We start from the raw sequence: 58406 nt of genomic DNA on the forward strand, positions 1-58406 counted from the left end.
CCCAGGCAGCCTCTGTGTTCTAACTCTGGGGACCCAGGCAGCCTCTGTGTTCTAACTCTGGGGACCCAGGCAGCCTCTGTGATCTAACTCTGGGGACCCAGGCAGCCTTTGTGATCTAACTCTGGGGACCCAGGCAGCCTCTGTGATCTAACTCTGGGGACCCAGGCAGCCTCTGTGATCTAACTCTGGGGACCCAGGCAGCCTCTGTGATCTAACTCTGGGGACCCAGGCAGCCTCTGTGATCTAACTCTGGGGACCCAGGCAGCCTCTGTGATCTAACTCTGGGGACCCAGGCAGCCTCTGTGATCTAACTCTGGGGTGGATGGCACCCTATTCCCATATTGGACTATGTTTAACCAGGGCCCATAGAAGGGAAATGCCAGATTGAGGCCAGACAGAGAGAAATGGACACCTGTAACTTACAGTGAAGGATTTTCCATAACCCTGGACTAATCCTACACACACAGGAATTCACAGTACTGCACAGGAAGAGACTGTACTACACATGAAGAGACAGTACTACACATGAAGAGACAGGAAGGACAGTACTACACAGGAAGAGACATGAAGAGACATGAAGAGACAGTACTACACAGGAAGAGACATGAAGAGACATGAAGAGTCAGTGCTACACAAGAAGAGACAGTACTACACAGGAAGAGACCGGAAGGACAGTGCTACACAAGAAGAGACAGTGCTACACAAGAAGAGACAGTGCTACACAGGAAGAGACAGTACTACACAGGAAGAGACAGTACTATACAGGAAGAGACAGCACTACACAGAAGAGACTTTACTACACAGGAAGACAGTACCACACAGGAAGAGACAGTGCTACACAGGAAGAGACAAAGGAGCTGATCGTGGACAACAGGAAAAGGCAGGCTGAACAGGCCCCCATTAACATCGACGGGGCTGTAGTGTAGCAGGTCGAGAGTTTCAAGTTCCTTGGTGTCCACATCACCAACGAACTATCATGGACTAAACACATCAAGACAGTTGTGAAGAAGGCATGACAAAACATTTTCCCCCTCAGGAGACTGAAAAGATTTGGCATGGGTCCCCAGATCCTCAAAAAGTTCTACAGCTGCACTATCGAGAGCATCCTGACCGTTTGCATCACCGCCTGGTATGGCAACTGCTCGGCATCTGACCCATAAGGCGCTACAGAGGGTAATGCGTACGGCCCAGTACATCACTGGGGCCAAGGACCTACTGTATATAATAGGTGGTGTCAGAGGAAAGCCCATAAAATTGTCAGAGACTCCAGTCACCCAAGTCAAAGACTGTTTTCTCTGCTACCACACGGTAAGCAACACCGGAGCGCCAAAAGGCTCCTTAACAGCTTCTACCCCCATGCCGACTGCTGAACAATTAACCAAATGGCCACCTGACTATTTACATTGACATTTGTTTTGTACACTGCTGCCATTCGCTGTTTATTATCTATGCATAGTCACTTCACCGCTACCTACATGTCACGCTTGTCGTTGGAAATGGAGGACCAAAACGCAGCAGGTAAGTGCAGGCTCATCTTGACGTTTATTTATTTTCAAAATGAATACCAAAATAAAAAAACGCTTGAATGAACGAACAACAACAAACAGTCTGGCAAAGCATAAGGCTCAACACAGAACAATCACCCACCAATAACAAACACAAACACACCCTCATATATGGGACTCTCAATCAAAGGCAGATAGACAACACCTGCCTTCAACTGAGAGTCCCAACCCCAATTAACCAAACATAGAAACAGACATACTAGACAAATCATAGAATACCTGAAAACCAAACAGTGCCCAAAAACTCCGGAATACTTAAACCAAATGCCCCTTCAACAAAACACACCACCCCGAACCACATAAAACGAATACCCTCTGCCACGTCCTGACCAAACTACAATACCAATTAACCTTATACTGGTCAGCACGTGACACTACATGTAACCCGTACCCCTGCACACTGACTCGGTACCGGTACCCCCTGTATATAGCCTCGTTATTGTTATGTTATTGTGTTACTTTTTATAATTACATTTTTTTGTATTTTTGTATTTTTTTCCCAATCTTTATATATATATATATATATATATATATATATATATATATATATATATATATATATATATATATATATATATATATATAGAGAGAAAAATATTGGAAAATGTTTATATATATATATATTTTTTTTCTTAACTCTTCTTGAACTGCACTGTTGGTTAAGGGCTTGTAAGTAAGCATTTCACAGTAAGGTGTACATTTGTTGTTGTTGTATTCGGCGCATGTGATAAATAAAGTTTGATTTGATTTACTACACAGGAAGAGATGTCCTCCTTTGGAGAGAGCAGGTAGGTCAGTTACTGTAATCACCAATAGATTCATTCTCCAATATGATAATGTGCAGTCCTGTTTGTGTGTGTGTGTGTGTGTGTGTGTGTGTGTGTGTGTGTGTGTGTGTGTGTGTGTGTGTGTGTGTGTGTGTGTGTGTGTGTGTGTGTGTGTGTGTGTGTGTGTGTGTGTGTGTGTGTTTGGGAGGGAGAAGAGTCCATATTCTATATTTTTGAAATCATCTTTCCCTCGTTCTCGAAGGTCCATTATAAAGAATAGACCACTAGACTGTTGAGTGTGTAAATAATTGAACGTTTTGTTTACAGTCAAATCAGGCATTCTAATTTGTTCACATCGGAAGCATCTGAAGACTAGACTGATTAAATGGTTCAGGTGTTGATGTTTTGAAATATTGCAAACCCTGTTGAAGAGTTGAACAGAGTGAGGAGACCTGTGGGAGCTACTAGAAATCAGTATGGAGTAATGGAGTTGTTTATGTCCTCCTCTGAAGGAGCACTGAGCTGCATAGTGCGCACACACACACACACACACACACTGCATGGCTTCTGGAGTCAGACAGGTTCCATGCTGAGACGTGATTAGCTGTTTAACATGTTCATATACAGTTGCTATAACAACACACACCAGTCAGCTATGTAACATGTTCATATACAGTTGCTATAACAACACACACTAAAGTTAGCCATTTCGACCGCTCTTGATAGCTGTTTGGACACCTTCGTTCTATGGGTGGAAAAGTGTGTGACTGTGGTGGTCTCAGTGGAAACTCTCTGTCATTGACTGGCGAGTTGAGCACGTAATTCCAGTAGAATAATTATCTTATTAGAGCAGACTGAATCTGGTCACTGTAACTCATGTTCACCTCAAATCATTTATGGTCAATTGGAGGGACAATCGGTTCCAGAGAAAGTATAATCTAGGTATTTCATGACTCTAGGTGACTGGCCATGAGGAGGAAGGTGTTGAGTTGGCCAGCAGTCCCAGTACAGCAGAAAACATTTAAAAAGCTCGAAGATCTGCACATATTCCTCTCCTCAGGATATCTACCACACCTGCACTGAGATACTCTGAACCAAAACAGGATCCAAAGCAACAAGAAGAGCCAAGACAAATAGAGGATGGGAGGACTGGGAGTAAAATTACAGGAGACCTGGACCTGAGACCAACCAGCTACCTACTGGGACAAACCTGGACCTGAGACCTACCAGCTACCTACTGGGACAAACCTACAACTGAGAACAACCAGCTACCTACTGGAAGAAACCTGGACCTGAGACCTACCAGCTGCCTACTGGGACAAACCTGGACCTGAGAACAACCAGCTACCTACTGGGACAAACCTGGACCTGAGACCAACCAGCTACCTACTTGGACAAACCTGGAACTGAGACCTACCAGCTACCTACAGGGACAAACCTGGACCTGAGACCTACCAGCTACCTACTGGGACAAACCTGGACCTGAGACCAACCAGCTACCTACTGGGACAAACCTGGACCTGAGACCAACCAGCTACCCACTAGGACAAACCTGGACCTGAGACCTACCAGCTACCTACTGGGACAAACCTGGACCTGAGACCTACCAGATTCCTACTGGGACAAACCTGGACCTGAGACCTACCATCTACCTAAATCAAATCAAATCAAATCAAATTTATTTTTATATAGCCCTTCGTACATCAGCTGATATTCTCAAAGTGCTGTACAGAAACCCAGCCTAAAACCCCAAACAGCAAGCAAAGCATGTGAAAGAAGCACGGTGGCTAGGAAAAACTCCCTAGGAAAAACTCCCTAGAAAGGCCAAAAACCTAGGAAGAAACCTAGAGAGGAACCAGGCTATGAGGGGTGGCCAGTCCTCTTCTGGCTGTGCAGGGTGGATATTATAACAGAACATGGTCAAAATGTTAAAATGTTAAAATGTTCATAAATGACCAGCATGGTCAAATAATAATAATCATAGTAGTTGTCGAGGGTGCAACAAGCACGTCCGGTGAACAGGTCAGGGTTCCATAGCCGCAGGCAGAACAGTTGAAACTGGAGCAGCAGCACGGCCAGGTGGACTGGGGACAGCAAGGAGTCATCATACCAGGTAGTCCTGAGGCATGGTCCTAGGGCTCAGGTCCTCCGAGAGAAAGACAGAAAGAGAGAAAGAGAGAATTAGAGAGAGCATATTTAAATACACACAGGACACCGGATAAGACAAGAGAAATACTCCAGATGTAACAGACTGACCCTAGCCCCCCGACACATAAACTACTGCAGCATAAATACTGGAGGCTGAGACAGGAGGGATCAGAAGACACTGTGGCCCCATCCGATAATACCCCCGGACAGGGCCAAACAGGCAGGATATAACCCCACCCACTTTGCCAAAGCACAGCCCCCACACCACTAGAGGGATGTCTCCAACCACCAACTTACCGTCCTAAGACAAGGCCGAGTATAGCCCACAACGATCTCCGCCATGGCACAACCCAAGGGGGGGGGGGGGGGCGCCAACCCAGACAGGAAGACCACGTCAGTGACTCAACCCACTCAAGTGACGCACCCCTCCCATGGACGGCATGGAAGAACACCAGTAGGCCAGTGACTCAGCCTCTGTAAAAGGGTTAGAGGCAGAGAATCCCAGTGGAAAGAGGGGAACCGGCAAGGCAGAGACAGCAAGGGCGGTTCGTTGCTCCAGCCTTTCCGTTCACCCTCACACTCCTGGGCCAGACTATACTTAATCATAGGACCTACTGAAGAGATAAGTCTTCAGTAAAGACTTAAAGGTTGAGACTGAGTCTGCGTCTCTCACATTGGTAGGCAGACCATTCCATAAAAATGGAGCTCTATAGGAGAAAGCCCTACCTCCAGCCGTTTGCTTAGAAATTCTAGGGACAATTAGGAGGCCTGCGTCTTGTGACCGTAGCGTACGTGTAGGTATGTACGGCAGGACCAAATCGGAAAGATAGGTAGGAGCAAGCCCATGTAATGCTTTGTAGGTTAGCAGTAAAACCTTGAAATCAGCCCTTGCCTTAACAGGAAGCCAGTGTAGGGAGGCTAACACTGGAGTAATATGATCAAATTTTTGGGTTCTAGTCAGGATTCTAGCAGCCGTATTTAGCACTAACTGAAGTTTATTTAGTGCTTTATCCGGGTAGCCGGAAAGTAGAGCATTGCAGTAGTCCAGCCTAGAAGTAACAAAAGCATGGATTAATTTTTCTGCGTCATTTTTGGACAGAAAATTTCTGATTTTTGCAATGTTACGTAGATGGAAAAAAGCTGTCCTTGAAACAGTCTTGATATGTTCTTCAAAAGAGAGATCAGGGTCCAGAGTAACGCCGAGGTCCTTCACAGTTTTATTTGAGACGACTGTACAACCATCCAGATTAATTGTCAGATTCAACAGAAGATCTCTTTGTTTCTTGGGACCTAGAACAAGCATCTCTGTTTTGTCCGAGTTTAAAAGTAGAAAGTTTGCAGCCATCCACTTCTTTATGTCTGAAACACAGGCTTCTAGCGAGGGCAATTTTGGGGCTTCACCATGTTTCATTGAAATGTACAGCTGTGTGTCGTCCGCATAGCAGTGAAATTTAACATTATGTTTTCGAATGACATCCCCAAGAGGTAAAATATATAGTGAAAACAATAGTGGTCCTAAAACGGAACCTTGAGGAACACCGAAATTTACAATTGATTTGTCAGAGGACAAACCATTCACAGAGACAAACTGATATCTTTCCGACAGATAAGATCTAAACCAGGCCAGAACTTGTCCATGTAGACCAATTTGGGTTTCCAATCTCTCCAAAAGAATGTGGTGATCGATGGTATCAAAAGCGGCACTAAGATCTAGGAGCACGAGGACAGATGCAGAGCCTCGGTCTGACGTCATTAAAAGGTCATTTACCACCTTCACAAGTGCAGTCTCAGTGCTATGATGGGGTCTAAAACCAGACTGAAGCGTTTCGTATACATTGTTTGTCTTCAGGAAGGCAGTCAGTTGCTGTGCAACAGCTTTTTCTAAAATTTTGGAGAGGAATGGAAGATTCGATATAGGCCGATAGTTTTTTATAATTTCTGGATCAAGATTCGGCTTTTTCAAGAGAGGCTTTATTACTGCCACTTTTAGTGAGCTTGGTACACATCCGGTGGATAGAGAGCCGTTTATTATGTTCAACATAGGAGGGCCAAGCACAGGAAGCAGCTCTTTCAGTAGTTTAGTTGGAATAGGGTCCAGTATGCAGCTTGAGGGTTTGGAGGCCATGATTATTTTCATCATTGCGTCAAGAGATATAGTACTAAAACACTTTAGTATCTCCCTTGATCCTAGGTCCTGGCAGAGTTGTGCAGACTCAGGACAATGGAGCTTTGGAGGAATACCCAGATTTAAAGAGGAGTCTGTAATTTGCTTTCTAATGATCATGATCTTTTCCTCAAAGAAGTTCATAAATTTATTACTGCTGAAGTGAAAGCCATCCTCCATTTGCGAAGGCTGCTTTTTAGTTAGCTTTGCGACAGTATCAAAAAGAAATTTCGGATTGTTCTTATTTTCCTCAATTAAGTTGGAAAAATAGGATGATCGAGCAGCAGTAAGGGCTCTTCGATACTGCACGGTACTGTCTTTCCAAGCTAGTCGGAAGACTTCCAGTTTGGTGTGGCGCCATTTCCGTTCCAATTTTCTGGAAGCTTGCTTCAGAGCTCGTGTATTTTCTGTATACCAGGGAGCTAGTTTCTTATGACAGATGTTTTTAGTTTTTAGGGGTGCAACTGCATCTAGGGTATTGCGCAAGGTTAAATTGAGTTCCTCGGTTAGGTGGTTAACTGATTTTTGTCCTCTGACGTCCTTGGGTAGGCAGAGGCAGTCTGGAAGGGCATCAAGGAATCTTTGGGTTGTCTGAGAATTTATAGCACGACTTTTAACGCTCCTTGGTTGGGGTCTGAGCAGATTATTTGTTGCAATTGCAAACGTAATAAAATGGTGGTCCGATAGTCCAGGATTATGAGGAAAAACATTTAGATCCACAACATTTATTCCATGGGACAAAACTAGGTCCAGAGTATGACTGTGGCAGTGAGTAGGTCCAGAGACATGTTGGACAAAACCCACTGAGTCGATGATGGCTCCGAAAGCCTTTTGGAGTGGGTCTGTGGACTTTTCCATGTGAATGTTAAAGTCACCAAAAATTAGAATATTATCTGCTATGACTACAAGATCCGATAGGAATTCAGGGAACTCAGTGAGGAACACTGCATATGGCCCAGGAGGCCTATAAACAGTAGCTATAAAAAGTGAGTGAGTAGGCTGCATAGATTTCATGACTAGAAGCTCAAAAGACGAAAACGTCATTGTTGTTTTTTTTTTTGTAAATTGAAATTTGCTATCGTAAATGTTAGCAACACCTCCGCCTTTGCCGGATGCACGGGGGGTATGGTCACTAATGTAACCTGGGGGTGAGGCCTCATTTAACACAGTAAATTCATCAGGCTTAAGCCATGTTTCAGTCAGGCCAATCACATCAAGATTATTATCAGTGATTAGTTCATTGACTATAACTGCCTTGGAAGTGAGGGATCTAACATTAAGTAACCCAATTTTGAGATGTGAGGTATCACAATCTCTTTCAATAATGGCAGGAATGGAGGAGGTCTTTATACTAGTGAGATTGCTAAAGCGAACACCGCCATTTTTAATTTTGCCCAACCTAGATCGAGGCACAGACACGGTCTCAATGGGGAAAGCTGAGCTGACTACACTGACTGTGCTAGTGGCAGACTCCACTAAGCTGGCAGGCTGGCTAACAGCCTGCTGCCTGGCCTGCACCCTATTTCATTGTGGAGCTAGAGGAGTTAGAGCCCTGTCTATGTTCGTAGATAAGATGAGAGCACCCCTCCAGCTAGGATGGAGTCCGTCACTCCTCAACAGGCCAGGCTTGGTCCTGTTTGTGGGTGAGTCCCAGAAAGAGGGCCAATTATCTACAAATTCTATCTTTTGGGAGGGGCAGAAAACAGTTTTCAACCAGCGATTGAGTTGTGAGACTCTGCTGTAGAGCTCATCACTCCCCCTGACTGGATTCAGGTAAATGACCTTTTAATGACGTCAGACCGAGGTTCTGCGTCTGTCCTCGTGCTCCTAGATCTTAGTGCTGCTTTTGATGCCATCGATCACCACATTCTTTTGGAGAGATTGGAAACCCAAATTGGTCTACATGGACAAGTTCTGGCCTGGTTTAGGTCTTATCTGTCGGAAAGATATCAGTTTGTCTCTGTGAATGGTTTGTCCTCTGACAAATCAACTGTAAATTTCGGTGTTCCTCAAGGTTCCGTTTTAGGACCACTATTGTTTTCACTATATATTTAACCTTTTGGGGATGTCATTCGAAAACACAATGTTAAATTTCACTGCTATGCGGATGACACTTAGCTGTACATTTCAATGAAACATGGTGAAGCCCCAAAATTGCCCTCGCTAGAAGCCTGTGTCTCAGACATAAGGAAGTGGATGGCTGCAAACGTTCTACTCTTAAACTCGGACAAAACAGAGATGCTTGTTCTAGGTCCCAAGAAACAAAGAGATCTTCTGTTGAATCTGACAATTAATCTGGATGGTTGTACAGTCGTCTCAAATAAAACTGTGAAGGACCTCGGCGTTACTCTGGACCCTGATCTCTCTTTTGAAGAACATATCAAGACTGTTTCAAGGACAGCTTTTTTCCATCTACGTAACATTGCAAAAATCAGAAACTTTCTGTTCAAAAATGACGCAGAAAAATGTATCCATGCCTTTGTTACTTCTAGGTTGGACTACTGCAATGCTCTACTTTCCGGCTACCCGGATAAAGCACTAAATAAACTTTAGTTAGTGCTAAATACGGCTGCTAGAATCCTGACTAGAACCAAAAAAATTTATCATATTACTCCAGTGCTAGCCTCCCTACACTGGCTTCCTGTTAAGGCAAGGGCTGATTTCAAGGTTTTACTGCTAACCTACAAAGCATTACATGGGCTTGCTCCTACCTATCTTTCCGATTTGGTCCTGCCGTACATACCTACACGTAAGCTACGGTCACAAGACGCGGGCCTCCTAATTGTTCCTAGAATTTCTAAGCAAACAGCTGGAGGCAGGGCTTTCTCCTATAGAGCTCCATTTTTATGGAATAGTCTGCCTACCCATGTGAGAGACGCAGACTCAATCTCAACCTTTAAGTCTTTACTGAAGACTCATCTCTTCAGTAGGTCCTATGATTAAGTGTAGTCTGGCCCAGGGGTGTGAAGGTGAACGGAAAGGCTGGAGCAACAAACCGCCCTTGCTGTCTCTGCCTGGCCGGTTTCCCCTCTTTCCACTGGGATTCTCTGCCTCTACCCCTATTACGGGGGCTGAGTCACTGGCTTACTGGTGTTCTTCCATGCCGTCCCTGGGAGGGGTGCGTCACTTGAGTGGGTTGAGTCACTGACATGGTCTTCCTGTCTGGGTTGGTGCCCCCCCTTGGGCTGTGCTGTGGCGGAGATCTTTGTGGGCTATACTCGGCCTTGTCCCAGGATGGTATGTTGGTGGTTGGAGATATCCCTCCAGTGGTGTGGAGGCTGTGCTTTGGCAAAGTGGGTGGGGTTATATCCTACCTGTTTGGCCCTGTCTGGGGGTTTCATCAGATGGGGCCACAGTGTCTCCTGACCCCTCCTGTCTCAGCCTCCAGTATTTATGCTGCAGTAGTTTATGTGTCGGGGGGCTAGGGTCAGTCTGTCACATCTGGAGTATTTCTCTTGTCTTTTCCGGTGTCCTGTGTGAATTTAAATATGCTCTCTCTAATTCTCTCTTCTTTCTTTCTTTCTTTCTTTCTTTCTCTCTCTCGGAGGACCTGAGCCCTAGGACCATGCCTCAGGACTACCTGGCTTGATGACTCCTTGCTGTCCCCAGTTCACCTGGCCATGCTGCTGCTCCAGTTCCAACTGTTCTGCCTGCAGCTATGGAACCCTGACCTGTTCACCGGACGTGCTACCTGTCCCAGACCTGTTGTCCCAGACCTGCTGGAACCCTGACTTATTTACCAGACGTGCTACCTGTCCCAGACCTACTGTTTTCAACTCTCTAGAGACAGCAGGAGCGGTAGAGATACTCTCGAAGATCAGCTATGAAAAAGCCAACTGACACTTACTCTTGTGTTACTGACTTGTTGCACCCTCGACAACTACTATGATTATTATTATTTGACAGTGCCGGTAATTTATGAACATTTGAACATCGAGGCCATGTGCTGTTATAATCTCTACTCGGCACAGCCAGAAGAGGACTGGCCACCCCTCATAGCCTGGTTCCTCTCTAGGTTTCTTCCTAGGTTTTGGCCTTTCTAGGGAGTTTTTCCTAGCCACCGTGCTTCTACACCTGCATTGCTTGCTGTTTGGGGTTTTAGGCTGGGTTTCTGTACAGCACTTTGAGATATCAGCTGATGTAAGAAGGGCTATATAAATAAATTTGATTTGATTTGATTTTGAATCCGATATAAACATGCTTCTGAAAACATTAAATACATATATCCATTGCAGCCCTATTATTGGTGTTGTGGGATTGACAGTTTTAAAAATGTGTAACTACTGATTGACAGTGTTAACAATGTGTAATCACTGATTGACATTGTTACCAGTATGTAACCACTGATTGACAGTGTTAACAATATGTAACCACTGATTGACAATGTTAACAATGTGTAACCACTGATTGACAATGTTAAAAATGTGTAACCACTGACTGGCAGTGTTAACAATGTGTAACCACTGATTGACAATGTTAACAATGTGTAACCACTGATTGACAATGTTAAAAATGTGTAACCACTGACTGGCAGTGTTAACAATGTGTAACCACTGATTGACAATGTTAACAATGTGTAACCACTGATAGACAATGTTAACAGTGTGTAACCACTGATTGACAGTGTTCACAACAAAGATAAAGTAGATATGTAATTACTGTGTTGTTGATTGACTGATCATTGAAACAGAACAACAGAATACCTCTGAGCAACTCCTGTGGAGGCCATCTACAGTCACTACAAGCTGTTAGGTTAGCACTGCTGCCTCCTGCAGGTGATATGAAGGAAGTGTTACTTCAATTGGACTACTGAAACTGATCACTATCAGTCCTCCAACAGGCCAGGTGGAAGTTCATAGACTTCACATACAGCATCATAATAATTATTTTCATAGACTCTTATACTCTCTAGATCTGTATTATTCAGATGAGCTATCTGTTGGGACTGAGTCCAATCTGATAGTTTGATGATTTTGGAGTGGCAGGTGGCCTAGTGGTTAGAGCCGAAAGGTTGCTGGATCAAATCCCCGAGCTGACAATGTAAATATCTGTCGTTCTGCCCCTGAACAAGGCAGTTAACCCACTGATATAATTTCTAGAGGATACTTTTATTTATGGGCTGGCATATCTAACCAGGCCCAGAGCTTCATAAATGGCACAACACCCACGCACGCACCACACACACCGGTTTAAGATTGTGACATTTTATAGTTTAAACGTTTTATAAGAGATTCACTTTTTCTGCCAAAGTAGATTTTAAAGAGACAAGGTATTAGAGGTATTTTACTGTGTAGAGAGAGAAATCGAGCACATCCCTGACCATACTGTGATAAAATGAAGCCTTTCCTCCTCCTTACCCTACAGATCCTTAACGTGCTGGAATTGCTTTTTGTTGTGTCCAGGGGTGGAATTAAAAAAGTTATTCTGGAAACTCAGCACTGTAAAATAAATAACCATGGGAATTCAACTAAAAAAATATGCTAAAAATAATATTTTGTGTCTTAATGTGGCTTTGGGATTGTCACAAGGGTCGTCTAAAGGAGCGGACCAAGGTGCAGCGTGTATAGTGCTCATATTTAACTTTTAATGAAGACACTTGAACAAAACAACAAAACGACCGACAACAGTTCCGTAAGGTACACTTTGACAAAACGGAAAACAACTACCCACACCCACACATGAAAAACAGCCTGCCTAAGTATGGCTTCCAATCAGAGACAACGATAGACAGCTGCCTCTGATTGGAAATCATACCTGGCCAAAACATAGAAACCAAAACATAGAAATAGAAATCTAGAAAACCCCACATAGAAACAGAAAACCCAAAACCACCCAAAACACATCTGTCACGCCCTGAACACTCTACTACGGAAAATGACCTCTTACCAGGGTCAGGACGTGACAGGTATATTGGTTTCCATGCATTCCCTCCATTTCCACCCCTGGTTGTGTCTAAAGTTTGCTGTTGTTTTCACTTCATTCTTTTTCATTGAATTTAGTCTACCATAGAGACACTCATTGGCTAAAACACACAACATGCTCACAACATTCTCACAATGCTGTATTTTGATGTCATTCCACAGCCTCATCACATGGCTGTTGTGGATCAAGGTGGGGTCCGTTCCCTGAGCATCTCTTCTTCCTGTAACACTCGGGTGAAGTTGGCCTGAGTAGACGCTGATCTTGGGTCAGTGTGGCCTTTTCCCCACTAATGGTTAAGGTTAGGATTGGGGAGGGTAAGCTGATCTTAGATCTGGACCCTAGGGAACTTCACCCTGGAGTGTAACAGTCACTGAGGCGTGATATGATTACTTCTTAATCGCCTGCACTGTGACTCTCACATGATGCTGCTAGAATCCCTGGGAGCCATGGGCTATATTCATTAGGAACCAAACAAAAGAAACGGGCCAAAACAGGGAGTGTCCTACATGAATTTGACCAATAAGAAACTCTCGTTCCAGTACAAGTCATTTTGCTACAGTGTAGACTAATGAATACACTCTTCTGTCTGCTGGAGCCCTGAGCTAACTACCCACCCACCACACCACACTAAATAGAGCTGTACTGACCTGGCTTCCACCACCTCAACTCTCTCCCTTTCCTCTCAGACAGTCTCCTCTCCTCTAGTCTCGTAAACTGACCAGAAGACAGTGGGAGAACTGCCTCTCACACATTGATTAGCTGAGGACAAGGGGAGAATCGTCCATCACACATTGATTAGTTGAGAGGACAGTGGAAGAATAGTTTCTGAGAGGACAGGAGAATAATATTTTCTGAGAGGACAAGGGAAGAATAGTTTCTGAGAGGACAGAGGGAGAACCGTTTCCTGGCAGCTAGGAAGATGAGGAGGTTGCACTCCATGAGATGGTTTCGTTTTCCCTGGTTGAGGAGAGAGACCACACAGACTGAGACCAGCCCACTCATACCAAAGGTACAGTAACTGTATGTCTGTCTGACAACCTGTATACTGTTAGTTATGTACTCACTGTACATCATGTTGAATAGAGTTTACAGTCCCTTCAATGTTGCAAGCATAGAAAAATAATTGAATAAAAGGACTTGCAACCTTTAACCCTGTAAATTTGACTGGTAAAATCATGCGTAAACTCCAATGGCTACCAGTCCACCCATTATGCAAATTGTGACTTGGATGGGGAGACCCGTTCTATAGATTCTAATTCTATGGTTACAAGTAGGCTAGACCTGAAGACAATGACCTCTACAGACTGAACTTGATGAGTTGTTTTTGTCTCAGTGAAATCTCATTGTGTATTGTCTGTCCTGTTTCCTCTTTGAAGACAGACACAGATAGAGAGTTGTCAGGAGTTCTTCAGGGGACTGAGGAGAGCAGCACAGAAGAACAGGCTCCAGAACCAGGACCAAATGATAGACCAGGGAATCATAGTAGAACCAGGGAGGTAAAACCCAGAGCCTGTAGCAGGCCCTTCTCCCTGAGAGACTGCCTTCTCAAGTACCCCCTGTTCTTCAGCAACCTCCTCTTCACAGTGCTAGGCCTGGTGGTCCTGGCCCTGGGACTGTGGGGCCTCATCAACAAGGAATCCTTCGCTCAGGAGAAAATAGGACAGATCAGCACCGACCCCATGCTGGTGTTTGTGATGCTGGGCTTGGTGCTGTCTACCCTCTGCCTGTCAGGCTGTGTGGGGGCTCTGAGAGAGAACTGCTGCCTGCTCCAGGTCTTCTCAGCCACCGTGCTGGTCCTGGTAGCAGCCCAGGTCCTAGCGGCCATCGTGGCCTACAGCCTGCAGGGACAGATAGAGGGATACCTGAGGTCAGGTATGCTGGCTGCCATGGTACGTTACCAGGATGACCTGGACCTGAGGTTCATCACAGATGAGATCCAGATAGGACTGCAGTGCTGCGGGGCCGACAACTACAGAGACTGGGAGGTCAACATGTGAGTGAGATGTGTCTGACCAGACCATTGACATGATGTCTTGGTCCATTGACTGACACACAGCCTTGTGAAATGATGTCTGTCAATGGGAGTTGTTACTATCATGTTGATAGTTTTGTTAGTTTGAGCAGGTCTCTCTTGTAAAATAGATTTTATCTCAGAGAATAAACTGTATGAACAAAGATGAAATAAAATGTATAAAATATAAAACTGTCAAAGAGGATATGTTACATAACTAGGGTTATTGCTTTTATGTCACATAACATTATCCAAGTAGCCAATTTAATTGGTTACTGTCCTTGCTTCTCCCCTTCCATGTCCTGCTCATCCCAGGTACTATAACTGCTCTGCCCCGGGGGTGCTGTCCTGTGGGGTCCCTGCTACCTGCTGTGTGGACCCCCTGGAGAACGGCACGGTGTGGAACTCCCAGTGTGGAGTAGGATCCCAGCAGCTGGATGAATTCTCTGCCCAGAGCGTCATCTTCCTGGGGGGCTGTCTGGGGGGCATGTCCCGCTGGATAGAGCAGCACACAGGCCTGATAGGAGCCGTGGGTATCGTCCTACTGGGGGTTCAGATCATCACTCTGTTCATCACCACACAACTGATGGATAACATCCAGTGCAGTAAAGCTACAAGATAATAACATATAGTGGAGTAAAGCTACAATTTAACATCTGGTTGAGTAAAGCTACAATTTAACATCTGGTGGAGTAAAGCTACAATTTAACATCTGTTGGAGTAAAGCTACAATTTAACATCTGGTTGAGTAAAGCTACAATTTAACATCTGGTGGAGTAAAGCTACAATTTAACATCTGGTTGAGTAAAGCTACAATATAATAACAACTAGTGGAGTAAAGCTACAATTTAACATCTGGTGGAGTAAAGCTACAATATAATAACATCTAGTGGAGTAAAGCTACAATATATCAAAATCTAGTGGAGTAAAGCTAAAAGATAACATCTAGTGGAGTAAAGCTACAAGATAACATCTAGTGGAGTAAAGCTACAAGATAACATCTAGTGGAGTAAAGTTACAAGATAACATCTAGTGGAGTAAAGCTACAAGATAATAACATATAGTGGAGTAAAGCTACAATATAACATCTTGTGGAGTAAAGCTACAATTTAACATCTGGTTGAGTATAGCTACAATATAATAACAACTAGTGGATTAAAGCTACAATATAACATCTGGTGGAGTAAAGCTACAATATAATAACATCTAGTGGAGTAAAGCTACAAGATAACATCTAGTGGAGTAAAGCTACAAGGTAACATCTAGTGGAATAAAGCTACAATATAACATCTAGTAGAGTAAAGCTACAAGATAACATCTAGTGGAGTAAAGCTACAATATAATAGTATCTACTGGAGTAAAGCTACAATATAACATCTAGTGGAGTAAAGGTACAAGATAACATCTAGTGGAGTAAAGCTACAATTTAACATCTGGTGGAGTAAAGCTACAATTTAACATTTTGTTCAGTAAAGCTACAATATAATAACAACTAGTGGAGTAAAGCTACAATATAATAACATCTAGTGGAGTAAAGATACAAGATAATAACATAAAGTGGAGTAAAGCTACAAGATAATAACATATAGTGGAGTAAAGCTACAAGATAACATCTAGCGGAGTAAAGCTACAATATAATAGGATCTACTGGAGTAAAGCTACAATATAACATCTAGTGGAATAAATCTACAAGATAACATCTATTGAAGTGAAGCTACAATATAACAAAATCTAGTGGAGTAAAGCTACAATTTAACATCTGGTGGAGTAAAGCTACAATATAATAACATCTAGTGCAGTAAAGCTACAATATAACAAAATCTAGTGCAGTAAAGCTACAATATAACAAAATCTAGTGGAGTAAAGCTACAAGACAACATCTAGTGGAGTAAAGCTACAAGATAACATCTATTGGAGTAAAGCTACAATAAAACATCTAGTGGAGTAAAGCTACAAGATAACATCTAGTGGAGTAAAGCTACACGATAACATCTAGTGGAGTACAGCTACAAGATAACATCTATTGGAGTAAAGCTACAAGATAACATTTAGTGGAGTAAAGCTACAAGACAACATTTAGTGGAGTAAAGCTACAATATAATAGTATCTACTGGAGTAAAGCTACAAGATAACATCTAGTGGAGTAAAGCTACAAGATAACATCTAGTGGAGTAAAGCTCCAATTTAACATCTGGTGGAGTAAAGCTACAATATAATAACATCTAGTGGAGTAAAGCTACAAGATAATAACATATAGTGGAGTAAAGCTACTAGATAACATCTAGTGGAGTAAAGCTACAAGATAACATCTAGTGGAGTAAAGCTACAATATAACATCTCGTGGAGTAAATCTACAAGATAACATCTAGTGAAGCATAGCTACAAGATAATAACATATAGTGGAGTAAAGCTACAAGACAACATCTAGTGGAGTAAAGCTACAAGATAACATCTAGTGGAGTAAAGCTACAATATAACATCTCGTGGAGTAAATCTACAAGATAACATCTAGTGAAGCATAGCTACAAGATAATAACATATAGTGGAGTAAAGCTACAAGACAACATCTCGTGGAGTAAATCTACAAGATAACATCTAGTGAAGCATAGCTACAAGATAATAACATCTAGTGGAGTAAAGATGCAAGATAACATCTAGTGGAGTAAAGCTACAAGATAACATCTAGTGAAGTAAAGCAACAAGATAACATCTAGTGGAGTAAAGCTACAAGATAACATCTAGTGAAGTAAAGCTACAATATAATAACATCTAGTGGATTAAAACTACAAGATAACATCTAGTGAAGTAAAGCTACAATATAATAACATCTAATGAAGTAAAGCTACAAGATAACATCTAGTGGAGTAAAGTTACAAGATAACATCTAGTGGAGTAAAGCTATAATTTAACATCTGGTGGAGTAAAGCTACAATTTAACATTTGGTTGAGTAAAGCTACAATATAATAACATCTAGTGGAGTAAAGCTACAATATAATAATATCTAGTGGAGTAAAGCTACACAATAACATCTAGTGGAGTAAAGCTACAATATAACATCTCGTTGAGTAAAGCTACAAGATAACATCTAGTGGAGTAAAGTTACAAGATAACATCTAGTGGAGTAAAGCTATAATTTAACATCTGGTGGAGTAAAGCTACAATTTAACATTTGCTTGAGTAAAGCTACAATATAATAACAACTAGTGGAGTAAAGCTACAATTTAACATCTGGTGGAGTAGAGCTACAATATAATAACATCTAGTGGAGTAAAGCTACAAGATAATAACATATAGTGGAGTAAAGCTACAAGATAACATCTAGTGGAGTAAAGATACAAGATAACATCTAGTGGAGTAAAGTTACAATATAATAATATCTACTGGAGTAAAGCTACAATATAACATCTAGTGGAGTAAATCTACAAGATTACATCTAGTGAAGTAAAGCTACAATATAATAACTTCTAGTGGATTAAAACTACAAGATAACATCTAGTGAAGTAAAGCTACAATATAATAACATCTAATGAAGTAAAGCTACAATATAACATCTAGTGAAGTAAAGCTACAATATAATAATATCTAGTGAAGTAAAGCTGCAATATAATAATATCTAGTGGAGTAAAGCTACACAATAACATCTAGTGGAGTAAAGCTACAATTTAACATCTAGTGGAGTAAAACTACAATATAACATCTAGTGGAGTAAAGATACAACGTAATATGTAGTGGAGTAAAGCAACAATATAACATCTAGTGGAGTAAAGCTACAAGATAACATTTAGTGAAGTAAAGCAACAAGATGACATCTAGTGGAGTAAAGCTACAAGATAACATTTAGTGAAGTAAAGCAACAAGATAACACATAGTGGAGTAAAGCTACAAGAAAACCTTTAGTGAAGTAAAGCTACAAGATAATAACATATAGTGGAGTAAAGCTACCAGATAACATCCATAATGCTAGCTGGACTCTTGTTATCACTATGTACTGATGGACAAAAACTGTAACCATGGAAATGTATTATGACTATTACACAGTAAATGTCCTGGCTAGTGTGTTAGTGAAACACTACAATGTATTCGCTAGTGTGTTAGTGAAACACTACAATGTACTGGATAGTGTGTTAGTGAAACACTACAATGTACTGGCTAGTGTGTTAGTGGAACACTACAATGTACTGGATAGTGTGTTAGTGGAACACTACAATGTACTGGCTAGTGTGTTAGTGGAACACTACAATGTATTGGCTACTGTGTTAGTCAAACAAGACAATATAGTTGGCAAAGAGACGAATGTGAAGTACAGTATAGAGACCAAACATGTCTACCATGATATCAGAGATGGAACGTGTCCACTTTGGATTCAGGAGACCACAACAATACAAACCAAAGTCAGGCAGCCTCCAAAATATATTGTTGTTGTTTGACTCTGATCAGTCCAAATTCTGCTGTGATTGATCCAGTTGCTACTGGATCACAGACTCCCTCTGTAAATCCCTCTGTAATTGTAGCTGACGACAGACAGAGAGGATTGTGGGTGTTGTAATAGTGCAACAGAGCAGTGTTCAGTTAGAATTCAGTTAGGAATTCAACATGAAATTCAATCGGGGACTACGTTGGAAACAAGTTGAATCTATTTAACGTGTGAGTCCCTTCTTGTATTGTTGTAAAAGACAGGAAGCTGTAGTAGTCTAGAATGTGTCTGCCAACAGAGAGATCTTACCAGTACCAAGACCATCCATCCCTGGAATATCATCTCCAAACCTGAGGAAAACAATCAACATCACTTTGTTATTATGGAACATTATTTCAATGACCATATCATCAACTGTAAACTATCTAAATGGTGTCACTGTTGAGGTTGTATGGCGGAACATGAATTGTATCACACTGTATGTTCTAATCATTATTCAAATAATAATTTATTCACCAGTGGTGGCTAGTGGGCAAAGATATCAGAGGATCAGCTCTTTGTAGTGCATTACATTTCAGCCATTAGAATAAGCCTGTACTCCTATATCTTCACCCACCAGCCTCCCATGTTCTCTACCCACAAAAGCATTGAGTACCACTGAATTACCTTATCAAATTAATAGTGCTGGAGTCAGGTGTAGTGGTAACACTGCTGACTAGAATAGTGCTGGAGTCAGGTCTAGTGGTAACACTGCTGACTAGAATAGTACTGGAGTCAGGTGTAGTGGTAACACTGCTGACTAGAATAGTGCTGGAGTCAGGTCTAGTGGTAACACTGCTGACTAGAATAGTGGTGGACTCAGGTCTAGTGGTAACACTGCTGACTAGAATAGTGGTGGAGTCAGGTCTAGTGGTAACACTGCTGACTAGAATAGTGGTGGAGTCAGGTCTAGTAGTAACACTGCTGACTAGAATAGTGGTGGAGTCAGGTCTAGTGGTAACACTGCTGACTAGAATAGTGCTGGAGTCAGGTCTAGTGGTAACACTGCTGACTAGAATAGTGCTGGAGTCAGGTCTAGTGGTAACACTGCTGACTAGAATAGTGCTGGAGTCAGGTCTAGTAGTAACACTGCTGACTAGAATAGTGCTGGAGTCAGGTGTAGTGGTAACACTGCTGACTAGAATAGTGCTGGAGTCAGGTCTACTGGTAACACTGCTGACTAGAATAGTGCTGGAGTCAGGTCTACTGGTAACACTGCTGACTAGAATAGTGCTGGAGTCAGGTCTAGTGGTAACACTGCTGACTAGAATAGTGGTGGAGTCAGATGTAGTGGAAACACTGCTGACTAGAATAGTGCTGGAGTCAGGTCTAGTGGTAACACTGCTGACTAGAATAGTGGTGGAGTCAGGTCAAGTGGTAACACTGCTGACTAGAATAGTGCTGGAGTCAGGTCTAGTGGTAACACTGCTGACTCCAGAACACACACAGACCCACTGGAGATGGGTTTACTAATCCTGCCTCAGCCCTTACTCTCTGTCTCCCTCTCTACCTTATCACTGTCACAATAAAATATAAACAGAACAATATAAAATATATATATATTTTTTATATATATATATATATGTGTGTAAAAAAATAAATAAATCAGAGATCAAATTAGAAATACATTTGGAAATGTTTAGGAATCTTTATTTTAGAACTAAATCAAATGAATAGTGACTCATCCAATGACCCTCCTCTGGGCATGCTTTTAAACTGGAGAGTGTAACTCTCTTTGAACTTGGGGGGCCCCTTGGTTGGGGAGCGAGGACAGATGACTCGGATGGTGCCCAGGTTATTCATGGTTCTGTTGGTCTCTGTGGGGACAGTGGGTCGGTCTGTAGACTGTCTGTCTGTGGTGGTTTCTGGTTTGGTCACACTGACGAAATGTAGACGAGAGGAGATGTCAGGTATCTTGCATAGTTTGAATAAATATCTATAGCACTTAATATAATTCATTTGGATGAGATGGGGCATCTCAAGAGATTTCATCTGAAAAATGTCAAATAAATGACTAAATATAATCCCTCTCGTAGACCTTTAAACTGTTCTTAACTAGGCACTCCTTATCTCCACTGAATCATATATTAATGCCACAGACATATGACACCCCCCCCCCCCCCCCCCCCCCCACACACACACACACACACAGTTCTGAGAGGAGATCAAACAACCTCTTAATTTACATGAAGCTATAAATAAGGAGAGGAGGATGGGAGGAGGAGGGGAGGGGAAGCAGGTGTGTCCTGGGGGAGAAAGGGAACAACACATCACTTCCTGTAACTCAGTATCAGAACTAGAACACGTCCCTGGTGAATGATTCTGATAACTAGAAATAGTAGATATGAAACCATCAACTGGTCTTTGGGTGGGACTGAAACCAGTGGTCTACAGACAGCTGTTCCTGTTATAAAGTACATGTAGATCTTTCCTCAGTCATTATTGGTGGTCCTATGTCCTCCTCTGTTGGACGTTGACAGAATTGCAGCCTCTATTCTGATCACTGATGCAGAATGTGAAACAGCATGACATGACTCTCTCTATATGTTGGACCAATCCTAACTTCCACTTAAGGGGATACTTCAGAATTATGGCAATGAGGCCCTTTATATACTTCCCCAGAGTCAGATGGACTTGTTCATACCATTTGTATGTCTCTGTGTCCAGTTTGAAGGAAGCTAGAGTTAGTTTAGTCAGTCAATGTTAACTAGCGTTTCCCATAGACTTCCAGTCATTGTGCGATCTTCATCTGACTCTGGGGAAGTAGATAAAGGACCTCATTGAGTGTTTACTTAGTCATGGATTGATGTCAATGGGAGACTAAGTGAAGACCAGACCTATACAGTTGTTATTAATGCTGAAATGATACTGAGTCCAACATCTAATGTTAATTCTAGAGAACAGTTTAAACCATGTATTCATGGCAGCTTCAAACTCTCTAAACATTAACCTGTCATTCCTGTTCAAATGGAGGCCAGTGTTCTAGTCTCATATACCTGTCACGTTGGTATAAACGGATTGGGAGACAGACGCAGGAATGCGTAATCGTTTTTTAAAATTCCTAACCCCTAACCCTAACCCAAATTACAGCGTGCCATGTACCAAAACAACACAGCACAGGTACTCACACGACCAACGGACATTGTAACAATAATTGACAGCCCAATGGTGAACCAAAGGGCACACTTATACAATTACTAATCATTGGGAAATGGGCACCAGGTGTGCGTAATCAACAGTTCCAGAGGGATCCGTGACAACACCTGGATGCTTCTCTTTCTCTCAGCCTAAGTTCTGTCACTTTCTCTTCCTCCTCTGTGTCTCCAAGGGTCCCTGGTTCCACTCCACATCCCTCCACCCTCCTCTATCTTGGTTCAATAGTTTCCAGATTCCACCTCATTCAGTGCTTCTTATGATAATAAAGCAGGTAAGGATTCTGGGCTCCTCTGTCTTGGTTCAATTTTAACAGTCATTCTCCAGATTCACCCTCATTTAGTGCTGCTAACACTGATGCTCATCAACATGCTCTAATACAAACACTTGTTCTTTAGAATGCTCTTTATTGAATATCCACAATGCAGCAAAGCTATAACTATTCCTCTATTAATCATTAGTAATTCAACTCATTTCACAATAGTAGAGAGGTCTACTCATCATGACAGTATTTCAGATGTTATGTTTTAGAGAACATGATGCTGGTACAGTGAATGCATCAATAGTAACTTGTCATGAGAAACAACCCTCAACAACTATTTGACATTACATTGGTTATTGTCATACTATTCACTGCTGCATTCAGACTTCAGCCCAACATCATCCATGTTGTTAGGATTTTAACTCCCTCTATATTTAACAGAAAAGCAAAGATCAAAACATCACTTAACAGTTCTAATGAAATAACAGCTGAACTCATTCTGAAGCTCTAACAAACTACCAGTTGTATTGATTGTCTGAAACTTTTGTTTTACAGACTACAACTAGTCTTTCTGATCTCTTTCTCAGAGAATGTTGACCCCAACGACACTTTACATGTGAACACCACGTCCTTGTCCCACTCTGCAGTCTGAATGGTCAGATAGCTGCTGATCTTGAAGGTTTTGTCTGGTTGCTGCTCAGCAGGGCTGGTAGAAACATCTTCTGTCACTGATTCACCGTTAGACATCCAGCTGACATCTGCTAACCCCTTGGACCTCTGAGACAGGTTACTAGCCAGACACACCAGTGTTGCTCTGCTGGACTTCAGGTCTTCAGTGGATGGAGGGAACAGGGTCACAGCAGGTGTAGCCAGATCTCCATCTGTAGAAAGTAGTCAACGGATGGGATGGGAAGAAAACAGAATTGATAAGTTTAGATTTCAGTACATGTGGGTATCATTACCAATACACCCTGCATTAAGAGCAATTAAATAGAGAACTGCTCTTCATGATGTTTACAATGATATTGATAGAAGGAATCATACGGTGTTAAGGTGTTAAAATGAGAGACAGCAATTTTTTAATACATTACTTATAATATTACATCACAGTTCTGGAAGACTAAAATGCTAAAAGCTGAACGAAATGTGGACATTTTAAATAAAAAATACAAATAATTCACAAGCAATTGGGATTAAAAAAAATATATAAATATTTGTCTAAGAAATTGAGCTGGATACAATTTCTGGAGATGAAATATCTCCTTTACATTGAGTTATATAGACAACAGAAACACAACATATTCATGACAAAACATGAACAGAGCAGACCAACCAGAGACATTCACACTGTCTTCAAAAAGTTTCATAAATAATTTACAAACAACATACGAGACAGGATTAAAGCAGGTGCAAAATATTAAATCAGTGAATATAAATGACATTTTATTAAATAAACATAAAAAAAAAAATATATATATATATATATATATATATATATATTTTTTTTTTACATTTTTTTTTATGTTTATTTAATAAAATGTCATTTATATTCACTGATTTAATATTTTGCACCTGCTTTAATATATATTATATATTAGAATATATTAGAAACAAAAAGTATATTAGAAAAGTATATTAGAAACAACACCTATTCTGTAGATTAAAACATTAGAAGGGAACTCACCAGTAACAATGAGCTTGGTTCCTTGTCCGAATACCACAGTGATTCAGTTTGTATACACAGCCGTACAAAAACCTCCTCACTCTCTCTACTGAGAGGACAGGAACTGAAACATCCCATTCATACAGAGCTTCACTCTCTCTACTGAGAGGACAGGAACTGAACCATCCCATTCAGACAGAGCTTCACTCTCTCTACTGAGAGGACAGACAGGAACTGAACCATCCCATTCAGACAGAGCTTCACTCTCTCTACTGAGAGGACAGGAACTGAACCATCCCATTCAGACAGAGCTTCACTCTCTCTACTGAGAGGACAGGAACTGAACCATCCCATTCAGACAGAGCTTCACTCTCTCTACTGAGAGGACAGGAACTGAAACATCCCATTCAGACAGAGCTTCACTCTCTCTACTGAGAGGACAGGAACTGAAACATCCCATTCAGACAGAGCTTCACTCTCTCTACTGAGAGGACAGGAACTGAAACATCCCATTCAGACAGAGCTTCACTCTCTCTACTGAGAGGACAGACAGGAACTGAAACATCCTATTCAGACAGAGCTTCACTCTCTCTATAAACATCACAGGCTTTTCTAGAGATCCTCTCTGTGAAGTAACAGTATATAGAATAGCATCATATTCTGCTGTTGGTGTCTGGTCCTTTTGAATCCATCAGTTAAAGCAATATCCATATGATGTAGTCATCACTTGATGATGATGATGATTACATCAAGAATGGCTAAATCTCTTTTCACAATCGTCTTATAATCTTTATTGACATGTAGGGATGGATGGTTATTCCATTTCCAGATCTCCCATTGTGTCATGTATATATTGTTATAATAATGACGGATCAACTGCTGTTTCTTAGAGTTCACCCCTCTGCCACTTTTAAAGCAGAAGTGAGTGTATTTGGTGAGGAGGTTTTTGTCATAGTGTATATCACTGTGATGCCCACTCGTCAACAGAGTAGTCATTTGTTTTACAGTAATACACTGCTGAGTCTTCCTCATCCACATTATTAATAATCAAACTATAATCTGATTTAGACTGATGATTAGATGTGAATTTAGGAGAGGAGAAACCAGAGCCATATTTTACAGAGGTCCATTTATAGTAGTACCACTGTAAAACATACTGTGGAACTCCTCCTGGAACCTGTTTATACCAAACAGCACTATTATCAACAGTCCCCAGGTTACAGTCCATAGTGGCCGTCTCTCCTTTCCTCACTGTCACAACAGGAGGCTTCTGTGTCACCACAGTCACACCACTGACACCTGGGAAATAAGATGACATTAAGTAAATAGAAACATACAGACTCATTATTAATAAACCAGGAAGTAAAACCTCCAGGAAGTCAGACTCCTTACATGTTAGAGCAGTGATGAGAGTACAGAGTGTCCCCAGCATGTTGTCAGTGTGTGGTGTGAACGGCCCTTACTGTCCAGCTGAGAGATGAGCAGGGTTGGAGTGTGAGGAGAGGAGAGGCTGCAGGACCCACCTATAAGGAGACAGGGAGGACTAGAGGGAGGGGCCTCTACAGTTAACCTATCACCAAGCCATGTTGGGCCAGAGGGCGGGGCCTCTACAATCACTAGCTGCTCTCATGGTTGATTGACATGTCTGGGTGTTAACAGACTTCCACAGTTCTAATAATACTATTATAATGATTGATCTTTAATCTAAACACACTGACCTACAAGTCACTTTAAATGTGTCCCAACTTTTTAAGTAAAGGGCAAGTATGATAAACTAACTCAAAAATATTTGTTCTGCTTTTGACTCTGCACCATCCTCCACCCCTACCCTCATCACAGCTCCATTATACAACCCATGATGTTTATATCCTCCATTATATAATCCATGATGTTTATATTAATCACTACATATCCTCTACCCTCCTCCATTATATAATCCATGATGTTTATATTAATCACTACATATCCTCTACCCTCCTCCATTATATAATCCATGATGTTTATATTAATCACTACATATCCTCTACCCTCCTCCATTATATAATCCATGATGTTTATATTAATCACTACATATCCTCTACCCTCCTCCATTATATAATCCATGATGTTTATATTAATCACTACATATCCTCTACCCTCCTCCATTATATAATCCATGATGTTTATATTAATCACTACATATCCTCTACCCTCCTCCATTATATAATCCATGATGTTTATATTAATCACTACATATCCTCTACCCTCCTCCATTATATAATCCATTATGTTTATATTAATCACTACATATCCTCTACCCTCCTCCATTATATAATCCATGATGTTTATATTAATCACTACATATCCTCTACCCTCCTCCATTATATAATCCATGATGTTTATATTAATCAACACATATCCTCTACCCTCCTCCATTATATAATCCATGATGTTTATATTAATCACTACCATATCCTCTACCCTCCTCCATTATATAATCCATGATGTTTATATTAATCAACACATATCCTCTACCCTCCTCCATTATATAATCCATGATGTTTATATTAATCAACACATATCCTCTACCCTCCTCCATTATATAATCCATGATGTTTATATTAATCACTACATATCCTCTACCCTCCTCCATTATATAATCCATGATGTTTATATTAATCACTACATATCCTCTACCCTCCTCCATTATATAATCCATGATGTTTATATTAATCACTACATATCCTCTACCCTCCTCCATTATATAATCCATGATGTTTATATTAATCACTACATATCCTCTACCCTCCTCCATTATATAATCCATGATGTTTATATTAATCAACACATATCCTCTACCCTCCTCCATTATATAATCCATGATGTTTATATTAATCACTACATATCCTCTACCCTCCTCCATTATATAATCCATGATGTTTATATTAATCAACACATATCCTCTACCCTCCTCCATTATATAATCCATGATGTTTATATTAATCAACACATATCCTCTACCCTCCTCCATTATATAATCCATGATGTTTATATTAATCACTACATATCCTCTACCCTCCTCCATTATATAATCCATGATGTTTATATTAATCACTACATATCCTCTACCCTCCTCCATTATATAATCCATGATGTTTATATTAATCACTACATATCCTCTACCCTCCTCCATTATATAATCCATGATGTTTATATTAATCACTACATATCCTCTACCCTCCTCCATTATATAATCCATGATGTTTATATTAATCAACACATATCCTCTACCCTCCTCCATTATATAATCCATGATGTTTATATTAATCACTACATATCCTCTACCCTCCTCCATTATATAATCCATGATGTTTATATTAATCACTACATATCCTCTACCCTCCTCCATTATATAATCCATGATGTTTATATTAATCACTACATATCCTCTACCCTCCTCCATTATATAATCCATGATGTTTATATTAATCACTACATATCCTCTACCCTCCTCCATTATATAATCCATGATGTTTATATTAATCACTACATATCCTCTACCCTCCTCCATTATATAATCCATGATGTTTATATTAATCACTACATATCCTCTACCCTCCTCCATTATATAATATTCATCACTGTCATGTTCTGCTTTTTCTTTTACTTTGGTTAAAGGCTTTCCAGCTGTGTTAGTCCTTCAAAACGATCATTGGCATGGTTTACCCAATTGTCTTTGTACCCCCTTTCCTTAAACCTTTGTGTGAGGTCCGTGGTCTGTTTCTTGTAAGAAGCATCAGAGCAGCACATTCTGCTGATACTACTGAATTGGTTTATAGGGAGACCTTTAATAAGTGGATGTGGATGAAAGCTGTCACCTCTAACGAGGGTGTTCCTGTCCGTAGGTTTCCTATAGAGATCTGTAGAGAGGGAGGTTTTATCCTTAATAACCATCACATCAGGAAAACTGATTTGTGATAGGTTATAGTTAAAGGTGAAACAAATGTGTTCATTCATGGAGTTTAGATAAGCATGGAATTCCAAGAGTTCTTCCTGGGTCCCTGTTTAGATCAGGAAAATGTCATCCAAATATCTCCAAATTAGGAGAATATTTGCAAGAAAGGGGTTAAGGTCTGGATTCAGCACCACATGTTTTTCAAACATTCCTAGATATAGGTTAACATGATTAGAAGCCATAGTGCTGCCCATCGCTGTCCCTTTGGTCTGAAGGAAGAAGTCTCCTCTGAAGAGAAAATAGTTGGAGGTTATTAGCAGTTCAGCCAAGTCCACAATACAGTTGGTGCTGGGTTGAGCATTAGGGGGACGTTCATTGAGGTAGAACATGAGGGCCTCTAGGTCGCCCTGATGGGGGATGTTAGTATATAGACTGGTTACATCAAAAGTACACAGAATATCATTTTTCAGGAATAGGGTCCACAGATTTCAAAATATTAATAAAATCAATAGATTCTCTGGTATACGTGGGGAGAGAGATCACCCAGGGTTTCACAAAATGGTGGAGATATTCTCTGTCAGAGATTCGTTACCACTGACAATGGGCCTGCCTGGTATAGGTGGAGTCACGCTCTTGTGAATTTTGGGGAGAGCGTACTTTGTTATGCCCTGGTCAAAGTAGTGCACTATAAAGGGAATAGAGTGCCATTTGGGATGCAGCCTCAGTTTCAGCCCCCCCCCCCCTTCTCCCCCCACACACAGTTCTGAGAGGAGATAAAATAACCCCTTAATTTACATGAAGCTATAAATAAGGAGAGGAGGATGGGAGGAGGAGGAGGGGAAGCAGGTGTGTCCTGGGGGAGAAAGGGAACAACACATCACTTCCTGTAACTCAGTATCAGAACTAGAACACGTCCCTGGTGAATGATTCTGATAACTAGAAATAGTAGATATGAAACCATCAACTGATCTTTGGGTGGGACTGAAACCAGTGGTCTACAGACAGCTGTTCCTGTTATAAAGTACATGTAGATCTTTCCTCAGTCATTATTGGAGGTCCTATGTCCTCCCCTGGTGTACATTGGCAGAACTGCAGCTTCTATTCTGCTCACTGATGCAGAATGTGAAACAGCATGACTGTCACGTCCTGACCAGTAAAAGGGGTTGTTTGTTATTGTAGTTTGGTCAGGGCGTGGGAGGGGGTGTTTGTTTAGAGTGTTTCGGGGTTTGTTGGGCAATATTCTATGTTATGTATTTCTGTTAGTTCTAGTATGTCTATTTCTATGTGGTGTTTATTGGGTTGACCTTCAATTGGAAGCAGCTGCTCCTCGTTGCTTCTAATTGAAGGTCCTATTTAAGAGGGGTGTTTTTCTATGGGATTTTGTGGGTAGTTATTTCCTGTTTTGTGTTCGTGCACCTTATAGGACTGTTTAGTGTCGTTTGTTGTTTTTGTATAAGTGTTTCTTTGTTTTCCTTCTTTAATAAAATAAGAAGATGAGTTTACACATTCCCGCTGCGTTTTGGTCCAATCCCTACAACAACCGTGACAATGACACGACACTACGTGGTCTTATACCGTAATAATTTCCATTAAACACTATCACTCATTGGACTATTGAGTTGCTCAGCTGCCCCCCTAAAATCAGCATGCAATCCATATCAACTCCTAGCCCCCTACCCATAGACACAGGCATATCAACTCCTACCCCCCTACCCATAGACACAGGCATATCAACTCCTAGCCCCCTACCCATAGACACAGGCATATCAACTCCTACCCCCCTACCCATAGACACATGTATATCTGAGAGGATTGAATAGGTGTCAGTAAATATGGCAGGTGTTGGGTGGGTAAGCATATGTTGTCCTAGTACTGCATTTGGAGATAGTGCCTCGGGGACAACTCTACTCTCTGTTGGGTCCGGAGACCAAGGCTATGGAGACCTACATCGAGGACTCCCTAGCTGCAGGGTGTATGTATCCTTCTGCCTCCCCCACCGGCGCAGGTTCTTCTTTGTGGAGAAGGACAAAATCCTGTGCTCGTCCATGGACTCCAGGTGGACATGGTCTGCGACTGGGGTCCTCAGTTTTCGCCCCGGTTCTGGAAGGCATTCTGCACACTCATTGGGTCGTCGACCTGCCTGTCCTCCGGGTTCCACCCGCAGTCCAACGGCCAATCGAGGAAAGCCAATCAAGACCTGGAGACGACTCTTCTGAATTGTGTACCATTGATGTAGTACTTCCTTGCATTGTACAAAAGGGCTTCACTGTTTTAAAGGCACTTTTATTATTTTTAACAAATATTTTATTTTGTACCAGTGATGGCTGCTGTGAAGATGTGTAATAAATTCACATTAGAAAAGTCCATAGTTTAATTAATTACAACAGTGAAATACACCAATCGTAACCTCCTGTACCAGAGTTGTATTCATTAGGACTAGTCCAAGCCTCCTGTACCAGAGTTGTATTCATTAGGACTAGTCCAAGCCTCCTGTACCAGAGTTGTATTCATTAGGACTAGTCCAAGCTTCCTGTACCAGAGTTGTATTCATTAGGACCAGTCCAAGATTCCTGTACCAAAGTTGTATTCATTAGGACCAGTCCAAGCCTCCTGTACCAGAGTTGTATTCATTAGGACTAGTCCAAGCTTCCTGTACCAGAGTTGTATTCATTAGGACCAGTCCAAGCCTCCTGTACCAGGATGGTGTCCATTAGGACTAGTCCAAGCCTCCTGTACCAGGATGGTGTCCATTAGGACCAGTCCAAGCCTCCTGTACCAGGATGGTGTCCATTAGGACCAGTCCAAGCCTCCTGTACCAGGTTATATTGATTAGGACCAGTCCAAGCCTAGCTCCCGAATGGCACAGCGGTCTAAGGCACTGCATCTCAGTACTAGAAGCGTCACTACAGATCCTGGTTCGATCCCGGGCTGTATCACAACCGATCGTGATCGGGAGTCCCATAGGGAGGCGCAAAATTGGCCCAGCGTCGTCTGGGTTAGGGGAGGGTTTTGCCAGTGTAGGTCGTCATTGTAAATAATAATTTGTTCTTAATTGACTTGGCTAGTTAAATAAAGGTAAAAAATATTTAATTTATTCTCAACAGGGCTGTAACGGGTTAGTAAACATCATAATAAGCACAGTGGCTTGACTACATTTATTAGAAAATCAATGAATGACAGGTACAGACATACGAAGATGACAATCATCATTCTGTTGTCCTTTGTTCCAATGGGTTGAACAAAGTACAGTAAAGTATCTATCTAGATAAGTGATAACAGTGTCTAAAATATAATGATTACAATACTTACCTTTCATGAGGGTGGAAACATGTACCAGATCTTCATCACTCACTGATACAGTAAATGGTTTGGTCAAACTCTCTCTCCCAAGAATAGAGATAACTGGAGCTGAACCTGGACATCTCTCTCTCCCTAGAGTAGAGATAACTGGAGCTGAACCTGGACATCTTTCTCTCCCTAGAGTAGAGATAACTGGAGCTGAACCTGGACATCTCTCTCTACCTAGAGTAGAGATAACTGGAGCTGAACCTGGACATCTCTCTCTCCCTAGAGTAGAGATAACTGGAGCTGAACCTGGACATCTCTCTCTACCTAGAGTAGAGATAACTGGAGCTGAACCTGGACATCTCTCTCTCCCTAGAGTAGAGATAACTGGAGCTGAACCTGGACATCTCTCTCTCCCTAGAGTAGAGATAACTGGAGCTGAACCTGGACATCTCTCTCTAGAGTAGAGATAACTGGAGCTGAACCTGGACATCTTTCTCTCCCTAGAGTAGAGATAACTGGAGCTGAACCTGGACATCTCTCTCTACCTAGAGTAGAGATAACTGGAGCTGAACCTGGACATCTCTCTCTCCCTAGAGTAGAGATAACTGGAGCTGAACCTGGACATCTCTCTCTCCCTAGAGTAGAGATAACTGGAGCTGAACCTGGACATCTCTCTCTCCCTAGAGTAGAGATAACTGGAGCTGAACCTGGACATCTCTCTCTACCTAGAGTAGAGATAACTGGAGCTGAACCTGGACATCTCTCTCTCCCTAGAGTAGAGATAACTGGAGCTGAACCTGGACATCTCTCTCTCCCTAGAGTAGAGATAACTGGGGCTGAACCTGGACAACTTTCTGGGGGAAAAAATCAAAGATGCCAAGCTTCTAGTTGGATTCCTCCAGTCCCATGGTTATTTCCTGTTATCTGGACAGAATAGTGGATATTATAATGACAGAGTAGTGGATATTATAATGATAGAATAGTGGATATTATAACGATAGAATAGTAGATATTATAACGACAGAATAGTGGATATTATAACGACAGAATAGTGGATATTATAACGACATAATAGTAGATATTATAACGACAGAATAGTGGATATTATAACGACAGAATAGTGGATATTATAACGACAGAATAGTAGATATTATAACGACAGAATAGTGGATATTATAACGACAGAATAGTGGATATTATAATGACAGAATAGTGGATATTATAACGACAGAATAGTGGATATTATAATGACAGAATAGTGGATATTATAACAACAGAATAGTGGATATTATAATGACAGAATAGTGGATATTATAATGACAGAATAGTGGATATTATAATGACAGAATAGTGGATAGTATAATGACAGAATAGTAGATATTATAATTACAGAACAGTGGATATTATAATGACAGAATAGTGCATATTATGTAAAAACTGAATGCACAGTATCACTTCCTGAAGCTACTTACGTGCAACGTAACAAGGATGTGTATTTAAGCAGGAGTCATCATTGTTGACAACCAGTAACTTAGGAGGCCTAAAATAAATGCCTGAGAGGTGTTTCTATCTTTCTGGTCCTGATGAGAAAAAGATGAAATGTCGGGGGAGGTTCTCTTCTACACTGTTGAACCAATCCAGTAAATGTGGAGGAGGAGTGAAGATGGAGTGTTGCTTTGTTAATGTCCAAAAGAGGAAATACCATCACATGATCTCTTTCCATTTCCCCTGAATGTTTCTGACCCCACAAAGGGTGTTGTACCAGAAATTATAGAGAAAGGAGATTCCCTAAAAGCACACCACTTCAATACAGCTACGACCCCATTGAAGTTTACATTTTACACAGTTAAGGTCTGTGTGTGTGTGATCATAAATGCTTCATTTTTAACTGAATAAGACCCACTTCTATGTACTGAACACAACCCCTATTACTGTACTGTCATATTATGATCAGTATTAAAACATTTACACCTCTCTTCTTTCATCTGGTTGATTAACCTTTATTAGTCACATCTGTCACATGTACATTTCATTCAGTGGAATTGAGTTCATACAGAAACAATATTGTTGTGTCAAGAATTCGACAAATTAACATTCTACAGACAATAATATTTACAAACACCAAGAAGCCCAATAACAACAAGATCAGTGATGTGTAAATGAAACCAGTTTCTACAACACAGTGTGGTGATTCATTCTATTAATGACTGTATCAAATTCAGTGGCGTATAATTAAGCAATAAGGAGGTCTGAGGGGGTGTGCCACATCTACGTTCCTCTGAAGCAATGGGGAGTGCCTGGATACAGCCTTTAGCCGTGGTATATTGGTCATATTCCACAAACCCCCGAGGTGCCTAATTGCTATTATAAACTGTTTACCAACTAAATTAGAGCAGTAAAAATACATGTTTTGTCACACCCGTTGTATACAGTTTGATATACCATGGCTGTCAGCCAATCAGCTCCAGGGCTCAAACCACCCAGTTTATAATGACTACAGAGTCATGACTACAGAGTTCATATCAATTGTTGCTCCAGTGTGTCATACTGAACATGACTAGAGAGATATTCTACATTGTTGCCCCAGTCTGTCTTACTGAACATGACTAGAGAGATATTCTACATTGTTGCTCCAGTCTGTCTTACTGAACATGACTAGAGAGATATTCTACATTGTTGCCCCAGTCTGTCTTACTGAACATGACTAGAGAGATATTCTACATTGTTGCTCCAGTCTGTCTTACTGAACAAGACCATGATTAGAGTGAAACATGTTGTGTTTGACACAGGGACCACCTGACACAGGGACACTGAGGAGTCATCAAACCAAACCCTAAACCCTGGGTAGAGGGGCTCAGTGAATGTAGTGTGGAATGTGTAAAGGTGGGTCAGTGTGTCAGAGGAGACTCTGTAGAAGGACAGAGTGTTGACTGGCCAGTCCAGATACAATGCTACTCTGTGGGAGCTGGAGGAGGGGACATCTATGGTAGTGTGATTATAATTGTGCCAGGCCGGGTAACTGTTGTCATGGCAGTCCAGACTCCAGGACTTTAATCCAATAATACAGTCCTTACCCCCTACTCTCCTGCTGATTCCTTTATATGTCATTCCTATAACAGCCTCTCCCACTCCACTCTACCTCCCAGTAACAGCGCCCAGTCAGACCCTCTCTACACAGCACCTGCTGCCAGTCCTCAAATCTCTCTGGGTGATCAGGATACTGCTGCTTCTCTAACCTCCATGTCACCTTTCTGTTCTCCTTAGACAGAGAGAGGTGTTTGTGTACTGTGTTTGGTTCCAGTGTGAAATCACAGGAATCTGATGGATGAAACCAGACACAATATTAGGAATCATCATCATTCACATTAGAATGTTAACTCACTTTTCACTAATTAATTTAATGTAGATGTTTATAGGTATCAAAAGGAGAAGTTATGATAATTTGAGAGTTGTTGAATGATCATATTTTATACTGTATGTTAATATAAAACACACTTATTCTGATTAATTACACACACATTGTCAAAGTAACTCTTTCTAAACTTTGGTGTCCCTGATTTCTGCTTCTGTAGAACTACAGCTTATATATAATATGACCAAGTAAGTAATGATGGTGGTCTTTGACTTTGATTTAACTTGAATTAAGACTTATTCTTAGTCATATTCTTCACAGCATTCAACACTCACATTTTCTAAGCCCAGGTTTCATTGTGTACTCTCCACCATGTTCCACACTGTAGCGGTAAGCAGAAGAACAGACAGTCATTGAGTGACACACACACACACACACACACACACACACACACACACACACACACACACACACACACACACACACACACACACACACACACACACACACACACACACACACACACACACACACACACACACACACACACACACACACACAATATAACTTGTTCAAGTGGTGGTAAGAATGTTTGTTTAAAGAGCCTAATAACTAGAACATGTCTGATATGACATAAACCCTCTACAATACTTGAGTTTCTCCAGTCTGCAGTGTGGATCCTCCAGTCCATCAGAAAGCAGTCTGACTCCTGAGTCTCCTGGGTGATTGTAGCTCAGGTCCAGTTCTCTCAGTTGTGACCGGTTTGACCTCAGAGCTGAGACCAGAGAAGCACAGCCTTCCTCTGTGACTAGACAGCCTGACAGCCTGCAAAGATTTAAATAATTTTAAAATCACTCTGCTATTCTTTGGTGTTGAAAATAAAAAAAGTCTACATTTTCAGATACATCAGTGTCCTGAAACCTGCCAAATACACTACCGTTCAAAAGTTTGGGGTCACTTAGAAATGTCCTTGTTTTTGTTAATGTTGTAAATGACTATTGTAGCTGGAAACCGCTGATTTTAAAATGGGATATCTACATAGGCGTACAGAGGCCCATTGCCAGCAACCATCACTCCTGTGTTCCAATGGCACGTTGTGTTAGCTAATCCAAGTTTATCATTTTAAAAGGCAAATTGATCATAAGAAAACCCTTTTGCAATTATGTTAGCACAGTTGAAAATTGTTGTTTTGATTAAAGAAGCAATACAACTGGCCTCCTTTAGACTAGTTGAGTATTGTCACGTCCTGACCAGCAGAAGGAGTAGTTGTTTAGTATTTGGTCAGGACGTGGCAGAAGTTGTGTGTTGTATGTCGTTTCTAGTTGTTCTGTTTTTGTGTTAGTCTTGTGACTCCCGATCAGGAACAGCTGGATATCGTTGTTCCTGATTGGGAGTCATATATTAGGTGTGTGTTTTTCTCTTGGGGTTGTGGGTTGTTTTATTTTGCACTGCTGTAAGTATTTGTATAGCCTGTGAAACTGTCACTGTGTCATTTCATGTTTATTGTTTTCCGTGTACATCATAGTTAATAAAAAATGATGTTGAGCACGCAATCCGCTGCGTATTGGTCCACCTTTTCTGACAGTGATTTTGAGATATCTTCAGACAAAGGAGAATATTGTGACAAGTATCTGGAGCATCAGCATTTGTGGGTTTGATTACAGGCTTAAAATGGCCAGAAACAAAGTACTTTCTTCTGAAACTTGTTCTGAGTAATTAAGGCTATTCCATTCGAGAAATTGCCAAGAAACTGAAGATCTTGTACAAAGCTGTCTACTACTCCCTTCACAGAACAGCGCAAACTGTCTCTAACCAGAATAGATAGATGAGTGGGAGGCCCCGGTGCACAACTGAGCAAGAGGACAAGTACTTTAGAGTGTATAGTCTGAGAAACAGACGCATCACAAGGCCTCAACTGGCAGCTTCATTAAATAGTCCCCTCCAAAACACTAGTCTCAACGTCAACAGTGAAGAGGCGACTCCGGGATGCTGGCCTTCTAGGCAGAAAGGGCCTCTGTACACCTATGTAGACGTTCCATAAAAAATAATCTGTTTCCAGCTACAATAGTCATTTACAACATTAACAATGTCTTACACTGTATTTCTGATCAATTTTATGTTATTTTAATGGACAAAAAAATGAGCTTTTCTTTCAAAAAGAAGGACATTTCTAAGTGACCCCAAACTTTTGAACGGTAGTATATATTCATAAATGGATGTATCATTATTAGAAATGGCAAATGATTGAAGTACTGCTTGTAGATAGAAACATGTATAGTACAAATATTTGAGTAGACTGACCAGACTAGTTTAAAAAGCAGTATCAGTCAAAAGATAGACAGTGAGGTATCAGATTTAGATTGTGAATTTTACTAGGATCCCCATTAGCTGTAAAGCCGTAACGTTAGCTAATCTTCCTTGGGTCCAACACCAATTAATAAGAGATTACAAACAATTAGAAATGAAGACTTTACAGACATTTAACAAGTAGACAACACAGACAATTAAAATACGTGACAGGTACACATTTAACAATCAGTTGATGCTTTCTATTTCCTGTCCAGTCATATGGTCTATCGCATTAGATGTTATTTTATTTATTTCTTGATGGTGGATTTACTTTTTGCCTGAGAAATATGGATTGGTAAAGAGTTCCATTCAGCTATGGCTCTATATAAAACATGTAGATTTAAGGCAATTTGTCCTTGGCTTGGGTTGTCTTAGATGCCCTGAATTTACCTGTCTGGTTGGTGATAATGCGTGTTGCTAGTATGTACTAAGCCGTCTAAAAAAATACTGTGGTTTTTAAAAATATGTAACATTCCTAAAGAAAATCTAAAGACTGGATAGTAATTTGTTTTCAACGTGAAGCCATGAGAGATTCTGAAGCATTTGCATAATATTAATACAGAATGAGCAATGAAGAGCTAATCTGGCAGCCCTGTTTTGAGCCATTTGAAGCTTTTTTATATCTTTCTTTGCTGCCGATGACCATATAACTGGACCGTACTCTAAGTGTGATAGGACCAGGGATTTAATCACCTGATTCAGAGTGCTAGATGTTACAAAATCTGATAATTTTCTTGTAACAGCAAGAAATTGAGTATACTGTCCACATTATATTTATTTTGACAGTGAAGCTAACATCTTCAATTTGGCACATCAGCATTTTGGATTTGAGATCAAATGTTTCACATGAGGTGACAGTATATAATGTCACCTTTTATTTGAGGGTATTTTCATACATATCGGTTTCTACATTTAGAAAAATAAAAGCACTTTATGTATCTAGTCCCCCTATTTGAAGAAGTCATAAGTATTCTGATCAATTCACTCATAGTGTATTAATGTAGTCAAAAGTTTAGTATTAGGTCCCAAACCCGTTGGCTGCATTTGCAGTTTTTATTTAATTATTTTACCGTTATTTTACCAGGTAAGTTGATTGAGAACATGTTCTCATTTACAGCAACGACCTGGGGAATAGTTACAAGGGAGAGGAGGGGGATGAATGAGAGAATTGTAAGCTGGGGATGATTAGGTGACCATGATGGTATGAGGGACAGCTTGGGAATTTAGCCAGGACACCGGGGTTAACACCCCTACTCTTATGATAAGTGCCATGGGATCTTTAATGACCTCAGAGAGTCAGGACACCCGTTTAACGTCCCATCCAAAAGACGGCACCCTACACAAAGCAGTGTCCCCAATCACTGCCCTGGGGCATTGGGATATTTTTTAGACCAGAGGAAAGAGTGCCTCCTACTGGCCCTCCAACACCACTTCCAGCAGCATCTGGTCTCCCATCCAGGGACTGACCAGGACCAGTTTGATTTGGTTATGTTTTGGGTTATGTTTTGCCCAATAGTAACTGAATGGTGGATGAAGATGGGATTAATCTCCTGTCTAAGTGAGTAGATAACATGTTTATAAACACTACTAAATTAATCTTGATTATGCCATGATTAAGAAAAATCATGAATCAATCATGAATATTGACGAATGATAAAGTTATAGAGGCTACAACAAAACAGCGAACCTCTCACCATTACCAATAACAGAGGGGGCATGATCTTTGTGCCTCTGTAACTTTCTCATTTATCATCATTCATGATTCATTCATGATTATTCATGATATTCTATTCTTACTTACAATAGAAGTGAAGTGACTCTAAAATGACAGAGGACATTATTCACCATTCAGTTTCTATTGAGAAAACCATCATCCAAAACACATCCAAAACAAACCGCAAATGCATTCAACAAGTTTGTAGAGTCATAAGCTTGATGCAATCACTGCAGGGAAGGAATATGTGACCAAATACTACATTTATGACTACCTTAATACAACATAAGTGAATTTGTCCAAATAATTACAACTTCTTCAAATGGAAGAACAAGATACATAAAGTGCTTTAATTTCTAAACAATAAAACAGATATGTATGAATACCTTCAAGTAAAAGGTGACATTCTGTACTGCGCCAAATTTAAAACTGTAAGCTTCACTGTCCAAACACATATAGTGTTCACTATGTTTGCCTGCTAAACACATGCGGATCTGGTGAACAGTTATCACTTGTTGACCAACTACAGGAATACTGACCTCAGAGTCTCCATTGTACAGTGGTCATTCCCCAGTCCAGCAGAGAGGAGCATCACTCCTGAATCCTTCAGGTCATTGTTACTCAGATCCAGCTCTCTCAGGTGTGAGGGGTTTGACTTCAAAGCTGAGACCACAGAAGCACAGCCTTCCTCTGTGACTTGACAGCGTGACAGCCTGCAAAGAGTAAAATCATAGGGTAGGGGGCAGCATTCGGAATTCTGGATGAAAAGCGTGCCCAAATTAAACTGCCTGGTACTCGGGCCCAGAAGGTAGGATATGCATATTATTAGTAGATCTGGATAGAAAACACTCTGACGTTTCTAAAACTGTTTGAATGATGTCTGTGAGTATAACAGAACTCATATGGCAGGCAAAAACCAGAGAAAAATCCAACCAGGAAGTGGGAAATCTGATGCTTGTAGTCTTTTCAAGTCATTGCCTATCTAACACACAGTGACTTAGGGTTCATTTTGCACTTCCTAAGGCTTCCAATAGATGTCAATAGTCTTTAGAACCTTGTTGCAGGCTTTTGCAGTGAACAGAGAGCGAACAAGAAGGCCGGGAACTTGGTGACTCAGAAAATGACATGAGTTTATTGGCGCACATTCACGTGTAGAGGTAGCTGTGTTCCATAACGTTTTTCAAGACATTGGAATCGTCCGGTTGGAATATTATTGAAGTTTTATGTAAAAAGAAAAGCTAAAGATTGATGCTATACAACGTTTGACATGTTTCTACGAACGTATATATACTTTTTTTGACTTTTTGTTGTGACATTTTCGGTGCGCTTCCTACATTTGGAGTAGCTTACTGAACGCGCAAACAACAAGGAGGTATTTGGACATAAATTATGGCCTTATCGAACAAAACAACATTTATTGTGGACCTGGGATTCCTGGAAGTGCCTTCTGATGAAGATCATCAAAGGTAAGTGAATATTTCTAATGCTATTTATGATTTTAGATGACTCCAAAATGGCGGGTATCTGTATTGCCTGATGTTGTTTTCTGAGCTCCGTATTCAGATTATTGCAAAGTGTGCTTTCCCCGTGAAGCTTTTTTGAAATCTGTCACAGCGGTTGCATTAAGGAGATGTTTATCTATAAATTATTTGAATAACAGTTTAATATTTTATCAACGTTTATGATGAGTATTTTTGTAAATTGTTGTGCTGATTCACCGGCAGTTTTGGAGGCAAAATATTTTCTGAACATCACGCGCCAATGTAAAATGGGGTTTTTGGATATAAATGTGAACTTTACCGAACAAAACATACATGTATTGTGTAACATTGAGTCCTAGGAGTGTCATCTGATGAAGATCGTCAAAGGTTAGTACTTAATTTTAGCTGTATTTCTGGTTTTTGTGACCCCTCTCCCGCATGGAAAATGGCTGTGTGGTTTTTATTGTGTTGGCACGCCTAACATAATCTAACTTTATGCTTTCGCCGTAAAGCCTTTTTGAAATCGGACAATGTGGTTGGATTAAGGAGAGGTGTATCTTTAAAATGGTGTAAAATAGTTGTATGTTTGAGAAATTTGACCGCACTCAGACAGCTTTATAAGGAAATAAGCTGTCACGCTTTTCGTCGTAGAGAGAAAGGGACCAATGCGCAGCGGGTTTCGTGCTCAACATATTTATTTATAAAATAATGCGAACACCACGGAAGAAAACAATAAACAAACTAGCGACATGAAACAGTGAAAGCAGGCTCAACAAAAAGCAGTGCTCTCAAACAACTACCGACGAAAAACAAAGACAAACACACCCTACTCTATAGGACTCCCAATCAAAGGCAACTCAACACACCTGCCTTCAATTGAGAGTCCAACCCCAATCAACTAGACATAGAAACACAGACATAGACCAGTGACAAACCCCATAATACATACATCAACTACCCTCTGCCACGTCCTGACCAAACTACAATAACCAAATATACTCTATACTGGTCAGGACGTGACATAAGCAAACAGGAAACCACTCACCCAGAGGCCGTGCTCCTAGTGGCCGGAGACTTTAATGCAGGGAAACTTAAATCAGTTCTACCAAATTTCTATCAACATGTTAAATGTGCAACCAGAGGGAAAATATTTCTAGATCACCTGTACTCCACACACAGAGACGCGTACAAAGCTCTCCCTCGCCCTCCATTTGATAAATCCGACCACAACTCTATCCTCCTGATTCCTGCTTACAAGCAAAAATTAAAGCAGGAAGCACCAGTGACTCGGACTACAAAAAAGTGGTCAGATGAAGCAGATGCTAAACTACAGGACTGTTTTGTTATCACAGACTGGAACATGTTCCGGGATTCTTCCGATGGCATTGAGGAGTACACCACATCAGTCACTGGCTTTATCAATAAGTGCATCGAGGACGTCGCCCCCATAGTGACTGTATGTACATACCCCAACCAGAAGCCATGGATTACAGGCAACATTCGCACTACCTTTATGTAGAGCTGCCGCTTTCAAGGTGCGGGACTCTAACCCGGAAGCTTACAAGAAATCCTGCTATGCCCTGCGACGAACCATCAAACAGGCAAAGCGTCAATGCATGGCTAAGATTGAATCATACTACACTGGCTCCGACGCTCGTTTTCTGAGGCAGGGCTTGCAAACTATTAAAGACTACAAAGGGAAGCACGGCCATGAGCTGCCCAGTGACACGAGCCTACCAGACGAGCTATATCACTTATATGCTTGCTTCGAGGTAAGCAACACTGAGGCATGCATGAGAGCATCAGCTGTTCCGGACGACTGTGTGATCACGCTCTCATGTACATACTACCTCAATTGGGCCAACCAACCACTGTTCCTGCACACTATCTGCATTGTGTCCCACCCACCACCCACCACCCGCCAACCCCTCTTTTACGCTACTGCTACTCTCTGTTCATCATATATGCATAGTCACTTTAACCATATCTACATGTACATACTACCTCAATCAGCCTGACTAACCGGTGTCTGTATGTAGCCTCACTACTTTTATAGCCTGTCTTTTTACTGTTGTTTTTATTTCTTTACTTACCTATTGTTCACCTAATACCTTTTTTGCACTATTGGTTAGAGCCTGTAAGTAAGCATTTCACTGTAAGGTCTGCACTTGTTGTATTCGCTGCACGTTAAAAATAAACTTTGATTTGATTTGATTTAGGTGAAAACATTTTAATTGAAGAAGACATTGTAGAGTCTGCTGATAAGTGATGGGGAAGAAATGGCAATCAACAGTGTTGCTGTCACAGAAGAAGTTGACCAAGCTTGCTTGACACAACGGGCCAAGCAAGCTGTACTAACAAAATGGAGACAACACAGGACGTCTTATTTAATGAAAGGGGTTGCAGTCTGCTGTGAAGTGTCCATCCATGTGTACGGGTAAGAGTCTAGCATCAGTTTTAGATTTTATGCCATTTCGCATTGCTAGTTATAGCCTAATGGTAGCTAGCTAACATTGAACCTATTTGGTTCATTATTTAGTTAGCTAGCTACATGTCTAAACAAAAGACCAAGTTAACCTCTTAAAGCTTAATGTTAGCTAGCTAGCTGACATTATGTGGCTGGCTTGTAAGCTAACATTAAGTGTATGATCTGTGTGTAGTGATGTTATCTCAGAATGCCATTTTTCATTGCTAGTTATAGCCTAATGTTAGCTAGCTAACTAGCTAACATTGAACCTATTTGGTTAACTTTAGCTAGCTATGACAATCGGTTTGTATTGTTAGTACTCTATGGATTGGGATTATGGTTCATCGTTTAGCTAGCTAGCTACATGTCTAAACAAAAGACCCCAAGTTAAAGCTTACTGTTAGCTAGCTAGCTGACGACCCATCAAGTTAGCCAGGTGTGTCTGACGGTGATCACGGCAATCTATTGTGTAATAATGGTAAAATATCTGGAATTTGTCTTTCAGCATCAGTCTCCTCCATACAAAGAGAATGGTCTAATGTAGGACAAGTATTATTCATGGAGGTCCACATTAGAATATATTTTTGCCATCGCGAGCCAGAATCATATTACAGGAATATATATCATGTGTATGACTGTGTTGACAGATATATCTACTGTAAATCACATCCAGATATGCTACTTATTTTACTTTTTCAACATGCACAGAAATGAACCACATCCATGTTCTCCTTTTGGTAGGTATTTTCATTATTAAACTAATGAACTACAAGGAGGGAAAGTACACTGTGCATTCAGCACCACGGACAGAACTCTTGTTAACGGGTATGTACAAAAACACAAGAAAGAGAGAGAGCTCAACATTACATTTAAATTACTCAGTCAGTGTGAGAAGTGAGTCTCTGATGGGCATTGACTAGAGCAGTGAAGTCAGGTATTGTTTCTGATGTTGCTATGCGCATGATTGCTGAGAGGTGAGAGTCAGTAAGAGATGATCTGTGTCTTGTTATATTTCATCACTGAAAATGTCTGTTCTCATACATAGGTTGATCCACAGAGTACAAACATCTTCTGAGCATGACTCCTACTCTTTGGAAAGTTCTGTTCATTGAGAGATGCATAGAACCTCATCAGTGACATTATTTTGAATAGTTCTTCAATCACTGCATCAGACAGAAGAACGATACGGTCAAGATGCAGGTCAGTGGGAGCGTTATCCACATTGAAGGTGAAAGGAGAGGAAACCAACAGCATGTCATTTTCCAACACTTTGAAATCCTCAAAACGACGAGAAAACTCACCGTTCAAAGCACACAGCAGCGATGTATACTTCTCCCGCTGGTCATCTGATAGTGAACAGACTGGTAGTGTCGGGAAGGTGGGTGAGTTTGTTGGCTTCTACTTGGCGGGTCAGGAGGAGTAATTTTCCCTTGCAGGCTTTGACAAGACTTTACATCTGATGTGCAAAAAGGCCTTTGGAATTCAGTTCATTCATGAGAGCCATGATATCCACGGTGAAGGCAAAATCAGCCAAACCATTCTTTATCTTGCAGTTGAGGGAAATCAACATATTTTCCTTTCATTTGCAAAAACTCAGCAATCTCTGACTTTTAAGCTCCTTCCCCAAACTCAGCCATCTCACGTTTGTGTGGTAGGGGAGATCTGCATGACCCGACACTGTCTCTTCCAACAGTGAGACAAAGTGCCTGTGGCTTAAAGATTTTGCTCTTATTAAGTTTACCAAGATAGTAACTGTATCCACAACATGGCTCATTTTCAGAACACATTTTCAGAGCACCTCCTAATGAATAATGCAATGCAGGAAAATGATTTTCTGATCTGGGTTCAGCTCAGCTACTTGATCTTGTATCCTTTTCAATAGGCCAATGTTTTCTCCTGTCAAGTTTGGGCACTCATCAGTGGTCACACTGGATAACTTTTCAAAACTCAGTCCCAGCTTTGCCACACACTTATTAACCTCCTCCAATAAATTTTTCCCTGTGGTTGTCCTCTTCATTGATTGCACTGAAGCAAGCTCCTCTGTAATTTCTGGGGTTATGCCTTGTAAGAATATCAACAACTGAGCCATGTCATGTGCATCACTGCTCTCATCCAGGGTCAAGGAGAAATAGGTGAAATCCTTTCAACTGTTGTTCCATATTCTCTGCGATGTCCTCAACACGCCGTGTCACTGTTCGTCTTGACCGTGAAACATTTTCAAACAGCTCTTTCTTATCGGAGCAAAGTCAATTAAACACTCTTTAATGAATTCACCCTCAGCGAATGGCTTGCTATGTTTAGTAATTTTGTGGACAGTACATAGCTAGCTCTCGCAATTCCATTGTTTGCTGAATGCAGTTTTGTGTAAAGTTCTTGCTGCTTTTGCAACTGAGAAAGCAACTCTTTCGATGCACTTGCCCTCAGCTCAGAAGACATATTCCTATATTTCTCTGCATGCTTCGTCTGGTGATGCTCTCTTTGCACACTAAGCACACAGCTTTCCCTGATACCTCAATAAAGAAATATTTCGATGTCCACACTTGCTGGATCACCTTACATTCATTGTCTACTTTCCTTTTCTTTGAAATATGTGAAAAACCCATTTTTGTGCAATTTCTAGCGAGCTACTATTTGTAACTGTGATGTGTGTGTAAGCCTGTCAGTCACTGTCCGTCCTCGTGCAGTTGTTATTTATACGTGACTTAAAAATAAATGTCGTACAAGTGGTGGGAATTAAATCATTACACAAAGGCGAGTATTCATTGGGCTTTTAATTTGAATAACAAATACGTTTTTCAAAACTTTACTAATCGCAAATCTTTTATGTGATCTGAGCATGATTCCGCTGGCCGTATTGAATCAGGTTGCGGGCCGCCTACGGCCCCCAGGCCGGGCTTTGCCCAGGCCTGGTCTAATGCCTCCCATCAAAAAGAGAGCTGGCCCAAGCAAGAACAGGTGAACACATTGTCTGAGATTGCTGGTGTTGTGAAGGTCAGCACTATGACAGGGGTCAACATCCCACCGCTGGTTGGACTGGAGGATGGTACGGTGCTGGTGGAATGCTATGGCTGGCAACAACACCTGACTCCGTACTTCATGCTTTTGCCACAGATCAAGCAGTTCCAGCACTTCAGGTGAATATCATTTGCATTGCATTGTATGAGGTTATTCTTCTTATCTAAACTTGGGAGGTGAATTGATGTTGTGAAAGGTTGTAATGTCTTATTTTTTTTGTTATTTCCCATTTTATAGCTTTGATGCTCTGGAGCCTTGTGTTGTTGTCACCAAGGAGCTCTCAGACTTAGTCGGGACCAGGTTTCAGCTGCTGCGCAACGCTGACATCCTTCCTCCCATAAATGTTCTGCCTGTACAAGCACCACCTGGACTGGACACAGCTAGACAAACTTATCTTGTTGAGAAGATCAGGGAGTTTTGTAACAAAGAGGCTATGGGCATCACATGCCCTGCACCAAAGTCAAGAGCAGGACAGAAACAGGCTCTCCAAATATAGATTCCCTTGTTCATGAGTGGTTCGGACAGACCAGTCATCAGCACTATCTGCAGTGCCTCTATTCAAATGACTCTCTCCTAACACACACGCCATACGTTGCTGCTACAATTTTTTATTTATTTGTTATTCTGCTGCTCTGCCACTTTAACCCTGATTGTATGCATATAACTACCTCATCTATCACTGATATCATTATTGATATTGTTCTTGTACATAATGTATATTTTATTTATATTGACACTATCTATTTCTTATATTGCTACTAAGCAAGTACCCATTTAGCTGTACCATTTACACCTTCTGTAGAGACCCATCCACTTAGCAAGATGTGGCTGGGGATTCTAGCATTTCTTTCACATGATCCATCAATTTAGACAAGTGTGTCTAGGTAAGCGTCATCTAATATTTATCAAATATTTTCATCTGGACACTTTCTGTTTACCTGGAATTTTTCGTTACTGTAGGCTACTACTTTCATCACTTTTTTAGTCTTAGTCTTTACTACACTCACTGTTTAGCACATGACCTCATGTGAATCCTTAAAGAGGTGGGTGGGGCTGGCTTAAGAAGGTGTGAACAATGTTGAATGGGTGTAGACAAAGGAGAGCTCTCCAGTAGGTACCAAAACATTCAAAGGCCATTTTCTCAAAAGTGAGTTTGAGAAGCAGAATTACTTTCCCATTGCTCCTCAAAAATGCAGTGTATGTTATACCACTTTGTAGCTCTCAGTCTCTACTTTTATCCAATGTACGAAACACAATTCCAAATTTTGCTACTTAAGAATAATTTGAGCAGGTCGGTCACATTTTGTTATGTTACAGCCTTATTCTAAAATGGATGAAATTGTTTTCTTTTTTCATAAAATCTACACACAATACCCCATAATGACAAAGCAAAAACAGGTTTTTAGATTTTTTTTCAAATGTATTAAAAGATAAAAAACTGAAAAATGACATTTTCATAAGTATTCAGACCATTTACTAAATACTTTGTTGAAGTACCTTTGGCAGCAAGTCTTCTTGGGAATGACGCTATAAGCTTGGCACACCTGTATTTGGGTAGTTTGTCCCATTCTTCTCTGCAGACCCTCTCAAGCTCTGTCAGGTTGGATGGGGAGCGTTGCTGCACAGCTATTTTCAGGTTTCTCCAGAGATGTTCGATCGGGTTCAAGTCCGGGCTCTGGCTGGGCTACTCAAGGACATTCAGAGACTTGTCCCGAAGCCACTCCTGCGTTGTCCTGTTGGAAGGTGAACTTTTGTCCCAGTCTGAGGTCCTGAGTGCTCTGAAGAAGGTTTTCATCAAGGATCTCTTAGTACTTTGCTCCGTTCATCTTCCACTCGATCCTAACTAGTCTTTTATTCCCTGCCGCTGAAAAACATCCCCAAAGCATAATGCTGCCACCACCATGTTTCACTGTAGGGATGTTGCCAGAATTCCTCCAGACGTGATGCTTGGCATTCACTCCAAAGAGTTCAATCTTGGTTTCATCAGACCAGAGAATCTTGTTTCTCATGGTCTGAGAATCTTTAGGTGCATTTTAGCAAACTCCAAGCAGGCTGTCATGTGCCTTTTAATGAGGAGTGGCGTCCGTCTGGCCACTCTACCATAAAGGCCTGACATTCTGTTGCGTACTGCATTAGCATCGAATAGCCCCTGCGATATGCAACTTTTCAGGGAAGTTAGGGATCAGTATACACAGTTAGGAAAGCAAAGGCTAGCTGTTTCAAACAGAAATTTGCATCCTGTAGCACAACCTCGTCCTGGGACACTGTAAAGTCCATGGAGAATAAGAGCACCTCCTCCCAGCTGCCCACTGCACTGAGGCTAGGAAACACTGTCACCACTGATGAATCTACGATAATCGAGAATATCAATAAGCGTTTTTCTACGGCTGGCCATGCTTTCCACCTGGCTACCCCTACCCCGGTCAACAGCTCTGCACCCCCCACAACAACTTGCCCAAGGCTCCCCCATTTCTCCTTCACCCAAATCCAGATAGCTGATGTTCTGAAAGAGCGGCAAAATCTGGACCCCTACAAATCACCTGGGCTAGACAATCTGGACCCTCTCTTTCTTAAATTATCCGCCGCAATTGTTGCAACCCCTATTACGAGCCTGTTCAATCTCTCTTTCGTATCACCTGAGATCCCAAAAGATTGGAAAGCTGCCGCGGTCATCCCCCTCTTCAAAGGGAGAGACACTCTAGACCCAAGCTGTTATAGACCTATATCTATCCTTCCCTACCTTTCTAAAGTCTTCATTAGCCAAAGTAACAAACAGATCACCGACCATTTCGAATCCCACCGTACCTTCTCCGCTATTTAATCTGGTTTCCGAGCTGGTCATGGGTGCACCTCATCCACGCTCAAGGTCCTAAACGATATCATAACCACCATCGATAAAAGACAATACTGTGCAGCCGTCTTCATCGACCTGGCCAAGAATTTCGACTCCATCAATCACCGCATTCTTATCGGCAGAGTCAACAGCCTTGGTTTCTCAAATGACTGCCTCGCCTGGTTCACCAACTACTTCTCAGATAGAGTTCAGTGTGTCAAATCGGAGGGCCTGTTGTCCGGACCTCTGGCAGTCTCTATGGGCATGCCACAGGGTTCAATTCTCGGGCTGACTCTTTTCTCTACATACATCAATGATGTCGCTCTTGCTGCTGGTGAGTCTCTGATCCACCTTTACGCAGACGACACCATTCTGTATACTTCTGGCCCTTCTTTGGACACTGTGTTAACACATCTCCAGACGAGCTTCAATGCCATACAACTCTGATTCTATGGCCTCCAACTGCTCTTAAATGCTAGTAAAACTAAGTGCATGCTCTTCAACCGATCGCTGCCCGCACCCACCCGCCCGCCCGTCTAGCATCACTACTCTGGACGGTTCTGACTTAGAATATGTGGACAACTACAAATACCTAGGTGTCTGGTTAGACTTTAAACTCTCGTTCCAGACTCACATTAAGCATCTCCAATCCAAAATTAAATCTAGAATCGGCTTCCTATTTCGCAACAAAGCATCCTTCACATATGCTGCCAAACATACCCTCGTAAAACTGACTATCCTACCAATCCTTGACTTCGGCGATGTCATTTACAAAATAGCCTCCAACACTCTAATCAGCAAAATGGATACAGTCTATCACAGTGCCATCCGTTTTGTCACCAAAGCCCCATATACTACGCACCACTGCAACCTGTATGCTCTCGTTGGCTGGCCCTCGCTTCAAATTCGTGGCCAAACCCACTGGCTCCAGGTCATCTACATGTCTCTGCTAGGTAAAGCCCCGCCTTATCTCAGCTCACTGGTCACCATAGCAGCACCCCAGCAGGTATATTTCACTCACTGGTCACCATAGCATGCGCTCCAGCAGGTATATTTCACTGGTCATCCTCAAAGCTAACTCCTCCTTTGGCCGCCTTTCATTCCAGTTCTCTGCTGCCAATGACTGGAACGAATTGCAAAAATCACTGCTCATAGCTAGAGTCTTATATTTCACTCACTAACTTTAAGCATCAGCTGTCAGAGCAGCTTACCGATCATTGCACCTGTACACAGCCCATCTGTAAATAGCCCACCCAACTACCTCATCCCCATATTGTTATTTATTTTTTGCTCCTTTGCACCCCAGTATCTCTACTTGCACATTCTTCTTCCGCACATCTATCACTAGAGTGTTTAATTGTTACATATTAATTATTTCGCCACTATGGCCTATTTATTGCCTTACCTCCCTAATCTTACTACATTGGCATACACTGTATATAGACTTTTCTATTGTATTATTGACTATATGTTTGTTTATCCCATGTGTAATTCCGTGTTGTCTGTGTCGCACTGCTTTGCTTTATCTTGGCCAGGTCGTAGTTGTAAATGAGAACTTGTTCTCAACTGGCCTACCTGGTTAAATAAAGGTGAATTAAAAAAAAAATTGGTGCAATGCTGCAGAGATGGTTGTCCTTCTGGAAAGTTCTCCCATCTCCACATAGGAACTCCGGAGCTCTTTCAGCGTGACCATCAGGTTCTTGGTCACCTCCCTGACCAAGTCCCTTCTCCCCTGATTGCTCAGTTTTGCCGGGCGGCCAGCTCTAGGAAGAGTGTTGGTGGTTCCAAACTTCTTCCATTTAAGAATAATGGAGGCCTTCAATGCTTCAGAAATGTTTTGGTACCCTTCCCCAGATCTGTGCCTCCACACAATCCTGTCTTGGAGCTGAACGGACAATTCCTTCGACCTCATTGCTTGGTTTTTGCTCTGACATACACTGTCAACTGTGGGACCTTATATAGACACGTGTGTGCCTTTCCAAATCATGTCCAATAAATTGAATTTACCACAGTCAAGTTGTAGAAACATCTCAAGGATGATCAATGGAAACAGGATGCACCTGAACTCAATTTTGAGTTAGTAAAGGGTCTGAATACTAATGTAAATAAGGTATTTATTTATTTATTTTATTTTTTAAATTTGCAAATATTTCAAAAAATCTGTTTTCACTTTGTCCTTATGGGGTGTTGAATGTAGATTGATGAGGATTAAAAAAAATGTTTTAATAAGGCTGTAACGTAAGAAAATGTGGAAGAAGTCAAGGGATCTGAATACTTTCCCGAATGCACTGTAAATAACTCATGTGACTCGTAAAAAGACTAAGCAATTAGCCCATTAAAATGTTTATCTGACTCCATAAAGATAATTAGCAATATGCAAGATGCTATGGTTGAGTTACACTAATAAGCAATGAAGAAATGTCTGAAAATGGATTCTAAATACAAGTGTATTTAATCACTTCGTAAAATGAATGGATTCAAATACAAGACATAAACTTAAGTTACAAGGCATTAACAAGCATTACAAGTCATTATTCTAAGCATAGTCAGAGAGAGAGAGAAACCTCTTGCCTGAAATGCCGCAAAAGTCTATGTGGTGGAGAGAGAGATAAAGAAACCTCTAGCCTGAAAGGCCATGCCTCAAAAGTGCATGGGGCGGAGAGAGAGAGAAAGAGAAAGAGTATTTCACCATAGCATGTCACAGACGAATAAGAGAATGAACAACGACTCTTAGACCCCTTTATAAGTGTCTGAGTAGTTTAGATTCAAAACCTGAGTTGTTGACCAATTGTATTACTGTAAATTTAGCCTCCAATAAGATATCAGACCTACATGATGTAACCTCTGCTTCTCAGAGGTGTCACAATAGGGGTTGGCAAGACCAACACAGAGAATGCGGAATTCTTCAGACAACATGGCACATTTTTGCATACAGTTGATAGGAAGAGTCACTTCGGGGGCTGCCTTACAGAACTAAATACAAAACTTTTGACAACTTTAATACACTATAAGTGAATTTGTCCAAAATAAAATCTCCCTTTAAATGGGAGAAGTACATACATAAAGTGATTTAATTTCTAAATGGTAAAACAGATATGTTTAAATACCATCAAATAAAAGGTGACATTCTTAAGTCTCACCTAATATGAAACATTCTACCTGAAATCCAAAATGCTGAAGCATAGTGGCAAATTGCAAACTGTAAGCTTCACTGTCCAAACACATATGGTGTAGACTGTGTGCCTAGTAAACACATGTGGATCTGGTGAACAGTTACCACTTGTTGACCAACTACAGGAATACTGACCTCAGAGTCTCCAGTTTACAGTGGGGATTCCTCAGTCCAGCAGAGAGAAGATCCAGTCCTGAATCCTTCAGGTCATTGTTACTCAGATCCAGCTCTCTCAGGTGTGAGGGGTTTGATTTCAGAGCTGAGACCAGGGAAGCACAGCCTTCCTCTGTGACTCCACAGCCTGACAGCCTGCAAAGAGTAAAATAATTTTAAAATCACTCTGCTACTCTTTGGTGTTGAAAATAGAGTGGAAAATCAAATCAAATTGTGTTTGTCACATGCGCTGAATAGAACAGGTGTAGAGCTTACTGTGAAATGCTTACTTAGAAGCCCTTATTCAACCATGCAGTTTTAAGAAAATTAAGAGTTAAGAAAATAGTAAAACATAAAAGATCAACAACAAAATAACAATGGCGAGGCTATGTACAGGGGGTATCGGTACCGAGTCAATGTGCAGGGCTACAGGTTAGTTGAGGTAATATGTAACTGTAGGTAGGGGTTAAGTGACTATGCATAGACAATAAACAGCAGCAGCGTAAAGAAAAATGTAAATATTCCGGGCGGCCATTTGATTAGCTGTTCAGCGGTCCTATGGCTTTGGGGTAGAAGCTGTTAAGAAGCCTTAAGAAGACTTGACGCTCCAGTACCGCTTGCCATGCAGTAGCAAAGAGAACAGTCTATGAATTTTAAGGGCCATCTTCTGACATCACCTGGTATAGAGGCCCTGGATGGCAGGACGCTTGGCCCTAGTGATGTACTGGGCCGTTTGCACTACCCTCTGTAGCACCTTGCGGTCGGAGGCTGAGCAGTTCACATACCAGTGGTTGATGCAACCAGTCATGATGTTCTTGATGGTGCAGCTGTAGAACTGTTTGAGGATCTGAGGACCCATGCCAAATCTTTTCAGTCTCCTGATGGGGAATAGGCGTTGTTGTGCCCTCTTCACAACTTTCTTGGTGTGTTTGGACCATGACAGTTTGTTGGTGATGTGGACACCAAGGAACTTGAAGCTCTCAGCCTGCTCCACTACAGCCCTGTCGATGAGAATGGGGGTGTGCTCAGTCATCCTTTTCCTGTAGTCCACGATCATCTCCTTTGTCTTGATCATGTTGAGGGAGAGGTTGTTGTCCTAGCACCACACTACCAGGTCTCTGACCTCCTCCCTATAAGCTGTCTTATTGTTGTTGGTGATCAGGCCTGCCCCCGTTGTGTTGTTAGGAAACTTAATGATGGTGTTGGAGTCGTGCTTGGCCACGCAGTCGATTGGTGAACAGGGAGTACAGGAGGGGACTAAGCACGCACCCCTGAGGGGACCCCGTGTTGAGGATCAGCGTGGCAGATGTGTTGTTGCCTAGCCTTACCACCTGGGGCGTCCCGTCAGGAAGTAAAGGATCCAGTTGCAGAGGGAGGTGTTTCATCCCAGGGTTCTTAGCTTAGTGATCAGCTTTGAGGGCAGTATATTTTTTCAAATGTTCAGATACATCCTGAAACATGCCATATACAGTATATTCATGAATCATTATTAGAAATGTCAAATGTAAGGTCAAATATTTGAGTAGACTGACCAGACCAATTTAAAAAGCAGTATCAATCAAAAGACAGACAGTGAGGTATCAAATTTAGATTGTATTAAGTATACAGTCCACACCATATCTATTTTGACAGTGAAGATAACATTTTTAAATTTGGCTCTATACTCCAGCATTTGGGATTTGAGTTCAAATGTTTCATATGAGGTGACAGTTGTCACGGGTGTCGTAGGGTGTGGACCAAAACGCAGCGGGAAAATGTATACTCATCTTCTTTTTATTGAGTGAAGAAGGAAAACACATACAACGTATACAAAAAAAAAATACGAACTTGACAGTCTCGTCAGGCATAACGCAAAACAAGAAACAATCTCCCACAAAAACCCATGAAAAACAAACTCCTAATTATAGGACCCTCCATCAGAGGCAACAATAACCAGCTGCCTCCAATTGAAGGTCCAACCCCAATTAACTAAACATAGAAATACAAAAGACTAGATAGAACATAGAAATATACTCACATAGAACAATGACTAACAAACCCCGGACTAATAAATCAAATACCCCTCTACCTAAACACATACACAAAACACACCCTGAACCACATAAAACAAACGCCCCCTGCCACGTCCTGACCAAACTACAATAACAAAATAACCCCTATACTGGTCAGGACGTGACAACAGTACATAATGTCACCTTTTATTAAAGGGTATGTATCACGCTCTGACCTAGGAGAGCTGTGTTTTCTCTGTTTAGTTATGTCAGGGTGTGATAGGTGGGTGGGCATTCTATGTTTTTGTTTTCTATGTTTTGGCCAGGTATGGTCGCCAATCAGAGGCAGCTGTCTATCGTTGTCTCTGATTGGAAGCCATACTTAGGCAGCTTGTTTTTCCTGTGTTGGTGTGGGTAGTTGGTTTCCGTTTTGTTAGTATACCTGACGGAACTGTTGGCTGTCGTTTTGTTTAAGTGTTTTCATTAAAGTAAAGGATGAGTATGTTTCACCGCTTAGAAATGAAAGCACTTTATGTATCTAGTCCCCCCATTTGAAGAAGTCATAAGTATTTAGACAAATTCACTTATAGTGTATTAAAGTAGTTAAAAGTTTAGTATTTGGTCCCATATTTCTTACATGCAATGACTACATCAAGCTTGTGACTCAAACTCATTGGTTACATTTGCAGTTTGTTTGGGTTGTGATGGTGACTGGAGTAATTTTAATTCCTAAGTGGGTAGATAACATGTTTCTAAAAACTACTAAACTAATCCTGATGATGCCATGATTAAGAAAAAGCAGGAAGGATTCATGAATAATATTAATAATAATAATTGAGGAAGTTACAGAGGCTCCAACAAAACATGCTATGCTCTTACCGCTACCAATAACAGGGGAGGATAGCATTTTTTCCTGAGCTTTGCACCTCATAACTTTGTCATTCATCCATGATTATTCATAATCATGGTAGTATCCACATTAATGTAGAAGTGTTCAAAAACATCTTCTATTCTTACTGACAATACAAGTGAAGTGACTCCAAAATGACAGGACAGTACTTATTATTCAGTTTCTATTGGGAAAAACATATTCCAAAACACAACCAAATCAAACGGCAGATGCTTTCAATAAGTGTGTAGAGTCACATGCTTGATGTAATCACTGCAGGGAAGGAATATGAGACCAAAAATGAGACCAAAAACGAAAGTTATGACTTCAATATACTATAAGTGAATTAATCCAAATCATTAGGAATTATTCAAATGGGAGAACTAGATACATAAAGTGCTTTAATTTCTAAACAGTAAAACAGGTATGTATGAACACTGAAATAAAAGGTGACGTTCTCCACTGTCGCATAATAAGAAACATTCTATCTCAAATCCAAAATGCTGGACGATACCGCAACATTTAAAACTGTAAGTTTCACTGTCCAAACACATATGGTGTGGACTATGTGTGCCTAGAAAACACATGTGAATCTGGTGAACAGTTATCACTTGTTGACCAACTACAGGAATACTGACCTCAGAGTCTCCAGTTTACAGTGTGGATTCCCCAGTCCAGCAGAGAGCAGCTTCACTCCTGAATCCTTCAGGTCATTGTTACTCAGATCCAGCTCTCTCAGGTGTGAGGGGTTTGACTTCAGAGCTGAGGCCAGAGAAGCACAGCCTTTCTCTTTGACTCCACAGCCTGACAGCCTAACAAAGGGATTTCACAAACACACAGTTAATTTAACACCAGTAGTGTAGAAGGACAATGGTGGATGCTTTTGGTTTATTCTTTAAAACAAGATATAGATTCATCTTCCATCTCCTACAATTGTATGGTCAAATTGTTATACTAATGTGAACATTGATGTATTGATTCAATATGATTTTCAATAATACATATTGTTCTCTAAACTGAAAAATCTTCCTGATAATTAGTACTTAAATGTCATTTTATGGACTCACAGAGCAGCTCTGGAGGCTTTGACCACTGGCAGCAGCCTCCGAAGACCTTCCTCTGATCTGGAGTATTTCTTCAGGTCAAACACATCCAGCTCCTTTTCTGAAGTTAGCAACACAAAGACCAGAGCTGACTATTGTGCAGGTGACAGTTTTCCTCGAGAAAGACTTCCTGAGCTCAGGTAGCTTTGAATCTCCTCCACTAGAGAATTGTCATTCAGTTCATTCAGACAGTGGAACAGATTGATGCACATCTCTGGAGAGGGATTCTCCCTGATCTTCTCCTTGATATACTTGACTGTTTCTTCATGGCTCTGTGAGCTGCTTCTTGTCTCTGTCAGTAGACCTCGTAAGTGCTTCTGATTGGACTCCAGTGTGAGGCCCAGAAGGAAGCGGAGGAAAAGGTCCAGGTTTCCCCTGTCACTTTGTAAGGCTTTATCCACAGCACTCTTGTAGAAAGCAACTTCAAGCTGGTCTCTGAATAGCGTAGAAAAGTCACTGCTCGTTGATTGCAGTTTGACCATTAGATCCTCATTGTTGTTGATGAATGAGAGGAGCACATATACAGCAGCCAGAAACTCCTGAATGCTCAGATGCACGAAGCAGTACACCTTGTCCTGGTACAGCCCACATTCCTCTTTAAAGAGCTGTGTGCACAATCCTGAGTACACTGAGGCTTCATTGACATCGATGCCAGCCTCTTTCAGGTCTTCTTCATAGAAAATCAGATTGCCCTTGACAAGCTGTTGAAAAGCCAGTTTTCCCAGTGACAGAATGCTCTCTTTATTCAAATGTGGACCTGTCTCTTCTTTCCCAAGATACTTTTCATTCTTCTGTCTGGTATAAAACACCACAAGGTGTGTGTACATCTCAGTCAGAGTCTTGGGCATCTCTTCTCTCTTATGTTTCAGCATGTGTTCAAGGACTATTGCAGAAATCCAACAGAAGACTGGAATGTGGCACATGATGTGGAGGCTCCTTGATGTCTTTATGTGTGAGATGATTCTACTGGCCAAGTCATCATCACTGAATCTCTTCCTGAAGTACTCCTCCTTCTGTGGGTCATTGAACCCTCGTACATCTGTCACCTGGTCAACACACCCTGAAGGGATCTTATTGGCTGCTGTAGGTCGGGTAGTTATCCAGAGGAGAGCAGAGGGAAGCAGATTTCCCTTGATGAGATTTGTCAGCAGAACATCCACTGAGGTTGACTTTGTGACGTCACAAATTATTTTGTTCTTCTTGAAGTCTAGGGGCAGTCGGCACTCATCCAGACCATCAAAGATGAACAGAACTTTGTACTTGTCGTAGTTGGAGATTCTTGATTCTTTGGTTTCCATTGAGAAGTGATTGAGAAGTTCAATTAAAGTGTGGTTTTCCCCGTTCATCAAATTCAGCTCCCGAAAAGGGAATGAAAATACAAATTGGACATCCTGATTTGCTTTTCCTTCAGCCCAGTCCAGAATGAACTTCTGCACAGAAACTGTTTTTCCAATGCCAGCGACTCCCTTTGTCAGCACAGTTCTGATAAGTTTGTCTTGTCCAGTTAAGGGTTTGAAGATGTCGTTACATTTGATTGCAGTCTCTGGTCTTGCTTGTTTCCTGGTTGTTGTCTCAATCTGTCTCAGCTCATGTTCATTATTGACCTCTCCTTTTCCACCCTCTGTGATGTAGAGCTCTGTGTAGATCTTATTGAGAAGTGTTGGGTTTCCTTGTTTAGCGATCCTCTCAAATACACATTGAAACTTCTTTAGATGAGATTTGAGGTCACGTTGGCAAATCATAGCAAACTCATCTGAAAGAAGAAAAAACACAGAGGAAATTAATATTACGTCTGTTTTAATGCTTACAGTGCTGTAGGAATGTGTTATAAAGTTGTACTTAGTAATAATAAATTTTCTTAACTGCCTATATAATGTGTAAATGTTCTCATAATGCATTACACACTGGTGTGACTTTTTATTGTCACGGTTGTTTGAAGGAGTGGACCAAGATGCAGCGTTTGTGTAGTTCCACATATTATTTAATCAGTGAAACTTAATGCAATACAATAATAAACTTGAATTGTACAAAAAAAACACAACACAGAGAAAAAATAAACACTACTCAAAAATTAAATAACCCACAAACCCCAAGGAAGAAACACCCCTACTTAAATATGATCTCTAGTTAGAGGCAACGAGGACCAGCTGCCTCCAATTAGAGATCAACCCCAAAAAACCCAACATAGAAATAGAAAACATAGAAAAACACAAAACACCCCCTGTCACACCCTGACCTACTCTACTATAGAAAATGACATCTTACAAGGGTCAGGACGTGACAGTAAACCCCCCCCCCCCCCCCCCCCAAAGGTGCAGACTCCGAATGCAACAAAAAAAACAACAAAAGAAACCACAAAACAAAAAGGGAGGGTAGGGAGGGTGACCATTGTCTATGGCGGCTCAAATGCAGTCCACATGACCTTAACCTCCAGCAGAGGAAGCGGCTACAGTTCGGGGTATAACCCCCACTCCACCCGCTGATCCCTCTGCTTTAGTGTCACCGGACTGTAGATCATCGCTGGAGGTTCTGGGCTGCAGGCCGCCGCTGGAGGTT

General features: G+C 41.3%; 2 protein-coding genes and 1 pseudogene across 3 annotated transcripts; 1 reads left to right on the top strand and 2 right to left on the bottom strand.

Annotated features, from left to right (window-relative positions):
* Positions 1-574: 574 nt before the first annotated feature.
* LOC106596372 (tetraspanin-10) lies at positions 575-15199 on the top strand. The gene is made up of 3 exons (XM_014187670.3): positions 575-754; positions 13943-14559; positions 14893-15199. The coding sequence occupies exons 1-3, from the start codon at positions 575-577 to the stop codon at positions 15197-15199; spliced, it is 1104 nt and encodes a 367-aa protein (XP_014043145.3).
* Positions 15200-22551: 7352 nt separating this feature from the next.
* Positions 22552-25633, bottom strand: LOC106606375 (immunoglobulin lambda-1 light chain). Its single transcript, XM_014202526.3, has 4 exons — positions 25502-25633; positions 25081-25408; positions 24131-24162; positions 22552-23327 (listed from the first exon to the last, which is right to left on the bottom strand). The coding sequence occupies exons 1-4, from the start codon at positions 25539-25541 to the stop codon at positions 22996-22998; spliced, it is 732 nt and encodes a 243-aa protein (XP_014058001.1). The 5' UTR covers positions 25542-25633; the 3' UTR covers positions 22552-22995.
* A 7703-nt stretch (positions 25634-33336) lies between these two features.
* On the bottom strand, positions 33337-57597 carry LOC145850362 (NLR family CARD domain-containing protein 3-like; annotated as a pseudogene). Its single transcript, XR_014392497.1, has 7 exons — positions 55815-57597; positions 55386-55559; positions 51850-52023; positions 39286-39459; positions 35335-35508; positions 35019-35065; positions 33337-34649 (listed from the first exon to the last, which is right to left on the bottom strand). The product of XR_014392497.1 is annotated as an NLR family CARD domain-containing protein 3-like (transcript).
* Positions 57598-58406: the final 809 nt, after the last annotated feature.

This window comes from Salmo salar, chromosome 06 (genome assembly GCF_965601325.2).
Source record: "Salmo salar chromosome 06, fSalSal1, whole genome shotgun sequence".
Classification (NCBI taxonomy): Eukaryota; Metazoa; Chordata; class Actinopteri; order Salmoniformes; family Salmonidae; genus Salmo; species Salmo salar.

What these genes read in the sequence shown, in the direction of transcription:
- LOC106596372 (XM_014187670.3), top strand. Translation starts at nt 575, where the DNA reads ATGAAGAGACAGTACTACACAGGAAGAGACATGAAGAGACATGAAGAG. An exon ending in GTACTACACAGGAAGAGACA is followed by an intron (nt 755 to 13,942) that starts GTACTATACAGG and finishes TCCTCTTTGAAG; the next exon opens with ACAGACACAGATAGAGAGTT. An exon ending in AGAGACTGGGAGGTCAACAT is followed by an intron (nt 14,560 to 14,892) that starts GTGAGTGAGATG and finishes TGCTCATCCCAG; the next exon opens with GTACTATAACTGCTCTGCCC.
- LOC106606375 (XM_014202526.3), bottom strand. Translation starts at nt 25,541, where the DNA reads ATGCTGGGGACACTCTGTACTCTCATCACTGCTCTAACAT. An exon ending in TCTCATCACTGCTCTAACAT is followed by an intron (nt 25,409 to 25,501) that starts GTAAGGAGTCTG and finishes CTTATTTCCCAG; the next exon opens with GTGTCAGTGGTGTGACTGTG. An exon ending in TACTCTGTTGACGAGTGGGC is followed by an intron (nt 24,163 to 25,080) that starts ATCACAGTGATA and finishes AATCACTGTGGT; the next exon opens with ATTCGGACAAGGAACCAAGC.